We start from the raw sequence: 60,386 nt of genomic DNA on the forward strand, positions 1-60,386 counted from the left end.
GATAGATGGAATTTCTGGGCAGCACAGATATGGCCTCTAGCCCAATAATTTATCACAGCAATTACAAATCCAGCAGGTGGAGCCCTGTGGCTCATTCTTAATACTTCAAATCAGTTCTTTCTCATTACATCTGCAAATTGTTTTCTTTTCTTAAAGTATTCATTTAGAAAAAAGCACTTGATCAGATTTACCCTAAGTGTTGCAATCACCTTGTTTCTTACCTCTAACAAACAGAGCCTTAGTTACATTTCTGCCAGCTCTTAAATGCCTTCTAGCCAACTCTTTGCTTAGTAGAAGGTAAAACAAAGAAAAAACAGTGTAGATGTGTTCTTCACCACAGGGGTATTTTCTATGTCATAATGAAAAGCAAGCACTGGGCACATGTTAGCAATTTTTGCTTTTTCAAAATATATTCATGAAATGTTTGCAAACACCTGACAATCAATGGCTGACTGTCCTGAAAAAGAAATATAGATTTTACTTCTAAAATATGTGAGGAATAAAATGTATTACAGTTATTTTGTTCTTCACTTTGATTCTGTGGAGTTAAGGCATTTTTAACAACCAAATCATTCTATTATTATTATTATTATTATTACTTATTCACATCAACATTATATGACAAATTATGTTTTTAGTCTGAAAATAATTGTTTCTTTTTTCACATAACAAGCTAAATTATAATCAAAACTATGCAGAGTTTTAAAAAAGTATCTATTTTTTACAGTAGGTACACTCAAAATCCAAAATCCAACCAAAACCATAACATGGAGGAGGGAGTGTTCACATAGATCTGTCTGCAGGGTGTCTCACGGGGAGGTCACCAAGAGTTCATTTTTTTTTGCTCTTGTCTACTTTAGTTGAAAGGGGATGCTGCAGAATACAAGCCACGTTACTCCAGAACAAAAAGAGATGTCAAGGCAAATCTTGTCAAAAGGGGTATTTTGGCTCAGTGTAGGTCGGTGGGAGTCCTGTAAAGCAAGACTGACAGCGTTCTCTATGGTATTGCTGTTGTTTTCTTTTCACTGTGGTGATGTGAGAGCTTGTTAAAGCATTAATGAGGGATCGGGAAAAAAATGAGTGTTAACAACGGCTGTACAACATATTCAATTATCATCTTACTGAGACAGATTTTGAGCGTGCTATAACAAGGAATACAAATCACACACGGAATGAAATGAAGTCACTTTTATTACATCTTGTCACAGAAAAACTTAAATGTGGAAATGTTGATGCGTTATACCATAATGCTGAGCAGACAATAAATATTTGAAAATTGCTGAACTGACTGATTAATGTTATTTGTTGTTATCTGGTGTTTTTGTACTTCCATAAGGAACATTTGAATTATTGTAAGTGGATTAGAAATTCGTTTTATGGTGACAACTTCCCAAAGTGCTATGACTTAAAAAAAATCTTTTAAAAAAAACAACACATTTAAAATAGCAAACAAAAGAGTCCAAAAGTGCCTTTACACATGGATGGTAAAATGTGTAATTTGGATTTGGACAAAAAACCAAATCTGTAAGCAAACCCCTAAACCCATCCAGCAGTGTAATGTACATACATGTGCAAAGCAAAGAAATACATCTACAATGCTTGTAAATCATTTCTTAAATAATTCAGGTTAATTTCAACAAAGGCTTGATTAGGAATGGGCTACTAATTGCATCAAGTTTGGTTACTGTTTTTCTTTTATCAACAGTACGTGGGCATCACAGTCAACTAGGTGCAGGCAGTCTGGTCTCTTTTTGGGTACACAAAGAAATTCCAACGGGAAAAGTCTCTTTAGTTGTTATAGTCTGTCCCCTCTAAGTGATCTGGGATGGGCAGCCCGGTGAGGACCGTCAAACACCTGTTCCAGACGTTGAACACGGGGCACACTGGCTGAGCAAAGGAGATATCAAATGTATACAAGTGCTGGGAGCCGACAGCGTCGTAGAAGGACAGACATCCAGAGTCATAGTCCAACAGCACTCCGAGACGACGCATGTGGGGTGAAGGCTCGATGGGCATCTCCTTACAGTTGTGACGCACCACCCACGAGTTGTTGCATCGAGACAGCACCCAGGAGGAGGAGTTTTTGCCGACCCATTCGTGTTTTGGTGCTGACTTATATGCAATACCCACTGCAAACCTGCATGCCCAATGGAAAAACACTGAAACTTCATGCAAACATGAACATTGCTAGCGTTGCAAAGCTAAACATTATTGATAAATAAGTAAACAATAGGCTTTGTGAAGTGTCCTTATGTATAGCAGAGCTTTGATCTAAATGCTAACGTCAACATGTAAAATGCTCACAATGGCAATGTGTACATTCTGATATTTAGCAGGTGTATCATGTTTACCATCTTAGTTTAGCGTGATAGTATTATAGCATTTGCTTCCTTGCCCAAAATATGATGATGTCATAACCACATTTCTACATATCAAGACTTTGTATATTTAATTCACCAATAAATGATGTTTGTCAGTTCTTAGTTTCATAAATACATCACATATCCAAGACATTCCTGAGCAAAACTACAAAAGAGGTTTTGCTAGTGCAAAAATCCCATGTAATCAAGGTAATAAGGATTCTTCCTCTGGAGAGCTTAATAATGTACCAAATTAAATGGAGAAAATGTAAGCCACTAGCATTGTAGAAAATGGGAAAATGTTTTTACCATGTGCTTCCTCCTATCAGTGCTTCCCAGTAATGGCGGCCGCTGTCAATGTAGACATTTCCTGTGACACCATAGCTGCTGTGGGTGGAGAATCGGTCCTGGCCGTGGCTCTTCTTGGAAGACGTCTCGTCCCTCTCCACTGTCAGGTTGTCATGGGACACCCTCAACTTCTTGTGAGCTGACTTTGGGTCCAACTTGAATGGCTGACCTTTAAAAAAAAGGGTGGACAAATACTACTTTATAACATGGGTAACAAATCATAAGGAAACTGAATTATGGATTTAATTCTTGACATACTGTTGGTCTTGAGTTTCCCTGGTTCACTGCTGCGGGTTCCAGCCTGGTTTATGGCCTTCAGTACAAAAATGTACTTGGTGCCACACTGGAGCCCGTGCACGGTGTAGTGATTCTGCTTGATGTTTGGTACAATCATCCAGCTGTCAGCAGAGTTACACAAACCTGCAGCCCACACACAAAACAAATCACTGACAAGGAAGAAACTATTTCTAATGAAAACTCAGTGTCACTGTTGAGTCAGAGCAGACACAGTGTAGTAGTGAGCAGTCTTTAAACCTATGTGTCTTATTTGAGACTATCCTATAAAGTCAGATTACCACTCATTCAAGTGTGCTGGAGTGCTGAGGCAGATGAGAATAAATTGCTTTATCGAATATGTTGTGACCTTGATCAAGCAAGCAATTCAATCAGTGTGCTGCTCATTTCAAACCCCAGGTTATACTGAGCTTATGATGTTTAACAAGATGTAAACCCAGCAGTTGTTTTTGTCCAAATCTCTTCGTGGACACTGCAAAAATGTCTTTTAGTGTAGTGTATTTTGGTAACGTCATTACTCTTAATCACCTGGAAGGAGCTCTCCCCTCCCTCTGCTATAATTTCATATTATGGTAGGATATTGTAACATAGGCCCCACACAATTTAAAGGCCTTGAGTGAAATCCCTTTCAAATCCCTCCATCATTGTCATGTTTCCCACCACAAACAGTACAGTGCATTCTCCAGAGAGCTGCATATGGACTTACTGACAACATTTGATTGGCTGGTGAAGATGGCGTACTGGAGTTCATATGATACAACAGAGAATTCATCATCTATTGTCCAGTGAACTGTGATCGTGTCGTACGAGGCTGTACATAATTCCTCACGGATTACTGGTGGATTTGGTGCTGCAATCAGAAAACAAAAGACAAATGTGTTTTTCTTTTTTCTGAAGCAGTAATAAAAGCTGATTGGATTCTATGCTGCACACAACAAAACAATAAAAACTCACTCACAATATGTAGCAGAGACCAGTGGTGGTAAATAGAACCATCCATTTGTGTCTTTTTATTCTGAAAAGTGTAATTAAACTAGGTTCCCCCAGCTATTACAGCTATAGCCCTCATGCAGAGTTAAATTCTGGCTGCACAATGGGCTCTTAGCATACACAATCAAACGTGTTTTATTCAGCAGAAAATAGGCTTAGTGTAGCCTAAGTTGTGTTCGCTTTCAGGTGTTAGGGTTTACACACTCAATTGAAATATAAAGTCCCTCATTTTGTCCATGCCAAAGTTTACATTTATAAATAAACGAGGATACTTTTTTAATGCACTGTTCGGATAAGAGGAACATAACAAATCATAAAGTTGAAAGAAATATGGAGTGCGAAAAACTGCCAGAAACAGTAACTTCATCTGGGAGTAAAACATGAGCGAGCTATTCATTTACAGATAGGCTTTATGCCAAAAAAAAAGATATTGGGTGCTTAACCTGCACACTAACCTGTGAGGTAATCTAAGCTTTCAAGCATTTTCTTCTCCCTTGTGAAGTCCAGAGCAAAACTGTCAAAGGTGTCATTCAGGTTCATCTCCGGTAACAGGATTTGAGAGGAGGCTGTTGCCATGGAAACTCTTTAATAGAGAAGCATGTTATTAGAAGGTGACAGATTTATACACCATACATAATGTTTGTTGAAAGTGCTAGCAGTCTTCCCTTACCTCTCGCAGGTGCTTTTAGCCGTCAAGAGGAAGCGAGCATGGTCCGTCTCCTTGAGGGTTTGGTCGGCCTGAGTGATGAGGGAGGAGGACCTCTCGATGCACTGCTTGCAGCTGGCTATCTGCTGGGCTAGTTTCCTTAGCCGCACCGACTGTTAAAAGATGACAAGCTTTGTTAATAAGGAACAAATGTACCACTAATGTACAAGGCTCAAACCTTCCAGATGCTACATTTTATTTGACCTCTGTAATGAGGAAATCCTCCTGTGGAAAATGTGATTCACACCATGAACAATTACATTTTACAGATGTGTAATACCCACAAGACTGTGAGCCTCAACCTGTAATTAAAGCTGTACTGGCATACAAGGTGTGTTTATTAAACATCCCTCATAACACTGCTCAGAATCTGACACAAGGCATGGGGTGAGGAAGGAAAGGGTCCTCCTCCGGAGAGGGCCATCACAGGAAGCAGGGCTGACCTTATTCTGACACTGAGCATGGCGCAGCATGCCACTGCCTCTTTAATGGCATCTAACATGGGAAAGGAAGGGAAGCGATTCAAGAGGCACGTCGTAGGCACAGTAAATATATGGACACGGTGCCAGCAGTACTCCAAAGCAAAGGGCTGATACTTGAGATGAAAAACAGCATCATTTAGTGCCACAGCTTTAAAAAGCCTAGATACAAAACCACATAGAAGAGTTTATCCGAACAGATCAGAGGCTATTTTGCACCAGCCCGGGATAACCAAATTTTAAAAGATTTCATTTAAACATCAATGCATTGTTTTTGTTAATGCCACCTAGGTTACTTAGGGCATTACATTTAGGAAAAATAACAAAAAGCAGAAATACCTTCAGAACAGCAGCAAATTTCATTAACATGAACTGTGTTTTTCAAAGATGTATTCTATAGGATTTATTTGGGGCACATCTATAGCTTCTTAGTTCTGTAAATCGAATTTTACCTGCCAAAATATAGTTTAACAGTAGCACAAGTAGAGTTAGAACATTAATGAAATTATGGAAAGGAAATGTCAGTAGCCTAACACTGTCTACATAAAAGTGTGTTAATATTAGCCAACATAAAGTGTTGTTCGTATCAGACCAAGTTACGCTATAACAGCAAAACCTTTCATAAACATTACAGAATAAAGGAATTTTATTTAACTTGGACTCAACCTTTTATTCCTTGGGAGATACGTAGGGTATCTCACTGACACTGCAGTATTCGTATAGAGGACAACATGATCAGCTGTTGTTTAGCTGTATGCTAGCTTGTCAGATGTGTGGGGAGGCAAGGTTAGCAACATGCACAAGGTGAGAAACAAACAAAGGTTATCCAAAAACCCAAAAGGGGAATAACAGTACCTTCCCCTCCTTTATCTTGGTAGCTATGACTTGTCTTCGCTGCTGTACGATATTTATCAGAACATCACACTCCTCCAGCAGCTTGTTTTCCTGTCGCGACGCATTAACCTGGACAGAAGCACAGATAAGAGATTAGTTGATATTCTTGTGCGTTGACCAAATGTTTTTCAGCCCAACTATTTGATTAGATGCATGATAACAGCCACTGCAATGCACATGTTCACAATACTGGATTGCTTGATTTGATATGCTTTTGCAGGACACAATATCTATTTGATGTTTCTATTTTCAAGTCCTAGCATGCAAAGGTGGCCTACACTACAACTATTTGATTTCAAACTGCATGCAGATAACATAAACTATTGACCTAAAGACAAATTATTACTTAGTCTTGTTTACATGATAAAAAGCCTCTCTGAGAAACAGTAATTCATCACTGTGTTAACAATTAATTTTATTCATTTATTTTGTTGTTAATGATATGCCGCAGAAGCAAGGAGCCCTCATCTGAAAGAGAGCAGATAAACAAACCTCACCTCCACATGCTGGCAGGTTTGGATGAGTTTGCCCATTAGACTTTCCAAGTCAGTGGTCCTCTTGATGAGACTGCTAAGGTTGGAATCCAAAGCATGCTGCAAAACAAAATTAAAACATTAGTTTTTCATTACACCCTGCCCCCTCATCAAACAGGAAACTGCTGAATACATCTTGGAGGAGAGTTAGGTGAGTGGGAACATTAGGACCCTATCGGGCTGGAGTGTAATGGGCACAGGAGAGGATACACAAGGCGGCCACTGGATAGGAACAGCCACATTTGGGCTCGGTGTAGCACCCACCCCAGTCCTCCCTGTGCCAGAGACCCCATCGTACGCCTGCTGAGGCCACAGAGCTTAGCGGAGCATCTGCCAGTAATTTGGACAACTAAACCCCGGCTGCGTTAATCACTGACTCAGATCAAAGGCTTACGTTTCTAGTTTAATCTAACTGTAATTGGGGAGCACCATGACTGTGTGTTGCGGTTCTGCAAGTACTATTTTTTCTAAATTAAAACATCAATACATTTAAGGGGACTGTCCATGAGAAAACATGGTATAATTCCACCAAAAACAGAGGTTTGTTAAATGATATTCCCTAAAAATAAAATCTGATAAAAAGACAATGTGTTGTTTTATTCTATTAATAAAAGTTTAAGATATCAATCCATTTTTGCCTGACAGATTTACATTGTAAATGGAAAACAATTCCAAAATACTGTAGATTTGATATCCAATTCATATACATGGGTTGAAAGCTCCAACTTTATTAAACAAATTCCCCCCAAAATCTTTTTTCAAAAAGGTCAAAAGATCACTAACCACATTTTTTTTATTTTCTGACACTGTAGGTGCTATCTGTAAATCAGATACAACCTGAATATTTAATCTATTTTAATCTATTATCAAAAGTTTAGGATGAATGAATTTATGCCTGAGAGGTTCACATTACTGTAGATTTGCTATCCAATTCATCTCTGAAAGCTCCGACATTATTTAAGTTTCCCTTTCTAAAAACCTTTCACAATTTCCCAAACATAATCGTGAGTATTGCGCCTGATTTCCTTTGATCAAGATTAGTTTTCTTTCTTTAAAAAAGTCAAAAGAATACACCAAACTGAAAGAGGCTTGTGAAGTTTCGACTGCGACTTATCACATTGTAGTTTTATAAGGTGTGTGCGTCACTGTGTGCTAAAATAGCAGAGGCTCTATTTTACCGCTCTCACAAGTATAGTTTATTTATATGAAAGAGAAGGTGATGAAAGCCTTTTCAGATGCAGAGTTGACGGCACAGGTGAGGCGAGTTCGAAACTTTTAAAATGAACACGTGAAACATAACATATTAATCAAAGCGATGTTGAATATAGCCACGGGTATAGGGTTAGAACTCCCCCCGTTACAATTCCCTTGTTTGAATATGACAAGTATGTAGCCAAACAGAGCGAGGGAGAGCAAATGGGAAAGGGGGAGAGACATTTTGGTGCAGTGTATTTCTCAAAGCGCCTGAAATACAGCTTCTCCTGCAACATTAATACTCTTTGTGTGTTTCAGCAGCTCACTCTAATGGAGGTCTCCTTCCTAGAGTCATTTACTGATGAGAGGAAAGAACAGCAGCTTCCTTTTGTATGTGAAAGCTTCTGGTCCCACACCTTTGCTTTGGCCAGTCTCTCTTCCTTCCTCTCTCAGTCCTGACAGGTCACTGACAGGACTTGGAGTTTTATCCTGTGTCAACATCAAAATTTGTATCCATTGTCAGAGTTTGTCCCTTCATCCTGTGAACACCACAGGCCCCGTTACACATCTGTGGTTTTTACTTTGTTGGAGGTTCTGTTCAAGCTCTCATTGAATCATCAAAACAAATCAAAGTCTGGTATTCCAGTGTAAAAATATACACTTTTATCTAGTCTCCACTTACTCAGCACTCCTGCTGCATACACTCTACTGAAATGGTATTTTTACAACATTATTATTCTAAACAAATGAAATAACTTCAATTACTTTACTGTATATTCTCTGATGTTAGGCTATGTAAAGCAGAGGTGTAAATAATACAATGAACTTCATTTAGCTTGGCCTTTTTACAGGATACTCAAATAGAACGGAGCCATCATTAATGTTATGAGTAACAACTTTGCATTACCTATAACAGGTCAAAATGTTCGCAGTAAAAGAGGACTGTAAATAAAGGCTAATCAGAAAGCCGGGTCCAATCCTGGGTTGGAAATTTGGATGATGGTTCCCTGCTTTTTGGACATGACATCAAACTCTTAGACTGTGCATCACAGGTTGTGTTTTATATAGTATTATTTTCAAAACCTCTTTATCAATACACAATATACTATGTAATATAATGTGTTTATATAACAGACTGACAATCTGGCTCTTTTTTCCTAAATATGCAACAGTCAAAAGATTCTTCTCCTTTTCCTCATTGCGTTTTGGAAAATGCTCCATCCACTGATCTGACCCTTCACGGAAATAGACGGATATAAACTGAACGATGGGCTTATAATACCAGATATAACACCAGACCAGCGTCAAGTCACATTAGGCCAAACCAGACTGAAGAAATTACTGAATTATACATGCGTGCACACAAATACACGCACAATGTCACAACATCCCCTTTTGTGGGAATTGTTTAGAAAAGTGAGGCGCTGAGGCTGTAAACATGTGTTCGGAAAAAACTGAAACTATGAACAAGCTCAGCTGCAAGCCACCTGGGTCCTGCTCGGCGTGCCTGGAGAAAAAACAATGTCTTTCTAAGATGGGAATTGCTGTTTCCTGTGTCACTGGAGGCTTCTAACTATGCAGCTGAGCTCACATAATATGAGGTCAACAAGATACAAACATAAATAAAAACAACAACAAATGGTGGAACATATTCCATTGCAAAATAACATCAAGCGGTTGCTGGATGTTATTGGGGAGAGAGAGAAGAAGATGAAGGATAAAGCGCTCCACTCTCCCACACCCTGTTGTTCTTACCCACTCAACTTCTTTGCTTTGACACCAAATGATTAAAATACAACTCAGTAAACTAAAATGTTGACATTAATAACCACCCAGCTACACTACATTACACTATGTTGCTGAGATGTTGCTATTTTGTTGTTTTTTAAAGGTTTATAAACCTTTAAAAAAACAACATTCAGGTTCAAAAATGTTCTCAATGAATTGATTCCGTCCCTGAATGTGGAATTAGAGAAATTATGATGATCACCTGGTCTGCCTCCTGGTGTGAATGACCACTCCCCACCACATAGAGAAAGCGGCCAGGCGAGCTCTGCACAATGACAGCATGATCAGACAAAGGAGACAGGTTAAGACTGGTCCTCTGACCTATCGTGAATATCAGAATTCTTGCAAACGTTAGCTTGCATCCCGGTTCCACTGTGACCAAGCATTGTGAAAGGGACGGACGGGTACACAAAAGGGTTTCGAGTGTTGGGATACAGAAAACCCCTCTTTTGTGAGTCATGCATGGACACTGGGAGAGTTTCTGGAAACAAAGCAGAGCCTCATTTTTATTTCATGCAGCAGATGCCATGCAATTCTCAGCACAGACTTTAGGATGAAGTTTGACAGAGCTCAATATCTGAAACACAGCCTTTAAAAAGTTAATATTTTTATGATTTGAGAGTTTACCTCTTAGTTACATACAGTGGCTCAAAACTACCTTGCTATATCCCTGTGGAAGGCTTCACAATAAAGCTGTGCTGTTGTAAAACTATCCCCCGAGGTTGCTGGAGACATAATAGAGACCAACATTGTGTTGACAAAGCACTGACCCGCTAAGCTATATTCTCACTCTTAAGATAGAAGGTGATTCATGTCTCTAATGGAAGAGATAAAGAGCCACCTTTTTATATGCTCCAGCTTAAGGCATCTTCTCATCCCTTATTGATGTCGGCCCTTCTGCAAAAAGTGAGTACTTCCACTTAACCTAAAAAACTATGAAAGCATTATCTTGCATTGGGAGCCAGCCTCCAACTCATTTCATTTATACTGTTCGTGGCTTATGACACATCTGGTCTTAAATAACGGGGCTGGCCATATGGTATTATTTGAAATAAAACCAATATAAAGAGTATTGTAATCTAAAAAAGGTAAAGAAAGGTTATTTAACTGTGTTTGGAAGTGTTTGCAGAGCAGAAAGGTGTTTTTTTTTGTGGGATTGACTCAAAAAACACTACAGCGCCCATGTTCATCATCCAAAGGGACGATGTCAACGAGTTGAGGTTTATGGCATAGATGAATAAACTTTATAGATAGAAGGATCAATTTCCTGCTCTTTTCATGGGAATTGTTGCAAAGAGAAAGATATCGAATAGAGCCAGACACACATATTGTTGGTACATCTAATTGAGCGAGGTTGTTTTGTAGCTTTCCTCGTTTCATATTGTTTATCATAGGAAGTTAACTGTAAACTAATTGCTTCACAATTACATTAGTAAACACAGTTGCAGCTCCCTTGCCAAAAAACGTCACATTATCTTGTACTTGTAAGAAACATAACATTTCAAACTGTAGATGATATCCATTATTTGCTCATGCTCTTCAGACAGGGGACTTAATACATCCTTAACAGAATAATAATGTGGTTTATCAAATATAACTCCAGTATCAAATTCAGTGGAATCAGAGCCTGGATCCAAACTGGAACCCATCCTATACAAATATTAATTGCAGTGAAAAGTAACTAATGACCAATGTTAGAGAACATTGATGTTACATCGCATTAAGCTGACCCTTTTATCCAAAGCGACTTACAATGAGTGCAATAAAACTATAAAGATTCAAACTAAGGACAACAAGAACAGTGCTGACATATTTACTTCAAACAAGCACTATTATTGTAAGTGCTGGTGCATAAGTAAAACTCTTGTGTGCTTTATTTTTGTTTCCAATGAGTTACGACCAAAATCCTGTTCATTGCAACCTTTCTAAAATGTGCTGAGATATCTCAATGCCTACGCACATTCCCGTCAAACCACTGAAAAGCTAATTTTGAACTTAAAATTGACATATGTATTATTAAAAAGCTTGTTTGATTGGTATACTGTGACACTGCATAAGATGTAAAACGGTTTTGAAAAGTAATACTAAAATCAGCTTTCAAATGTGTTGGTCTACAATCAGGAAGCATTATTTTCAGTGCATAATAACTCTCTAAGCATTCCTCTAAACACAGAGCATTTCTTACCTTGAGTTTGTCAAATCGGTCACCGAGGGCTGCAACCTGGTGATCCCGGTGTCGGCCAACCAGCTTACACAGTGAACAGATCAACTGCTCATCTGTCACACAGTACATGTTGACCTTCTCATCCTCATGCTCCAGACACATAACCCCTCGCACATGGGAGTCCAGTAAGGGCTCGATTAGACGGTGGCCCGTGAAAGGCTTCTTGTTGGGGTGGGTGGCCTTCAGGCACTCATCGCAGTATGACACCTCACAGGTGATGCAGGTCTTCACAGCCTCCTGCGGAGGGTCCTGCTCACAGAACTGACACTGCACTCGGTCACCAGGAGAAGTCATGGCTTTCCTCTCTGGCGCTGCTCGCTCACGCCGAGTCTCGTTAGGAGAATTAGGTCCGCTCAGAGAAGCTTTCTGGTATCGGTCAATGATGTTCTGTAATGTGACGTTGCGTTTTAGTCCCTCTAGGCCCCTCTGGTTGAGAGTGATGACATAGCGACAGGTTGGACACTGAAAGGCGCTGATGGACTGAATTGGCTCGCTGGGGGTGCAGTGTGACACCAGGATACGATGGGCACAGTTGAAACAAAGGCTGTGAGCGCAGGGCAAGAGCAGCGGGTCCTCGAAGAGCTCCAGACAAATTGGGCAGGTCAGTTCAGACTCCAGTGTTTCCATCTTCAGGCAAAACAAAGTGAGGTCGCCAGCGAAATCCAGGGAAGCTGATCAGCTATCTGTAAACATGACACAGAAAACGATTCAAAAATGGATTTCCTCTGCAAGTACTATATTGTAAGGTTATCTTTTTGTCCAAAAAACAACACAATCTTTTGTTTCAGATCTACTTTGTTTTAGTTGATAGTCAATTCATTATCTTTGGATTTTGGAAAACTTCACCTCTGGCTTTAGTAAATTGTAACAGCACATATTCTCTCTCTATTTGCACACATTACTGTTTATAGTTACTTATAATAATAATAGTAATAATAATAAAAACCAAAGCTATTCCCCCATTTCCTGAGTTTCATTTGATTTAGTTTGCAAACTGAATACCATGAATAATGTAAATATTTGTTTGAGATAATTGATTATGAAAATGAGGGAAATCTGAAAATAAACCAAGGAAGCAGGAGAATATTCAAACAATGACACGTGCCTGCATATTATACATATCTCAGACTTCTGTATGATATATTTGTCTGAACTTACAACTTTGAGAATGCAGCAGCGGCTCATTTTAATTTGGCACACTAATAGTGAAGCCTATCCCCATGTGCTCCTTTCAATAGTGTAGTCCAAAGGCCAGCAGGCCAGGGAGACTGACAGCTCAGCCAAGCAGAAGTATATTGGCCTGCTTGCTGATGGCTGAGGCTCCACACTATCACAGACACTAAGCCTTTGTTCCCAGCCAGTCAGACACCCCAGCTGCGAGTGGACACACTGTGCTCACAGCGTCTCTCTGTGAACTCTCTACCTCCACTCATTATGTGTGAAGAAGGCAAAAGCTCATTATCAGGACAGTGAGACACAAGTAGCCTTTTGAAGTTTTGAGGATACAGCAATTACCTCTGAGTTACAGACCCGGGTTTGTTCTTCCCATTCTATTCAAATCTTCACAGACACCCAGCTAAAGCACCGCACTGTACAAGACAAGAAGCGATCCTCGCACTTGTCTCCAGTGAATGAGACACTTATGGTGGCCTTTGTTTTTTTTTTTTGCTATTCTGTTCTTCAAAGACAAAGCGTTCGATGCAGAAGTTATAAGAGAGGCTCAAATACAACCATGTGACTATGAAAACTCTTCAGTTCTTAACAAAATATGCTAAACATCCAGCCTTTGAGCACAGATTCAGTTTGAAAGTTGGTGTTTTTTCATTAATTACCTTTAATCATCATTGATTTTGTTGTTATATTACTTTAAAAAGTGTAAATGCTTTGCAATGAACGAGTCTTAATTAATTCATGCATGTATAAGTAAGTTAAAAACAAACTAATCTCTACAAAGTAACCAAAGTGGGACCTCATTATACTATATTTTTGACTTGTTTGAAATGTTTTTACTTTACTTTAAGATACAAGATAACATCATGGCAGTTTTAACAAAGCTATCAGCTACAATATAACGGTTACTGTATTTGCACAGGTCTGGTTAAACAGGTTAAGTGCTAGAGCTAAGCTGTCCTCAATACAAAATGAATAAAGAGCTTTGTTAACAAACACAATGCAAAGACGCTTATCCTCTGATGTCATCGCCTGTGCTATAAAATCTCCTGAAGTTATGAAAAGCTTGCGAAACAACACCCTGGCAAAGAGCCACCGTGAACTGTGTTACAGTCCCAAGTACACTACGCACTCCTGAAAGCTCTCCCATTCATACACAGTTTACTTTACCCACCGATGGATTTCGCCACACTTTGCAATGCCGAGACATTTCTGCTGAAGGAAAACTTCTGACCTAAATCATGAAAACATATTTATGACAACAAAGGCACCAGCCATAAACCCCAGCAGGATGTAGAGATGGGCATCCAGATGGCACAAGTCCTCACAGCCCCTGTAATCCTGCAGCAGAGCTGTCATTAAGCAAGAGATTGAGCAAGAGGTAGAAAGCACAACAGGAAAAGTTGCCCGACAATTCCAGGAAAGCCAGCTCCACCTACAGCTGGAGCGCTGGCCAGTACTGGAAGAAGAGAGAGAGAGAGAGAGAGAGAGAGAGAGAGAGAGAGAGAGAGAGAGAGAGAGAGAGAGAGAGACAGAGAGACAGAGAGAGCAGACAAAAGCCAAAGTGAGAGAGAGAGGAAAAATCAGCAAAGCGGAGGCGCAGGATCCTGCAGAGCCCCAGCCCTCGCCCTCACAGGCAGGTTACTGTCCTCTCCGCCCTGCCCATTCAGAAATTCAAAGCGTCAGGATCAGTTTCAGGTTTCGTTGTGTGACCATCCCTCTAGCTTCTAGTAGCACAATGCTGTGGATTGGAACTTTTCTTGGCTATCCCACCAGGGACTTAAAAGAGAAAAGCCAAAGACACACACACACATCTGAGAGGCAGCAGGACTCATCTGTAACATGGGACAGAGGTCTGTGACACCACCCACAAAACAAGGTGACGTGGAATAGGCTAAGTCTCCAGAGGCTTGTTTTATGTAATACCTCTCATGAGCTCTGGACTGAAAAAACAAATAGCTCTATGGACGTCGACTGTAATACTCTATTTACTCTGTAAATCTCAATTCAACTTGACAGCAACAATTTAAAGGCAATTAGCATATAAACAAGCACCCCGACAAATAAGACTTCAAATACAGACAGAAACATCACCTGCTACGTACAACTCGGTCCCACTTGGCCCTAGTGTGGGAATCACCAATGTACCATCTGCTTACCATGTGGCTCTATTTCCAGACACACCCCCCACTGTTCTCTATTCGAATTCTCCTGTCATTCAAAAGGAGTCCCCAGAATGGCTATCCTCTCTGAGAGACACATACACACTGTAAATATTAAAGAGATGCTAAAGTTCAGACAAAGTGGTGGGTGTGGGAGCTACATTGCTTGGGTGATGCAAGGGAATGTGACAGGGTTTCTTCTAAAAGGTCCCCAACTGGGAATCATGAGGATCTTAAACTTAGCACACACATTGAGAAGTTTGTCTTTTCAAATATGAACTTCTTCTTGTCCTTCCTCTCACTTGATTGCTACCCTCTTTCAAATTCAAACACAATTTAGATTTTCATCATGTAAGGTCGCTTTGAGCGTCCTTAAAAAGTAAAACATTTTCAGAGGCAACAATCACATGAGTTCAAAAACTGTAAAGCAGCATTCAGGACAAGAGAATGCCAACAGCTATAGTATATATCATTATCCTTAATAAAATCTATCTTAAAAGAAAAACCAACAAACCAGTATGACATGTAGTTCTTTCACAGCCATGTTTGCTATGGATACATAGTCAGAGATAATCTGCATACTTGTTATTGCATATCAGAATTATGTATGAAGTTATGCTTCCAGTCTTAAATCCCACAATGACAGATGTGAGACATACGCTTTTAACTGAGTGGTGCTTTGTCAAATGATGAACTTGGGCAAAGACTTAACATTTGGATTCTATTTGATTAGGAAGTAATGGCTCATTTAGAGATGAAACAATTACATCCTCTCAGATATGAAGACAATTTCCTGCTCAAGCACTTTCTAATCCCTTTGGTTATGGTCTTTTATCACCTTTAATGATGGCTCTGAACCACGTTTTGGGCGACTGAGAGACTGTGATTGCTCTTTGTCTTCTTTCCTGGGGCAGACACCTAACATATTTATCTGTAATCCTGTCTTCTCAGCGTGGCTGTGACCAATGTGTGGCCTGTTGCTGCTCCCTAAAGCAGCCAGCTCAGAAGCATCCCACTCAGGCCTAATGTGATTTACAGCTGTGGCAGCACAGGCAGCTGATTAGACTGACAAATCTACCTGATCTGCAGATGCACACATTACTGAGATTAGCTGCATGAAGCCTGGTCCTGGCCAACATATAGGCTATTACTACTGATTGTTAAAGTATTGTGGTGGCCAAGATAACTATAAAAACATTTTAACTACTGCATACATTTGTCAAACATGATGAGAAGTGTGATTGTCATATGTGTACTCATCTGGCAAACTGATGTCAACAGAAACTGGAAATAAAAGATTAGCCTATTCAAATCAACTTTCCATTAAGAGTCTCCAGCTAACTCCAATAATGGGCAGGATGTTTTAATTACAAAGCTCCAGATGAGGAAATGGTAAAAGTCTGTAATGCTCATGAAATGCGTAGTTAATGAGTTTCATACAGGCTGAGAACTTGCAGTAAGGTCAGCTGATTAACTTATTTTCCATTTTCTTTCATTTCTCGGTTCGCTTACTGTCTGTGCTGTAGCCTAGAGGTCATCCTGGTCAGAAACAAGGGTTGCACCAAACTCTCATTTCCTCTCCGCGGCTTGGCAGGTGGCATCGGCGGGAAAACACCGCATCCTTTCCACAACCACCACAGGAACTCTACAGAATGTGACTTTCCAAGCATGAGTCTGCTGCTCATTAGTCCGTATACAAGACATGTCTCACTGAGCCCAAAGCTATCGTGGGGTAGAGGTTCGTTAACATCAAAACACACACAAGTTCTGAGCATATTTTTCTGTCTTTACGGGTGTGTTGATAAGGCTTTGTAACGTCATAGCCTAACGCGTTATCAACAGAGAAGATGTTCAAAGAGCGACATCTTGTGGCTGATTTGTGAAATACATCAAACACGTTTATCTATAATTTTTGGAGATTTCTCACCAGAACAAATGCCAGAATTACATCTTGCAGTTATAGTACTCATAAGAAATTAATAAGTCTAACTATACACATGTTATATTCATCCCACATTTAAAAGAAATTAATTGCAATAACAACAACAACAATCATAATAATATTCATAATAACAATATCATCATATAGGCCTAAATTAACACAAATCTCAACCTATACTTTAAAGCAATGCAGTGTCCTTTGTAAAGACCTCCACATGTGTTGCCAAGGTGACAGCTTGATATCTATTTGTCACACTGGTGATCAAAGGCTGTGCACACTGGTGGGAAGATGTCTAACATTCCTTCTCGCGGGAACAAGATAAGTCACTAATTAATAAGAGAAACCACGGACCCAACAGCAATGGCCCAGTTTTACACTTCATCTAATGTAGAATGAGTCCTATATATGTAGGCCCGTCACAAACTGTGACCAGATGTATTGCCAGAGTATACGTATGGATGTAGCAGGGGAGAAAAGCCAGTATCTTTTATCTTATCAATCGAGGAAATGGTGTTCTGTGGGTCATGAGGCCACCAGATTAAGGAATGAAAGGCTTGATTTGTCTCCCTCTGTGCTGCACAGGATCTCCCTGTTTGAGTAAAATGGTCATAAAAAAACGTGTATGATGACTGAGAAAATGTAAAGGAAAGCCAGAAATAATTTCACAAGGTACACTGGGGTGATTATTTTTAGATCGAGCCTGGGAAGACGATTGCAGAAATGCTAAGAGTTGCGTTGACAGAAGAAACCTGAACTACTCCCACTCTCTGTGAAGCTTTTGATCACAAAAAATCCCCTTGGCCTTCTCTCTTAGTCATCTAAGTCCTGAAGTATTATTCAGTGTTCAAACGAAGGATTCTTTGAACACAACAAGGCCAAACAACCTTAGCACTTGCACAGAGATATGCCCAGAGGCTTGGAAACATATGATGACTCAATGTTTTGTTGCAAAACATAGAGACGCAGTAACACTATAATACAGACTGAGTTAAGAACAAGTCTTTGACTCACCCGCCACATGATTACATCCAAGAGAGAATACAGCCTCATTTAAAGTCAGTCAGAGTTGATATTTGGGCTCTGTCAAAGTTGATCCACAGCAGCAGTGTGAACTATAGAGTGACTCGTCTCTCCTACTCTCAGTTAGCTTCTGACCCTCTAACCCTTTTCTCTTAGCACACTGAAAATCAGTAGGAGGATCGAAACTTTCCACCCTCTCCTCTTCTTTCCCTGAGAACTGTACCTATCCCATCTACACACAGTGGGCTGCAAAATTGTTGCACTGGCCAATCACATGGAAGGGGCAGGACTCCTGCTGTTTGGTCGATCACTGGAGGCCATCAGAGAAAGAGTGTTGCCATGACTCTCAACAAAGTTTCTTTTCATCCATAACTTAACATCATCCTGAGCCAGAAAATTATTCAGAGCATTGATAACACTTTCTCTCTTGATTTTTGCATAATTTGTACAATGACATTTACAAGTTATATCAACCGTGTTTGGGCAAATCTGAACTGCTAAAGCTGGAAAATGTGCTTCATGCTCAAGGCGAAATTCGATATGGCCCAATGAAATAGTGCATATGTAAATCAGAAATCAATGATGGGAAAGAACAGTGGCACTTTGTGTCCGGGTCAAAGTCCCATTTTAGCATGGAAGAACAAAGATATTAACACACAATGCAATAATTTTGCAAACAACGTGCATACTCTGATGGAAGTCGCCATGCTCATTAGCACAGATGGCGATAAAGCAAACCACACTTAGTTAGGAACCCACGTTCAGCAACCTTACTTCCTCAAAGGGAGCACACCCTTTTGTTTTTTCTTGTGAATACATTCACTGAAATGGAAACACACAGGAATGTATTGTGGTCACAACTTAGAGAGTGTTGAAAGTTTTTTCATATTTTTGGCATCTGTTCACCATTCTCCGGCTACGTGAAATGTTCCCAACACAAACATGTGCAGACTGATTCGACAGGCATCAAAACAGCGTTTCTGATCACAGAAGGTATGATCCATTTCAAAGCTCTGGATTTGAGATGGTTCACTGTTTGAATATGAGATTTGAGCTATTTACTTCGAGACCACTACCTAAAATGACCCTATTAACAACGTTTTGATATGGCACTGCTGTGTAAAGCAAATGTGTATGTTGTGTGGTCAAACTTCAGCACATAAGACATATTGATTTGAGGTAACCTAATGCCCCTGCCCGGACTCCTTGTGTGTGAGCTTAGCCTGCATGTTTCAATAAAGTAAGGAAATAAATGTGAGAAAAATGAAAACAACTTAGAAGTGACAGTATGTAAAGGCAGTAAATGCCTTCAAGATAATATAATCTCTGAATTGCTTAAGAGTGATTATGCCAGTATGTAAATAAAGTGCAATGAACATCAATGTTATTTTGTATTCATTGTGATTTGACTTTTTTTTCATAAATCCAATAATTATTTGTTACATTTCAATCACATAGACAAAAAGCATGCCAAATACTGTATTTACTTTAGCAAACCCAAACTTTGTCAAAGCCTAACTTAAGTCTAAAAGCCCTTAAGCGGACTTTTAAAGTGCCACCCATGGAAAATACAGATGACCCCTTACCTCGCCTGTTACTCAGTCAACCAGACAGTCCATAGTACGGATGACAGATGAATACAGAAATAAAGCCAAGGAAGAGATTTTTCTGAAAACACCGGCTTTCCTCAGAAGCCTCTCTTTAGCTCCTACTTTCTGCCTGGGCTCTGCTGCATCGACTGTCTCACCGCTATCTCTGAAATTCTCCTCACACAACCTCTTCTTCTCTAATCCCTTCTAAAGGAAGCCGAAACAGCTCCAAATGGTTCAACTAGGCGCCGACTTCTCAGGCTTTTTCCCTCTTTGTATTATTTTGTTGGCTGGGATCATTAACTTAGTCCCATGAGTACATAAGGAGGTAAATAACCCCCCTCTTTCCTGTGGGAGGCTGTCAATCACAACTGATGATGAGGTGGTAAGGGGGGGGGCGCTTTTAGCAGCCAAGGAGGCACTCCTGATTGGTCACCGGGGAACAGAGGTGCCCTGCATGACAAATTGGAGCACTGAGATGGATGGGCCCAGCAGAGCTGCCCAGCTGAGGTTATGTGCACATTTATATTAGACTTTTATGCAGCTCACTAATTTCCATTTTATTCAAAGCAAGATAAAGCTATATGGAAATGAGAGAGTTATCAAATAAATTGTATATTTAAAACAGCCGCAATGCCATATTATGTTGTAAGAGCTTAAGATTAGGGTCGACATGGAGATCTTTATATGACTATTTGACACAGTCTGGACACTCAGTGGGAGGACTGGGAGGATAGCATAAAGCTTCCGTTGCCATGGCTGCGTGGCCAGAGCAACGATGCATCTTGGCGCTTTAGCCAAATGCCACTCTAATCTTTTCATTGGCAAACCTTCGGCCCTCTCTTCACAGCTTGTTTGTTTCTCAGTCAAGCCTAGAGCTGTCTGTCACTCTGCTGTTCCTTCCAACATCCCATGCCAGTCTAAAGTCTGCTGTGTTTTGTAAGGGATAGAAATGTGTTAAGTGTTAGCGGGGAGACAATGTAACGGGTCACTCAGCTCCCAGGGACAACAACTAAACTCTTAGGCTGACAAGTAAGGAACGACAATAGACAAATTAAGCATGACTTCCAATGTGATTCCTCTGCCTGGCCCTTTCTACACCCACTAATGGATTTGTAAACTGCACAGAACAAATCCATTTCCTATGTAAAACACACACTCACAGCAATGCTACATTATTCTCACTTCACTCCCTAGATGTATGCCAGTGCCAGTCATTTACAACAGAACGAAAATCTACAAGACAGTGTTATTGCTTCTGCCCAAGGACTCACATTGCCATAAATCCATAAATTGCCCGTGAAATAATGACTTTGCCTATTCACTCTTGCACACTAAAATTCATTTCAATGCAATAAAATGCCATAAAACTCATGACATGAACATGGATTGTAGAATAACACTGACATTTGAGGCCAGTGTTATTAAAGGTGAAAATGGTTTTGCCACTCCTGGGTCAATTCAAAGCCCCACCCCTTTTCTGAACTGCAATAAATACTAAGTGGAAAAATGTCTGTTTCTGTTTTAACCATTCCAGAATAGAAAAACTTGTCTCGGCTGTGGTTTTAGCAACTGTTCCCACTTCACCCACTGGAAATATAAGCTGATCCTTGGTCTGGGCTAAAAAGAAACATAGTTTAGTCTATCGGCACGGAAAATGGATTGAAAACATTTGTTTCTGTCTATTCCTGTGCCTCATCAGAAATTCAACCATCCAATATGATAAATTGTTTTGATTTGAACATCTGACAGCTACTTTCTCATAATGTATTAACTTTGACAACATTACCGATTGATGAAATAGGACTCAAAGCCACAATTGAATCTAGTCCAGAGGTGAGGAAACAGACAATAACAATTATATTTGTAGTGTATTATTGTATAAGTGTCAAACAAGATGTCCATGTTCTTAAAGTTATCTTAAGAAAATGAATTCTAGAAATATATGTTGATTTTTACTGTACATTTTTCCTCTTATCAATCAGTCGCAGCACTGTCGAAACGATTAGTCAAAACAAATGAATATTCATCCCCATTAAATAAGGCCATTTGCTGCCTGAGGCTACCATGCTAGCGGTTGGCACATCAAGCTGTATTAATTGGACAAAGACCTGAAGAAGCAGATAAGAAGTTGGAAAAAATATAGTCTGTGAAATTGAATGTTACATAAACTTCGATGGGTAAGAGAGAAACAGAATTACTCGCAGGGATGAGGAAGAGGAAGAGGAAGAGGAGGAGGAGGAGGAGGAGGAGGAGGAGGAGGAGGAGGAGGAGGAGGAGGAGGGCAGATTTTTGAAAGATAGATCACAATGTTAAAAGGTAATGCTTCACCAGTGAAAACTAATTTTGCACTGAACAAAAAAAATGCAGAAATCTATAGATAATCTAAAAATGTTCAAATACACCTTCTACATAACCCAACATAAGAAAAAACGGACAAAAGTCACATTAAATGAGAGGATAGGGTTGATATGATCCACACAGGGCTCACTAAAGCAAATCATCACAACTTTTACTCTCAATTCAAAAGCAAAACAATGCACTTAGCTCGACTTACTTGCTATGGTCCAGTGTGATCCTCTCAAACACAGCAAGAAGATGCAACTCTCATCAAATGCTCAGCATTCTCATCAGTAGCACATGGATGAGAGACTAAACAAAACATAGAGTAGCATCCTGGCTAGCCTCTTTCAATACTCCCTCCCTCATTTCTAGAGATCCCCACCCTGTCCCAGCCCCAGCCGTGTGTTCATGCGAGCGTAAAACATGCCCAGGAAGCGTCACTTCCACTGGGTCTTTTCATGGATATTGTAGTCATTAATGCAGTCCATCAGCCACCCTCCCCTTCCTCCCCAGGGTTGCGCTCTTGCCCCTGGCTCCCCACCCTCTCAGGAAAAAGACAAAGATGTAGCAAATGGGGAGACAAAGGGGGGTGCATGAACCTTAGGGAGCATATTTTGATGAGTTACTGACTACACAACCGGCCCCGAACAGATGGGATCAGTCTCCAGGGCTCTGCTGCATGGTTGCATCTAATACACAGCTCCATACATCCTCACAACAAATGTGATATTCTGCTGCTCACTAAACGGCACTCATCAGATCATAGGCTACATACAAGGCAGCCCAAAACGGAATATCTTTATCCTGTTGTGTTTGCTATTAAACCCTTAGAAACTCCTTTAATTACAGCACATGCCTAATTGAGTTAGCACATGTGTTGGCATCATGATTGCCTTTATAAATGCTGATCCAAGCAGCAGTGATTGTTTTCCTAACTGGGACAGTACAAAACAGCCACTCCTCCTTTTTTTCAGTAAACATTAAGATTAAAGCGTAGTCGGTGCTCACCATGGCAAAGGTTCAAGATTTATAATTGCTTTCATCCCCAAGGCGTACTGCCCATAACTAAGCATCACACAATCAATCCAAACATCAAGCAAATGAATGAACACGTTACTACCAAGCCAATTAACAAATACTGCAATATATCCTTATATAGCGCTCTAAAGGAGGTGTTATGGTTTACAATTTAACTAAAAATATCCCCCTTAAATGTTAAAACTATTTATCACACAGGCATGATGCCGTGTGTGTTCATTATCTGCACAAACCTTCAGTCAATGTCTACATGCATCTGGTTTATGATTAGCCAGTAGAACATATAGGACTGTTGTGAGCATTGACCTGGAATTGATTCTCTTCCTCTGTATGCTGCAGTTTAATGGATGCTGTGTTCTTGGATTTGACAACAACAGAATCAATTGTTAACGTCGTTCTCCTCTCTATTAGGGAAAACAAACACATAAAAGCTGTGAGCTTAACTGCTGATTGATTGAATTTGTTCTTAAGCTAAAGTAACACACTATTTTACATTTTTTACACGCAGATGTATATATTGAGTTTAGAGGTGCCATTAAAGAAAGAAAGCTGCTTGGCATGTCTTCTCTTAAACAAATGCCTTAAAGCGACTTGGTTAACAATTCAATTTATGAACCATGATACTCGTATTGTATTGGTTCATTGTCTGTTTTCATGGAATGATTAAAATAAGGGTACACTATAAAGATTTTGAAAAAAATATGATCAAAGATAAAGCCAAGGTAAATCTCATTCCCCTAGAATACCAGTTGTACTTTATGGCTTACAGCTACACAATAAAACATTGCTCTGTCTGGCATTACTCATTGAAATAAAACACTGAAGGAGTTTTTGGGAAAGTAAGGTCATATGTTGTGTTTAGTCCACACCACATCCCCATTGCCTGAAAGTCTTGGCTTTTATTTTTTCCTGAAAAAATGAATCCTTCTGAAAGGGTGCGGTGAACGCCTGCTGCATTCTTTGCTGCTCGGAGGAGTCTGTAATTGCTTCCAGCTTTTGAGGGATCTACTGAGGAAAAGTAGTGTCACGTCTTTATCGAGAATCTCTCATCTACAGCACTCAACTCATCTTATCAGAGTGAAGCATTCAATCAATCTCACATCTGCTACAGTAACTCCACCCTAAAACCCAACCCCCAAGTCCCAAATAAAGTCTGTTTTTACAAGTAGCACTGTCAATAAAATGCACAACTAATCTTATGTGTGGGACGTATAAAGCCTTACATTAACACCTGTGCTGTTTCTCCATCCTGTAGTCAGAGAGTGACTGCACTCCTACAGCAAGAACTGCTGGAGGAGGTCTGAACATCTGCTGTGGGGAGCTGTGTTCATGTGTCCAAGGAGACAGTTGGAGCCAAAGGCAGAAGCCCAGCTGTCGATCTGGGTTAGCTACATCAGGGTGGAATAAGACACTTTAGAATATGTGGTCACTGTTGCAGTTGGTGCTCTCACTGATATCAGTCAATGTGTAAAGCACAAAGATGCAATTGGCCTGTCTCTGCTGTGTACAGAGGCTCTGTAGGTTAAGACGAAGTCAAACTGATCAGTTTTCTGATTTGCTGTAAGCCTTGGCTCAGTGTGGCCTTACTAAGTATGCTCACTCCATCTACTTGTCAACAAAACATTCCTTCAAACTGTCTAGGACACATTCCACAACCTTGGCCTGTGACGCACATTCTATGGAGTTTGAAATGGATTAAACATTTACTTTCCCCGCTGAGGTATTGCTGATAATACAGTGTCCCTTAGCTGCACGGTGTAGTGAGTCCACACACACACACACACACACACACACACACACACACACACACACACACACACACACACACACACACACACACACACACACACACACACACACACACACACACACACACACACACACACACACACACACACACACACACACACACACACTCTCATATACAAGTACCCCATTTCCATCCACACTCATTGGCTCTGACAATGAGACTGAACCAGCTCTGGCTCTCTCCCTGTCACAACAAGCGGGCTCAGAGAACTCACAGCTGCTGGTGGAGCTGGCACTTCTGACCTGATGGAAACAGTTTTCTTTTATCATTTCTCATGAGGATTTGGAGAAACTAAGCTTTGTAATGAGAGGAAGAGTAATATTTGAATAATATTATTATAAAACATTCAAAACTCCCTGTCAGTTTATATGAAAAAAGATAATTAAATGAAAATAATTAAATTCAACAGCACACAGGATTGATACCCAAGAAAGAATGCTTTACTTATAAAACAGAGGGAAGAAGGCGTTTCAGAGCAATAGCAGAACCAGATGTTTACGAATAAGGGAAAGTACTAAAAGCCGAAATTAATTCACCAGAATTCCCTATCCACAGTTATTTGGCAACATTTCACATTCTGTTCTCTCCTTTATCAACATGGCATCGTCTAGCTCTCACCAAAACAAAAGTTGGAGAAAAATAAAGGAAATGCTTGTGAAAATCTTAGGCAGCAAAGTCATGAAAATAAATGGTTCCCTGCGCATAGGGAAATGTTGAATATATTTGCCAGTTTAGTAATCTACAGTTGTTTAATGAGGAAGCTGATTTGAGTCAGCAGATGTGATTCATGAGCAAACAAGGCTGAACTTGTTGTTCAGACAGATATCCAGCTCACCTCTAAATTAAATATCACAAAGAGACACATGAAGTGTGGCGCTTGTGATAAAAACAAAGATGGTTTGTGCCTCCTATGCACGTGGGTCTCTGATATATTCCTGACTGTGCAGACTGCAGTATGCTGAATCACATGTACGAGAAATCAATATTCAAGCATAATCGATAACGTGCCGTCATTAATGAGTAATTCCATAACATAAGTTGAATCTACATATGTCAAATAGACTCCAACTCTCACAGAAAAAGTTCCCGCGTATTGATTCAGGCCAACAGTATCACCTTTATATGACTCAACACAATTGCTAGCATTTCCCCCAAGTGTCCGATTGCTCAGTCTCAGACGCTTAGCAATGCTAAGCAATTGAAACACAATTTACTTACTTAACTCGATACCACTAAGTGCTTTATCAGATCTTACCTGCTTCCCCATGGCTGTGGTGGTATGTGTCTCTCCCTGGTGAAAAAATACTAGTCTGATACAGAGTATGACTTTTAAGGCAGCTTGTGCTTTCCCTGAGGTGAAACAGAGAGGAGACAGGAGGTTGTAGGTGTTCTGTCTGCCTGTACACTCCCCTTCATCAGGGTGTGTAGACACACATACCTCACTGACATACACTCTGCTTCTCATCTGCTCTACAGGTTCACACAGGAGCAATAAAAGCTCCAGAGATTACTTAACCGTTGAACAGGCTGGCATTGAGTGGAATAATAAACTAAGGAAGACATTCATTATCTTCGTGCATTACCATTAAAATACTCCCAAAAGTTGCAGTTTTTCTTTTTGAATCAGTATTACTGGCACTGGCAATGGTACTGAGAATATAGCTCTTGTAGAAGAGGAGAATGCAATGGTGAAAATTTGTGTCTGGACCTGGTACTGATACAATGTAAGTCACCGTCAGATAATAAGGATAAAAGGCTTTTCTCCGTCACCACAGGCGCTCCATTGAGTTTCCAGGTGGTGAGAAATAAGGATCAAGCTCAAGGATCCCCAGCAGCCAGCGGGCAGAGAGCAACAATGAAAAGAATATATAGCAAAAGAGAATTGGTTTTCTCCACTCTAATGAGAATTCATCCTGTGAGATGGATGACACAGAGTGAAAACAATTCCACACTAGCAATAATGAGATCAAATTTGGGGAACAGGTGTACATCCCTCAAGTGAAAAAACAAACAAAGTCAAGACTACCAAGAATTTCCCCTTACAGTGAGAAATGTTCTTGTTTAAACTCCTAATAAAATAAAATTAGCCGACAGAATGATCACATTTGTTTTGCCCAAAAATGCGATTTGATATTTAACCGCTTCAAATGATGTGTTTATGCGGGCAGAAAGCTTAAAAGGTCAGCGAATGGCCAAGGAATAGTCAGGACAAACTCACTGAAAAATGGATTAAAAAAGGTTTTGAAATAAACACAGCAACTTTATTAAAAAGAAAAGAGAGAGAATAGTGAAGGAGATAAACAATGGACTTGGGAGAACGATTTGGGAGAACTCCTTTGAAAGGATGATTCGCCAGAAAACTAAAATAAAACTGCCTGAAATTCTCTATTGATTTTGTTTCATGAAAGCAGGCAAGCAAACTAGCAAACACCAAAGACAAACTACTGAACTGTCACACAATGTGGTCCCATATGTTTATTTTTGTGATGTCCCTGACCACCACTAGAGTGAAAAATGCTGGTGAGTGTGTAGAGGTAAGCCCGACATTGTGAGGTAAAGGAATGAGTAATTCCCAAATTCTTCATGAGGTAAAATCACAGAGAGGTTCAGGGCACCTATCACCTTGTTTGCCCCAGCTGCAGCACAGGAATCCTTTTAATGTGGCCGATGTTTTGTTGTGTTTCTGTTGTGGCTAAAGGCTTGAAACGTATTTCATCACCGCATGACAGAAAGTGGAGTGAACCATCCTGGTAGCAATTATGGCCAATGTCCCCACACTGGCCATCTGAATTCCTGCCTGAAGACAAACCAAACCTCTGAACAGGGCAACAGTTTTGTTCAACATTAACCCAGTATCAGGGCATCCTGTGAGCTGAATGGTTAAAGTGTATATATAACACAAACCCACATGTCCCCCCTTTCTCCCGTTTTTTAATTCACCTATTTGAGGAGGAGTTTTAATTATATCTTGAACTTTCATACAGATTAAATTATTCAAGGGAAAATAGCGTCCAAATGCAGTCTGCCTGTTGTTTTGTTCCTCAGCTTTCAAGATGCCTGGCTCTGCCTACCAGGAAGGAAAAACAAGTGGGGGGGTTAGAGGGACTTTTCACACACCTGTTATGGTTGGATGATTACACCTTTGCAGTATGATTCATATGGAGTTTGATGACTTTAGCACATTTCCAGCAAACCTTACACTCAACATCAAGCTGAGCAGACGTCTGATCGTTAGTCAGACGACTAAAAAGTTCAGGAGAAAATTATAAAGGCTCATCCAGACAGTGTTGTGTATAGTTTCCACATGACATACAGAATTAAGGTTGTTGCTCTGGGATGAAAAAATGGAATATTTTCTTATCATTTGTTTTGAATATCACACAAATGTGCCACTGTGGCTACAGAGACTCAATATTGTCAGCAGTGTGGCCTTCTGGGAACAAACTGAGACAAAAACAAAGCTTCAAAAAGATCCCAGAAGGCCACAGTCAATTCTGTTAAAACTAATTTCATGCTTTTTTGAGCCAGAAATCCATTCAAATCCGCATAATGATGAAATCAATAAACCGAAACACTCTCTGATTCTTGTGGTAATCCCTCAAAGCAGTGTGCAGTCATATTATTCAACACTCTGCTCTCAGGTTTGACCATCTCTGTGAATAGAGCGATATTAACAAGTTGCCTTCATACTTGAACTCTCCGTCATACTGAAAAGTCAGTCTTCATTTACAGCCACTCAATAACAGCTCATACTTCATAAAGGAAAGACAGCCTTTAAATCAGCCGATCCTATAACCTTTAAATGAACTTCTAAAGATTTTTTAAATGGATGGCTTCAATTACAGCATGTGTGTTTGTACTGTGGAAACAGTGGGGTAAGTAGCAGGACCAAAAAAACTACAGTAGGAGAAAAAAAACTCACAAGTATGAGACAGAACGTTATGGGAATCAGCATGTTTCTGAAAGAATACTTGAATATAAAACCAAGGGAAAAAGGCAAAACCGAGATAGCTAGAAGGAAAAAGCTGCCCACAGGAAACTGGGGACACAGTGGGGAAAAGGTTCAAAGAGAACTTCTACTGTGCTCGGGACAATAGTGTGAAATCATACAGGTACTGATTAAAGCCTTTCTGCTCTCACGGGAAGACAGCCATATTGCCAAAGTGTTTATGTGTTTGCATTTTAAGGCTTAGAACGGATTCATTTTTGAAGTCACTCTTTGATAATTACCTAGGTCGATCCACTACTTAATTATTAACTACTGGCAATTTCTTTGAAGCACAGAACACATGATTACATGTTTGAGGCTTGACTTAATGCTACGTGTCTTCCACAGTGTCAAAGCTGCAGCTTCTACTGGTATCAGCGTACATAGGGGAATTACATGGAATTTGAACAAATGCAGCCTGCAGTACGCTGAGTTTCTCTCTAAGAGCTTTAATATATTCTCTCTATGTAAGCTTATATTTTGCAAGCTCAGGTTCTTTTTGTTTGCGTATTTGTTTAAAGATATTAACACAACAGAGAGTTGCACAGGAGTTTATATTTGCATTATAAGACCTCACATTTACTCACACAATGGGACAAACATATTCCATGATATCCCAGAATATATGCCAGGTGACTTACTAAAATAATGATATAAGATAGAATCGGTATGTGTTCATTTCGGTCCCATAAAACAAGCTGGCTAACAACCAGCGTTGGAAGAAAACATCTGGATGCTGTAATTCCTGACGTTGCAAGGGAGTGGCTTCAGCCAAATAATTCTCAGTTTGTTGCACAAGTTTGAATCCTGAACCAAACTGACTGCCTTTTGGTGGCTTTTCTGAAGTCTGCTAACAACATTTAAACAGGATATCATTAACCGACCTGCCTGCCAAAAAACTGACATATTGAAGTTGACCCAACTTGATCCCATGTCCCCCCCAGATACACAGCCTCCACCCTATCAGAGTTACTGTACTGTATCATATGGACTCAAAGAGAGAAGGGGAACACATTCTAAAGCTGGTGTTACAGACAGCTCAACCATACTGTGATTTATAGCTTATGTGTGCACTGATCATTCGAACACATACAGCACAATGAACAATTCCAACATTTCTTGTAACCTTTTTTGGGGTACAATGAGAGCTTTGTTTCAAAATAGGAAACATTTATCAAATGCATCCCAGTTGGAGCATGAGGCAGAGCAGATGGGGTGAATGAAATGAGATTTTGCTGCATATTATAAACAGCTCTTGTGTTGCTTCACTGAGATGGAAAACAAGAGAGCAAGGGAGGCAAATGTTTCACAGCAGACTGGCCTACACAGATAAATAAATTATAATAAATACGTTGTGAAAGTTTTGAAATTAAATTAAAATCCAAACTAAAAAAGCACCTCTTCAAACAATCTCTGTTTAAAGAAGAGAGTGAAGTGTTGCTCAGAATCCAAATCCAGTTGGAAATTGCACACACTTGCTTAAACTTGTCTTATCAGTGCAACACTTGGCATCTAGAACTTCACATTGTGTTCATGAAGTGTTTAACTGGACTAAGCCGAGAGACTTACTGCTAATCCTTTAACCGTGAACAGTTCTTGTTCTTGAAATAAACTTCATTACTCAGTCATGACCATGAGTCCTATAGGCCATGGTTATTGACATTCGGGTTGTGTGTAACTCTTGAATTCATTAACAGTCTGCTGACTATTGTATTGCATATTTTTCCATTATAGTGATGTTAGCATTGTGTTCACCAATTACTGACATATACTGTAATTGTCTTGAGCTGTTCCTCATTACTGTAGGCGTTGGGAGGGCATTTTCAGATACAGTACTGAACTCAAACATAACAAATCAGCAACTGGTTTTAACTTCAAACAATGTAAATGCAGCACACAGACATAACTCTTGTGCAACAGTGACAGCAATAATTGTATTTGATTGAAAGGTACACTTCCTGATTTTGTCATAAGGTAAATAAAAGGCAAGTTATTGAAAAACAGCAAATAGAAGCACATTCAGTATTTGAGATCTAAAAGAACTGTGGCTATGGTTTCAGAGTGTTTTGTCCTCTGAATACAGCTGTCCATATTGTGAAGGTGCTTCATTCTATTATTAGATATTTTCATTCAGCTGTCAATCTTTTTCTAATGACTTCATATCACTGTTTTTGGTTATTGTTCTTGGTGCTTTTTAAAATTCCCAGAAAAGTATACCAACAAATTGGGCTCCTTGTGCAGTTTTTAACAGAAAAAAGTATTTATCAAGTTAATGATGCCATGGGTCCCAATTAAAAATATCCCACACTATCAGAGGAATAGGGGCGTTGTGGAAAATCATTTAGGAGACAGAAAATATGCAGCAGATATTTCCTTGTTTCCTTGCTCGAATAATAATAATAATAAAGCTGACTTTCATATATTAATTCCATACGTAATGATGTTTTGACATTTTGCTGTGATGGTTATTTCTTGAAGCACTGTCCTTGTATTATAAAACTGCTGGAGTGATGAGGGTTAATGAGCCCCACTGAGCTCTATGTTTCCTTTGTAGAGCTTTGTGTATCAATCGACCTTGATCACCATGGGCAGGACTCTCTTGTTTCGGGACATTCAGCCTCATTTTGTTTGTGACCTTCCTCCGTCCTCCCTGCAGCTGCTCCTGATGCCAGTGAGCAAACTCAGACAGGATGGACCCCCTGCAGGGAACAGTTGCAGCTCTCTGCCAAAGGATCAACTTACATCCATCAGTGCTGCAAAGATAAGATGTGAAATGAAAGATTTCATCTTGATTGTTAGCTCTGGGGAAGAAAGTCTTAAATACATTTAAACAAAGCATCTCCGGGCTGTGTTTTTTTTTTCTTCTAATGCTTGGCCTGATGGTTAAGACATTTGCGGTGCAGATGCAAAAGTGTAGGCAATTCTGTGTAAAACACATCCAGACATCCTGTTCTGTTTCTCTGGTCTCCTCAGAATAGGATTGTGTGGAGGCCAAATACAGCTTGGATCACACATCTGTGGAGACAGATATGGCAGAGAAAGTTTAACCACATCTTAGTGTTGAGGAAACCCTCAGGCTTCACTTAACAAGGGAAGAGTTTATAATCAGTGCGATGATGTTTATTGTCCAAACATAATAGTATCACTTTCTTTAAAACACAAATGCACGATGCAATTTATTAAATTACATAATTTCAGTCACCTCATTTTCATTACTTAAAGCAATGCTTAAACTCTAAATACTCTCTGGATTCTTTACAAGACAATGGTTGCAGTTTCCAGCATAATTGCACACTTATTGTGGTTACTTAGTTGTAAATGTTACTGTTATCTTCTCTGCTCAGATCAATTATTCACCAAAAGCAAAAATATTGTTAAGAGAAAATGTTCCCTTCAATAGTGGCAATACTTGGATACGTCTAAACATAGATGTTCAACCATCATCCATAACAAATTAAATCACCACCATGCCTATAATGGTGGGAAAAGATGCCTTACTAAACTAATATCTGTTCAATGTGTAATGAGTCGTTAAAAACCCACTGGTATATCCGCACTGCACATGGATAACAGTTTGAGGATGCAAGGAAACAGATACAAAATGTCCTGGTCTTCTACTGCCCTCCTGTGGCCAGATAAGGTAATGCTTATGGAGACAAAATGAAGTTGCCATTTGATTTATCATGCTAATTCCAAAATGAATTCCAAGGGGAAAGGGATAAATGATGTTACATAGCACCAGAAAACACGGCTCCTTATAAGTGCTCATCATGAACCCTGTTGACTTTTACATTCATTGATCTTTCTGTGTAAACCGTGGCCATTTTTAGATAAGAGTATCAATACAAATCCATATTATAGACAACAACATAACCCTTAAAATTGGCTAAGTTCATAAGTAATGCCACAAACACATCCTTTAGAATTAAATCACTATGTACTGTTATTTACAGAATGGCCACCCTAGGGATAAATATGTAGACAAAGGGTGAGATTACATATTTAGGAGGTAATATGGACGTAGCCTGCAGCATTTCTACATGTCAGTAGATTATATTTGGAGCCTGTAACAAAACTGTTCAAGCAGTGGCTTTACTACATATCAAAGCACTACAAATGTAAAGCATTATATTTAAGAAGATCTCTATTTTTACATTCCACTTGAAAAACATTCATGACCTCACATTAGCATTAATATAATTCAAGTCTAATGATGACATTCAAGTCTAAATGCAAGCTTTTGATGGCTGTGTTGCAAATAATCTGTGTTAATGACTACAGCACATTAACGCCAACTGCAAAAAAATAGATGTTATATAATCTATACACATTGAAATGAATATGTATACAGCGAAACACTCCTGCGGAAAGGCATCACATCTAAGATAGTGTCTGGTGTAAAATTCCATCAGTCTATAAATGAGAAACATAACCTAATACTGCTTGTACGGAGTAGGATTTCAGCGACTGGAGATAAGCGCCTTTATTGTAACGTTTTCTTCACTGTAGTTCAACATAGTCAAGGGGAGCATTACACCAAGGTTTCAGGCAGTGCATCTTCATTTTCTTTTGACAGAATATGCCATATATGCCACCTCTCCGTCTGCCAGTTTGGTGTGCCAAGGCCCTTTTCTAGTCCAGGCCCAGAGGCAGCTGCATTGTCTACAGTCTGGGGGGCAGGGCTCTGCAGTAGTGGGGTCTGGGGGGCAGGGCTCTGCAGCAGGGTGGTCTGAGGGTCAGGCTTATATGTGAAGAGGGAGGGTGTGGAGTAAGAAATATGCGTCTCCCTGAGCTTTCCAGAGCAGTGAGGCGGAGATAAACTGTCCATCCTGACCTTTAAAAATGAACATGCAGGGCGTCCTGTCCTCTTTGCTAAGTTGTCTGAGCTGAGGGCTCCTGATTGGCTGCTCAGTCTCTGATGTAATGGTGATTGAGGTTGTCTGTGTCCTCTCTGGTCATCAGGACCGCTGCTGCTGCGAGTCACCGGGAGGTGTGGCCTGATTTCCAGCATGCCCAATGAGGTTTGTGCTGGTCTGACAGGCAGCTTGTTGTTACCTTGGTGACTGCTCAGCCCCTCTGAAGATCCATACGACTCGCTATCCGAAACGTCTCCAAGGGAGCCTGTGAGAACGCCTGTGAGAAAGCCTTCATTAACATCAAGCATTCATTACATATCTCAAGACCATCTGCAGCATGTACACAGGGCTTTATTACCGGTTTGATGGCCAGTAAACTTCTTGCTGAACAGTTCATGCCAGGTGTCCCAGAAATCATCCGTTGAGGCCTCTAACAGGGACACAAGAGGATTATGTACTTTTGTTTTGAATAGAACAAAATAAATAATAAATCATGTTCAAACTCCTGTTCCCCTACCATAAACAATGTATTCAGGTCTTATTATCCATTATGAATAGCATAAAAATGGTCTACGGTTTTTTCTCACCATAATACAAACGATAAATGACTGTACTATTGAAGTTAAAGCACAATTTAAAAATATTGCAACTTTAAAATAAGAAAAGGTAACATTTTTACGGCATATCTCGTCCGTCCCTCTCACAAAGGCAAGTTCAAAGTCTGGGAGCTAAATGTTTCTGAAGGCTTCAGAAAAAGCATCTTTTTTTAAATAAAATCATTCCACACGAGAAGTATTGCACTTTTAAGAAGTATTTGTATCTTTAAGACCATTTTCAACTTATTATTAAAAGGAAAAGATGGATATGGTTCTTGAGATGAATCTGATATTGATCTCAATCTCAGCTAAATATGTAAAGCTATTCCTATTCACCTTTATCAGTAGAAAGCGTAGGAGAGGAGCTGCCAGACCCCTCTGTAGCACAGAGTTTGCACTGAGCAGAGAGTCTGGGGATCCTGTCTGAGGGTGGACTGCTTTCCTCTGGGTATTTACACAGCAGTCGGTCTGACAGGACAGGGGAGTTGTTGTCATAAGGAGACACCTCTCCACTTGACGCTTTGATGGAGTCATTGGATAAGCACCTGTCTATTAGAGAGAACGACTCTTTAAGAAGAACAGGCTGGCTGAAACAAAGAACATAATTAAGACAATAAATACAATACATATCACCAAAGGGAGTATACATTCGAATCTTTTGGAATCTTTGTAAAAAAGGGATGGCACACACACAATCAGGTGGAAACTCACAGGTACTGAGAGGCCTTCCTCCGCAGTAAGTAGTCCACTACATCAGGATCAGTTTCTTGCACACTCATCAGCACCTCGTTCTGCAGGTCAGCAGGAACCTGGGAGAATTAAAACCAAGTTACACTGAAGCTTCTATTACACATTACTCTCACTGTGCCTTAATAATTATTCACACTTCCAGTAAATCGAAACAACGACAGCATATGCACTTCTCCAGAGGCACTGTGCACAAATAACAGCATTACACCAGCAGTTACGTTGCCTATATTGACATACTGTCTATGGTGCAATAGGCTACAGAGACAACATGTTGTTTGTATGGCACAAGGCAAAAATAATTAACAGCAGTTTAGAAAAACAAAATTAATGACACAGAGCTAATGTCTGATGAGCTTTGTTTTGCCCCCTGCCTCCCTTAACAGATCATTTTACTTGAATTAAGTGCATTTGCATGAAAAGTAGAAAACATTATGCGGAGGAAGCTCTTGCCCTTGCTCTCAGTCGTTGTCTCGAAACAAAACAGAGGCTGAGATGACAGCGAGGCTTTCCTTTTTCTAAACTAGTATTCACTGAACTTAATTTCACACAGCTCAGGAGAGAAAAACAGCCCATTCTGTATTGCTGTGACACCGCTTTGTTTAATAGGTGACTGTAAAAAGGTCCTTCAGATCCTATAAAGTTAATGTTTACATTTCATTACGTTGGTACACTCTATTAAACCTAACAATCACCCCTAAGAGACTAAGACACAGTCTGATTAAGCCCTGTTCTGTATTCAACAATTCCCATGGAAGTGAGGTTAGCTTACCATAAACAGTGTCTCATATGTATTGATCATCTTTTGGACCACACTGATGATGGCTGTGCTCTCTTCTGCTCGGGCAAAACTCTGGACTGCAAACTCTTTGTCCGAGTTTTTTTGCTTGTGGAGAAGGTTGGGTCCGAAGATGGTTGCTAAATTGAGTGATGTCATCTTGTTTCCAGGGATCTAAAGAAAAGACAGATTTGATTTGTACGAGTGGATGACAGGACTACAGTCACACAAATGGAGGAATTGCTGCGCTTTTGTCACATGGTATAATTTAGATGTATTACTAAAAAAAAATATCAACAGGTTCAAGCAAAACAAATCTTATAAAGCAGCGTTTTTAGTAAACCAAGTAACAGCAGAAGTATTATCTGTATTTAGCTTTATTCGAACCCTGCAGTTACAATAAGTGTTTTTAAAGTATTTATATAAAAGTCAACAATGGAGCTAAATAACCTTTGATTTTCTTTTTCAAATCGACCCCTTTGTTTACACACAAGAATGAAAGCTTTTACACATACAGTAATTATGGCATTAAGAGTATCCTTTCTTTAGATGGTCGGACTCTCCCTGGCACCCCTGGACATGTTGGGAATGTGCCCCTAACACAGGCCTGCCACCATCAATAAGGCTGGCCTTCTTTTGTTCAAATAAACCGAGCAGACCTCTGCTTCACTGTAACTGTATGTATGCTCTAGGACCGAGGCCAAGAACATGCTGGTGTATATCCCTGGGAAACAATTAATCTCCATTGTGACGATTAGAAAAAGCAAGAATAATATGGAAAGATGAAGGGACTGGAGTAGGAAAAAAATACTGTTCTGTTGTGTAGTTGTAAATATATATGCTGAGATAAACTGTTTCCCAATATGTTGAGCTTTTCCTACACTTCTGGTTGTGGCAAAATATGAACCGGGGAATAATTGGAGTGAACAGTATGATGCATGTAGAAACAGTGTGTTAGTGAAGTGTGGTTAAAGTTGGTTGTGCATCATTTAATCCAGATACCCACAATGGATCATCATGCATAATGCGCAGCACTTTGGCACATCGCTTGATTCAAATTAGAGGCTGCAGGTGTAACAAGCATCTGCCTTACTGCGTTCAGATGGCTGCTGGGATTCACAATGACATTAAACTTGTAAAACGTTTATTTATGTTTTCAGTGATAGCTGCTCATTTTCTCATAAGAGGCTTTTTGAACATGCTGGTGGAATAAACAGTCAAAATATGTGAGATACTGCCAATCGAGCCGCTCCAAGCTGTTCATCTCAATACAGTGGCAACATATCGACACCTTGTCTTGTTCTCTGTCGCCTGCATGTAAATCTCATCTTGTGTGCCCAAAACTTGTTTTCATGCCGCCATAAACCAGGGCGTGTACAGTTCCTTTACCTCCTTTCCGTCATTGTCACGCTGTCGCTCAGCATGTGCAGCCACAGTAGACAACAAGCAGAGGAGGCGCTGCAGCGTGTCGCTGTTGCAGGGGGGCAGCAGAAACATCAGCAGCTGGATGGCGCTCTTTTGTTCTGAACAATCCAGCACTGCAGTAAAAGAAATTGTCATGAATAGTCCATTTTTTTAATAATATTTGACCAACTTGCTGTTATTTTTTGCTTATGTATTTGTGCTACTCACACATTGTGTTGATGAATGCCGTGTAGAGTTCCCGTGTCAGCAGTGGGTCAGGCATGTCTCTGAGGAACTCTTTCAGCAGTGCAGCTACAACATGGACACTGTGCTCCTCGCCCAAGTGTACCTCCCAACCCTGGTCAAACTCCTTGCGAAGCTGCATTAAATATTGTGACAATTATTACAACAAAGAATTTAGCTCATAGTCAAATCCATTTATCCATTTATGTAGATGTGCTGAAGCTAACCAGCTGGCATTGTACCTGTCGCACTCTCTTCTTTGAACTCCCGACACGGAAAATTCCAACCGTCTGGAGGCCTGTAAGAAAAGAGAAGGATGCTTTTAAAAGTGCTGATTACCTGGTAAATATTTTGCATTCAAATGGTATGATTCACAGAGTTATGGACACATGTGTGACTTACTCATAAGTTTCAACAGGGATGCGCCTGACATTTCAAAAGGATATGTGACACACTATTTGCGTCATTCTTATATATAATGTGCCTTTTCAGGTTTGAAAATGTGTACCGTAGTTCTCCAGATGCTGGCAGCAGAGATCCAACACCCTGGGCACCTGTCTGTATATGGGGTTAAGGCTGAGCTTCTTGTCATGGCGTTTTTTCCTGTTGCCGCCTGCCTCCGCTGGCAGAGAGAGCTGAAGGGCCTCCAAGAGCCGAGACTGGTTATCGTCCAGATCAGTGATGCAATCCACAGATACTCCGCCCTGTCAAGCAGATGGGAAAGTATCATACAGTGACTGTTATGATAAATTGTCATTTAAAGGTTAACCATTGAGTGAATATCCAAAAAAGGTCACATATTCCCAGAGAAATCCCCTGTGCAAGTGTAATCAGACAGATTTCCTGAAGCGTGTTGGGCTTATCAGAACAGAGCAGCCTACCCTCCTGCGTGTCCGTGGGGCTGTGTCGGGCATGCTGAGCAGAGGTGTTTCATTAGGGGTCTCAGAAGTGGAGCTGAGGGACGAGTTGCTGCTGGAGAACTCCTTGTTTCCCCTTTTTATGGAGTTGAGGTGGAGGAAAGACAGCATCAATTCAGTAGGGTCACTGTGCTCCTCCCGTGGGGGATCGTGCCGTCGCTTGTGTGATCGGTCGTTGGATATGACCTGAGACAACGGTATGCCAAACGCCTGGGGCATAGTCTCTGTGTGAGGGGGAAGGGCAAGACAGTTAGACTTAAAAGTTCACCTTGTTAGCTCCAAGTCAACTGTGAGGCGTTGATTTAAATCATGCTGTGAGAATATCATGTTAAACCTTGAAGCTTATATTTTCAGTTCTAAGCACCTTGTGTTTGCATTCATTCTTTATATTCAACATTGATCTTTGCTAAATGTTGTTTAAAATCAATATGACATAAGAAATGTCTGCAGTATTCTGAGCTGCATAGTCAATATTCAGAGTGAGAGAGCACATACTTTCTGAAGGGCCTTTGTAAACAAAAGGGGAGAAGAGGAAAGAGGGGGCTGGCCGTGCCGGAGGATGGGCTGTAATGAATGAGCCACCACTTAAGATTGTTTTTGTTATTTCCCTGGATTGCCTGGCTGACACAGAACATCAGTTTGCTGCAAGATTTTTGCAGCGGGTGGGGCAGTGAGGGGGTGGAAGATCACAGTTCCCTCGGAGACTTTTTTTTTTACCGTACTGTAGATTCTAATCAGTCAGTGCTTCATGGGTATAAACAGCTGAAAATGTCTGCTTCAGCGGGTCCTTACAGCTTCAGCCAAAAGGATCAAAGAGTATGTTTTAAGTGTCAGAGGCCGGCTATATCAGAAACTAGAGGAGAATAAACTGAAAGGACTCACTGGCTCTCGCACAGACCTTAAAAAAAGAATTGTTTATCTTTGCTGGTTTGGAAAGTCTAACAAATATACAACTGAGTGTGTTGGAAACTCAGAGACAATTTGGAAAGGAGAGCTCCAACACTCTACATTATGGAGTGTCCACAGTCCATTACCTTTGTCTCTACTCTTTTCCTTAGATAGTGCATCCAACTTCAGCCTTAGTGACCTCTTGTGCTTGTGGCCATCTGAAAAGAGAGAAATGTTTCATAGGTAAATAAAAACACACCAAATGATTACTCAGCACAAAAGAGCTTAATGCAAACTGACTGCTCATTAATTCTCCAGAGAAAGACATGGAGTTTGAAACATAACATTAATACAGGTGTACAACAGCACTTTCATTTTAATGGACACCACATTTTTGAAACATTTATTGCCTTTGACGGCGCCATATTGTCACAAAAGCAAAAGTAAGCACTATCTACAACCAAGAACATAAAAACGAGTGAAGAATGTTAAAAAGACAGAAAGCTAGGATAAGATAAAGTCAAGTCAAGTCAAGTCAAGTGTAATGTTCCAGCCCATTACAGTAAGTTTAGGGTACACAATGTCCCACCTTAAAATAAAGTAGGCTACAGAAGTTGTTGCAATCATTTATGTGCACGACTACCTTAGACTCAAAGAAAAAATGCATTATTTGAATGCAGAATGACCTTTTCTTCCATTTGGCTGTGTTTCTGAAGACATGCTGTGACACACTCTGCTTGGGATAGAACAGCAGTACGGTGACTACGAGATCAGTTAAGTTTGCGTGCGTTTTTTTAATTACATTTAGGGATGGTGATGTGGCAGCCAAGGTCGCGATCCCGAAGCAGTCGCCTGAAGGCCACATCCTTTAGATGAACCCTCTCCAACTCTGAGAGGCTTTGCAGAGGGACAGGCTTCAGGCCAACACTACATCCTGAGACCCTGTTCCAGGTGAAGTCCCCCTGAGGACACAGACACATGCACACACATTACATCATCAGATACAGTACATTTATCATTGCTGTCACCTTTTAAGTGCATGAGCAATCACACCCTCTCCGTTTGCATGAACCGACACCTTGGCTTCACTTGCCAGCTGAAAGTCATGACATCATAAATCATCCTCTGTTTCATATGAGAAAAAGTGACACTGTTATGACTGTTTGTTTTCACACGAACACATTTATCGATTAGCACAGAGCATTTGTGCTTCAACACTTTGAGTTGTTTACAGTAGTTTCACTATCCGGCAGGATTTCTGTTACCATAAATTGAGCAAGTTGACTAGGGGAGCAGCAGGGAAACTGATTATGTAGATTATCCTATTTTACAAGTCGAAGAAAATATGCTTATAAATAATGCAAACACACTTTACTCTTCAATGTAAAAATACCTCATCTTAATTCGGTCCCTGCTCGAGTCAATAAAGTGCATGGCATGCATATAATCAGGGTGCACACTCCACTGATTTCTGAATAATTTATCATCAATCTAGATCAAAAACATTTTATAACAAAACTTGGTTAGTAAATATTGCTACAGATGAGCCACTGTGAAGATTTATTTCTGGGGTAATGACAGGGCAAATACTCTGATCTGAAATCCTCCACCTTTGAGCATCTCCATGCTGGAGATTAGAGAGCTTTGATCCAGGACGGTCAAGCCAATCATATGAGCCATGTTCCAAAGAGGCTTAGTTACTCATTATCAGGATAAGGCTTACACTAAAGTGGCTAACTCTTATTAAATCAGTATTACGGGACTGTACTAAAGCAGCATGCTATTACACACAGTTTGACAAAGTACAGTATAAATAAGTAAAAAACATGTGCAATTACAATCTTCTTTGGCCATTCGTTTACTGTACAAATTAAGTTGTCACAAAAAAGCAAAAGTAAGCATTATCTGTCTATGAAATCCAGTAACAAGTGCAACCACAAAATACAGTCATATTTACACATATTTTTCAGACATTCCTCTTGTGTGACTATATGGGGGTGGATTTTTTTTTTTTACCTGAAGATGGGTGAGCCGTGTTACCACACTTTCTCTCTGCCAGTGAAGTAATCTCAAATTTAAGTATGTCTTTTTAGTATAGCCAACTATTGTGGACATTGTTTTTAAGCAACAGCCCTTTATCTATTTCATAATCATAGGTTTGAGAATGTGGCATGTCAAGACATGAATTTTGAGTGCACAATCACTTTGGTACAATATTGCAACTCATTTATCCACTAGTTCTTCATCCTTTAATCATCAGAAAATGGATCAACACAGCGTTATCCTTATATGCTTTACCGTCAATAAGTATTCAGATTTGTCACAGTGGTATAAACACACAAAAACAGCTGCTATCAGTTGTTACAAAAGCAGTCTAAAGCTAGATGAAGTTACCATTTATTTTTGGGATGAGATCATGATAACCATGGTCATTGATGAGGCAAGTACTTTAGAAAAGTAAAAAGTAAATATCAGATTTGTCCCAGCGGCCTTTCCACAACATAACAAGCCATCTGAACAGAAAGAATGCCAAAAATGGCATGTTTCTTATGTTTCTTTGCTGTTTGTATTCATTATTTCCATACTGTTTCAAAAAATCCAGCCATGAAGTAACCATACCTACTGAAATGTTTTGTTGATGTTTAACCTTTGCGTCCCCTAATTTTAATTTAAGGCATTGTTGAAACCCACCTCTTTTGTTAGAGCTCCCTCGAATACAATGAGAGGAAATGTGCGAAGTAGTTCAAACAATAAAGCGAGATTGACAGGTCAGATTGCACTAATCAGCCACACTTGAACTAAATCCAGTGATGTGACAATATTCCTCTGTGCTCAGGAAGCCATTCAATGGAGACATAGTTGGAGAAGATTTCCACAAAATCCCCTACATAACAGTAAGTTATGAACAAAAAGTTTCCAAATGTTAAATGTTGTATTTCAATTCCAGACATATGACCATTTGTGTCTTTAAAATGTTGTGAAAACCATTTAACATAAGGGTGAAAGCTTGTAATGACCAACTAAACACCAAAACTCAAAGAAAAACTCACATCCTGTAATCCTAAATAAATACTGCAATTGTGATTTAATACACAATCAAGACTGTATAAAAAAGGTCTTCTATTTTTTCTTTGCTATCCGGGTAATGTGATGCAAAAATTGGAAAAGTATTAAAACATCCTTGTAGGACTGGACTAATACAAATACAAAAATACCAATGTATACTTATTAAGAATGGCACATATAGAGTACATGAGGAGTGGGCAAAGTGGAGATGGGTACTGTGCAGACACACAGAACATCTCAGTCAATGCTATGAAAGTAGCCTAGTAGCCTCATGAGCTGACTAGAAGGGAGTTTAATGAAAAATACACGGATTATTGAAAGATATTAATCAATGGCTCCACACCCATTTTCAAACACTATGTTTGCAACACATCATGTTTACGTCTACCCGTAACTATTTTCTCCACTTTTTTTAACGACTTGTGATACCCGGAAAGCTTAAGAGAGACAACGAATGAAAAACTGTTAAGTTACTGAAACATCCCAAAACCAGCAGCTACTCACGAGATTGGTGTTGCTTCGCTGGAGAAGGGGATCCCCCATTACAGAGACTCAGGTCGCAACGGAAGAGAAGTCATCCTTAAGACTTGCAGACCACCACTTAAACCAGACGCCATGCAGTTAACGCCCCACATCAGGACTCATAGCCTGGAGCTCAGAAAGCGTTAAAGGAGGACTGAGTTCAGCCACTGATTTGCTTCACCGTGTAAGATGAAGTCCGAAATTAATAACATTACCGCTGATTGAAGGATTGGGGGTGGGTCAACGGGACGGGTCAGTACTCTTAGTCAGTAAAGAATGAACTAAAACGCCCCTCTGAGGACGTTAGCAGGATGTTTTTACCTGGAACTTAGGTAGGCAGGACATCACGTGTACGTAGGGTTTAGTAATTCTAAAACGAATTGCTGTATCGAAAGGAAGCAGCACATGATGGTGATTTCGGTTCCAACATTATAGCCTGTGGCAGTTTAAACGTTCGCTCAAAAAAGTGTAATGAAAACAAAACAAATTCTGCCGGTTTTAATAAACACTACAATACCCATGAGCCTCAGCCACCGTTGCCCTGGGGAACAAGCCAAACGCGCGAATTTCAGAGTTGCTGTAGGATAAACAAACAAACAAGCCAACTGATTTTACCTAAAGTTACTATTACTGTATTGCAACATATGTATGTTCGTTATTTGCGAGAGACACATACTGAAGATGTTGGATATGATCGAGCTGTTCTCTTTTTACAACCATATTCAGTTTAAGTTTAGCTAGCAAACACCATTCTTACATGGTTCTCCTGATACATCTTGGGTAAAATGTTGAGGTACTTGTTCTTTACTTGAGTATTTACATTTTATGCTACTTTGTACTTCTACTGAAATAATAAGCCTGAGGTAAATATTGTACTTTTACTTCCCTACATTTACATTTACCTTTAGTTACTTTGCAAATATAGATTTTTGATAGGCCTATGCTCAACCCTTAAATAAGACTTTATTCTTGTGAGTTTTATTCACACGCTACCCAGCAGTAAATTAATTGATTACTCTACCAGCTTGATAAACCCATCAATAATTATAATCTAAACATATAATATATGCTTGTGAAATGGGCCAATCTGCATATTCTGCAGTTATTTTACTTTTACCTTTAGTACATTTAAGTATATTTAGATTCTTTGTTACTTTTACTTAAGTAACCTTTTGAATACAGGACTTCTACTTGTAACAGAGTATTCCTACACACTGGTAGTTCTACCTTTACTTGTGTACAAAATCTGAACCCTTTTTTAACATCTGCATCTCAGAGACATAATTCAAAACCCGATAAATCACGACTTTCATCATAACTAGACACCATTGGAGGTAAGTGAGAAAATACATTTTGTGTTTGTTTGTGTGATTTAGGTGGGGACTGACACACATCGGTATAGGAATCCACACTTTATAAAGCTCTGAAGAAGTTAACACATGCACCCAGAGTTGTTTTGAGTTAATCAGGTTGATTAATATCTGCTCAGTTGAAGAAGGAGAAGGCTGTTTCACACCAGACATTACTACTTGTCATAATAGGAAAACAAGTAAGAACAGGTTTCACTAATGGCATTAACGATGGCTCTCTTTTATTTTTAAACGTCTCAGTACGTCATGCACAATTTCCGAAAAAAACAACAAATTATTGATGTTTTAAAACACCTGTACTTGGAACAATGTCAGATGACATATTCTAATGTTTTTTTTAATATGTGTAAGGTTAGACAGAAGACAATTTTACAACTTTGTTTGGACATTTCTCTGCTTTTCCACTCTGGATTAGCTTTAATTGGCGTATGCCTGATGGAATGAGGTTGTTAATGCAACGCAGGGTGATGATAAACAGGAAAAAACATTTCCAACAAGAACAAACTATTTTAAAAGGGATGCTAGGAGGAGAAATGGTCAATCACTTCAGGCTTAACGGTGTGTTTGCTAATACGTGGCAAACTGTAAAGCTCCATAACGAAGTCTCTAATGGTTATATAACTTATACCCTAAGTTTGGTAGGCATTAATGTTAGAAATTTGAACACAGATGGAGCCCGTGAGTGTTCATGTCTTAACACAAGGCAAATCAAAAAAGACAAATACATCTAAATGTTATTATTAATATAATTGTAATACTGTTAGTTTTTAAAAAAAATATCAGTTGAACATGAGACACTTTGCACAGTAGCTGGGGCAGGTGCAGCTTCGACTCTAATATCATATTATCATACATCCTAACATTTTGCAAGCAGACCAGCAGCTGCATCAGCCTGTAGATGGGATTAGGCCTACATTTCCATCATGTGCACTACAATTAGATGTCTTTACAAGAAGTAGTCAAAACGACAATCAATCAAATTGTACTTGTCCAATGTTTTTGGAGAACACTTAGTCCTTTGAAATGTTTTCATAGCAACATTGATAAGGTAGGCATGGGTTTGGTTTAAAAATGTTAGAGAGCACACTGACAGACAATAGGTTGTATTACTATCTGCGTTCTGTAAACTTAAATTTGAGCACTGAGTCTCCGAATCTTATATTTTTGGAAAATATGATGGATTTAAATTGTATCTTTCCTTTATCATTCACCCCAGTAACATATTTTTTTTGTTGTTGTGAGATTTAAGTGGCTTTGTACAAGAAAGAGGTTTTTAATGTCTTTTCAGCTCTTCTTCTGCAGGCCTTCTCTCCTGCATGGTGTGCAGGGGAATGCATAATATATTCCTTTTAAACACTTCAACAGCACTTTACTCTGTAACCTTTCTTTCTCTGCATCATCAAATCATTTCAGGGAACCATGGGACAGATCCATGTTTTGTTTTTTTTGTAATATAATCTAGCTAAAATGTCTATATCAGTATTACACTTGTATTTTGGATGCTGGTAGCTTACCAGCATTCATGCCTTGCCGTCTTCAAAATTCGAATGTACATTTAAAGCTGCATTGATATGGAATAACCGTTCTGAACAAAAAATCCCCTGTTTAGTTGAGGGAACATTGGATCCCAGAGATTATACTGTCATAGTACATTTAAAAAAAGAAAAAATTGCACTTGAAATATTTGGCCAATAGTAAATGTTGCTTAAACACACAAAATGTTGAAGTAATATTATCTATAAAACTGCAGCAATGGGACAGGATAGCCATTTTATAAAACTCGCAAGTAAGATTTTTTTTCCATACAAAATGTTCTTGGGTACTACCTGTTAAGCCTTAATCTTTCTCCCAGTGATTAATGTCCTCATTTGGTCTCATTACTGCAACAGTATAATGAATGGCTCTGTCTAAAAGCTCTATAAGTTGCTGCAATGTACTGGGTCCCTAAGAGAAACCTGAGCAAGTTGAGATATATTGTATTGCATATTTGATCTGGCTGTTAAGGCTTAATTGTTTTTTTCTAAAGAGTTGTGTATTAATATAACATTAATTAATATGACATCACACATCCAACAAACAACATTTCAAGTGTAAAAGTAAAAGAGTATGAATCACAGTTAAAATGTTAGGTTTTGAATAAGGGTGATAACAAAAGTGGAATATTTTCCAATGTCTCAAAAGGTCTTCATATTCAGAAGCTTGTCTAATAACAGCCCAAAAGGAAAAGAAAACCCAAATGAAGCTTACACATGACTGTAACCCATGCAGGGCACTTATGTGGATCAGAGAAAGGATCCACCAGTCATATTAAACAGTTAATGACTCTCATATGGTCAGGTAAATGTAAACATAAGACCAGTACAGATCACTGGATTGCAGGTAATGCTCCTGGTTGCCAGGAAAATGCCTAAAATAACCTTAATGTACTTATTGTTAATTCTGCCCTTAAAAGCTTGTATGGCTGCTTCTGTAATTATTTTCTGCAAACAAAAAAATAGTATGATTTCCTCTCATAAAACTGCTTTGTGATCTAAACATATTACCAAGACTGTTCATACCATCCACTGTTTATATGATTCAAACACTAACAACAGGTGAAGGAAATGAACCGGGTCCGTCCTCCCTGTTAAACATGAACTAATCGCGTATACTGCACGTATTATCATGTGAGCTGAATGGATTTTTCAGTGGCAGCCATTGAGGCACTTATTACCTTTTGACTTACAAGAAGCTGACTTTTTGATTGAATTGATATGAAACCACCACCTATTCCTACATCCAACCTACTGTTTATTTTCCTCTCATCAGACACTGGATGCTCTGGCACTGCAGTTTAAAGCCAGCAGGTCTAATTCTATGCCATGCAAGTGGACAGTCTCCTGTTGGAAGAAATATGTGCCTGAGGGACCGTAGCCAAGGATCAGGTCATGCTGCTCTACTGTGAGAAATAATGGTTGAGGCCTTCTTCATGTAAACCAGATGTCTCTGCTTTCAATCTCAGCTCAGACTACTGAGACCCTGGGTGAGTACACTTCTAATAGAGCACAGCAAAATTCAACCTATGGAAAATACAAAGGCACTTGTAACATAGATCAAAAATACCACTCTGACACTCCTTTCTAAACAAGGGTGAGTTTTAATGCCAGGATCCTGCTACAATAAGTTATGGGTTGGTGATCATTTGAATTATATACACTCTTATAACAGCACATTTCCTAGGACAGAAAACAAATCTTTATTAGAATATTCTTTGACCAAACACATTGCAACAAGTGTTGTGCACTGTGTACCCATCTTTAGCACACCCTGGCACCAGTTATGTCTTCTAAATAACCTGAAGTTGCCTTTGTGATATACTTTTATCTCAGCACAAATACCATACTGTACACTGGATGGCATTCAAGAAAATACAGTAACTTGTTATTTTTACACGAGAGGCCTGGACAGCCTGATTTACAAGACATCTAGTAGGCTGTAACTCATAAAAGGAGAGTCTTGCAGAGCTGGGGCTGTTATTGGGCGGAGGTACAGCAGTGTTTTGTGCAAAGAGGGAATTATTGTCAGACTGACTTCACTAATGTGGTTGCACTGTATCTTGGATACCATTGTCCCTCAGTTAACTGCTCACTACATATTTGCACACCCAGAAAATGTGACTTTCATTACAGACTTGGAGTTTCACTACAGAAAGTCTCACTGTCAGTCTAAGCCGACAGCGTGGTCATGTGATTTTTAAGGAAAGATCTCACACCCCAGACCTCAGCTCAACTGGCTAGAGTTGTTCTCAATGGCATGTGGGTGCTTTAGAAATATTGTAGTAGAGCTGTACTATCTACAAATCCCCAAACGATATGTGTGTCAATGTTTCTGAGGTTGTTATCCAGAGTAGAGTTAACATTTTCCATTTTAAAGCTTGGCAAAAACTAGGCTGTAGTGTAACACTCTCAGCATAAGGTGTAGGTACAAGCACTCCCCAAAGTAATAAATCATATTAAATATTCTCTGTGACGCTGCTGTCCACAATATTAATCAGCTTCATTCGGATTTACTGTGATTACATTTTTAAGGGCTCTGGCTGAAGGATCTTGTTGATGACTGTAAGAAAGACCAGATACCTGGTATTCATTACAAGCCTATTATAATGTCAAGTGTAATACATTTCCATTATACTAAACAAACAGTGTTACCATGAGGACAAACTACAGCACAGCTGTCTTACATTATGGACATGAGAGTACCATACATGTAAAAAAGATGTATCTTTAACAAAAGAAGTGACACAAATGGTAATAGATTTTAAATGTTTCTCTTCGATTAAATGGAATACTGAACTTTGGACAATACTATTCTTTAATGTGTCCAAATCCTGCAGGAACAACTCAGGTAATTTGTTTCCTTTGATAATATGTAAAGGCTGCTATACCAACAACTGTGTTAACAGCATTGCCTCTGATTTATGGATGTCATACTGTACATTCATCTCTGAGGCAAATAAATAAATACATGAATACATTTAGAAAGCTATTGCTTTTCTTTTTACATGTTTTAATCAAAAAAGCAAGTAAAATAATTCCCTTTGTGTGTTTTCAGATGTTTCATTAGGAGTTGTGCTTGATCGTGGCCTAAGGGTAATGCACATATTTAAAATGCCTATGTGATAATTGTGGCTATTTTATCATATTGCTGTTTGCCATATTTGTACTTTAGTCCAGCGAGAAGCTTTATTGCACAGGACAAAATACATTGACACAGCTTCTTCTACACTTTCTTTTTGAAAACTCTACCTTAAGAAGTTCAAGTTAAGCCTCACTGGACGCTTGCCAAATGTGACAGACTTTTCCAAAAGCACCTCTTGTAACATTAACAAGTTGGCACAAGCAAAGGCTTCTACTGTCATTAGTTATACATGAGTTTAGTCACTTTAGTTGTTTAGTGACGCAGCTACAAAACTGTAGTGCACTGTTCACGTATAAAGTGCATTTGTTTGTCATGGACCTGGTGATGTCGCAATTGTGGGAAAGAAATTCCCCACAATGAAGCTTTTCATGTATTTTCACTTTTGATAAAATAACAAATAATTGCATGAAAACAAATGAACAGCAAAAAAAAGTTTGAAAATGTGTTTAAGATTAAAGAGAAGTGCAGACAATCCTGCCTGGCTACATCATCCTTTAGGGAATTCTAGTCACTTCCGGAATCTGGATGCAGCCTTTCTACAAAGCTCAAGTTCTGCTCTACAACTCCACGAATGCAATCCGAAAGGAAGCTAAAAAGTGATATACAGGGGAACAGAGCAAAGTTTCGAGATACTTGCTCTACTGTATGTAAAACCATATTGCATTCATAACATTCATAAGCATCATCACGATATTTTAACGCAAAAAAACGTTAAATCATCCCTGCCTGCGACCCGATGTAAAAGCCTATTAGAGTCCAGTTCAACAAGTCCAAACTTTTTTTGGTAACACTGGCTGAGTCTATGCAGCGTGACATTTAAGCCGATAAACAACAGTCCCCTCTGTTCACTGACCTTATGCGATGTTTCCTCAGCTTCGGTACCATAATGTCTCATCAATGCCGGGTCCAAGCTCTTGGTCTGCCTCAGTCTCCGCTTCGAAATAGTTTTGGGGCTTAGCGAGCATGAGAAAACACTGCTTAACAATCCTTGGGCGGACATTGCTCTTTAAGATGCTGAGTTTGTGATTAAAGAAGATAATTATAAATCTGCTACAAGTACAAAGGGAACGCAGGAGCAGCAGCGTCTGTCAGCAGCGGCAGGTCCCCAGCGCGTCACCATGCTGTATTACGAAATCCGCGCCTGGAGTCCCTGGTCGCCCTGTCCACCTCCCACATACTCTGACTCAGTGCTTCCTACTCTTGATTTTTAATAACCACTAATTGAAAGTTAATTTCCCAAAAAATCCACAAGAAAGAATGAAGCATACACCAGAGATCAAAATTCCTTTATTTGTGCGTGGGTGTGGCAAAGCATGCGCGTATTTAAGCAAGACCAGCTGTTCAATTAAAAATATGCATCACACATGTCAGTGTAAATACTAATGTAAACAAGCTATCAAAAAATAAATGCTAATGACCCACCAGAAATAAATAATAAATAACACTTTTAGCAATTTAGCCAGTGAAAAAAATCAATAACCCTTTTAAACAATATTGCAAACTACAATTATGAATCTCAATATGAAATTATTTTCCATATTTACCATATGTGTACTATATCACAATCATTGTTACTAAGCAACCTTTAAACATTCAACGTAAGAACTTGTATTGGGACGAGGAGGCGTATTCTCTCAAAAGCATGTGTTTATATAATACTGGTTTCTTTTTGTACTCTGTAAGAGATTATCAGTTTAAAGGTAACTGGGTCAGTGTAGTTCAAACTGATGTAAACACTTTTTCATAGTAGTAAATGGCAAACTTAAACTAAAACCACTAGCTTTTCATCGTGAGACCCTCATAATGACAGACACTTTTAACAGACCTTGCCTATACTCACAGTATATTTTGACCACACTGCATTTTTTCCTCACCGTAGGCGGTTGAGATACTTGGCATGTAGTGCCTTGGGAACATACCCTTCCTGTGGGAGCCCAGGGGAAGGGACCTGTGTGATAACACGACATGTGAACCAGCACTGTATGGCCACGATAAGGAATCATCAGATACCAGAGTCTACCAAACAGACAGGGGAAGTGGTGATAAGAGGGCGGCTCTGCGTTTGATCCACTTATTTGGTGATGGTGAGGTTCTGAGTAGACTCCAGCAGATTCCCATCAGACTTCCCGTTGTGTCATTTGTCAGTGGCATAAGTTCAGCCTTGAGAGCTTACATCGACTTACCATGGAAAGGATGTCAGAATGGAGTAGCTCCCAAAATAGTGTTAGGTTTGCTTTTAGATACTTGCTTTTATACTTTTAATAGAACGTTAAAAAGTTGCGGGCAATTCATCATTTCTGATTTTGTTGAATGTAATTCCTATCAATCATAAACGATGATCTTGATCAGCTCACAACCTTTCCAAGAATCACTGTACTGTGCAGTGAGGAGTTTTTATAGGAATATAATGAGCAGTATGTGCAGGGATGCTTGTGAGATTGCTGTCTCACTGGAACCATATGGGTTTCTGGGGATGTATGTGGGAGGTAATCGCTGCTAGTGATTTATTTGGTCAATACTCTGCTTCCATTACATTTCGAGGGAATTATTAGATGAAACGAGACAGGTTGTTTTAGAGCGTTTTACATACAGTGGGGCAAAAAAGTATTTAGTCAGCCACCAATTGTGCAAGTTCTCCCATTTAAAAAGATGAGAGAGGCCTGTAATTTTTATCATAGGTACACTTCAACTATGAGAGACAGAATGGGGGAAACAATCCAGAAAATCACATTGTAGGATTTTTAATGAATTCATTGGTAAATTCCTCGGTAAAATAAGTATTTGGTCACCTACAAACAAGCAAGATTTCTGGCTCTCACAGACCTGTAACTTCTTCTTTAAGAGGCTCCTCTGTCCTCCACTTGTTACCTGTATTAATGGCACCTTTTTGAACTCGTTATCAGTATAAAAGACACCTGTCCACAACCTCAAACAGTCATACTCCAAACTCCACTATGGCCAAGACCAAAGAGCTGTCAAAGGAGACCAGAGACAAAATTGTAGACCTGCACCAGGCTGGGAAAACTGAATCTGCAATAGGTAAGCAGCTTGGTGTGAAGAAATCAACTGTGGGAGCAATTATTAGAAAATGGAAGACATACAAGACCACTGCTAATCTCCCTCGATCTGGGGCTCCACGCAAGATCTCACCCCGTGGGGTCAAAATGATCATAAGAACGGTGAGCAAAAATCCCAGAACCACACGGGGGGACCTAGTGAATGACCTGCAGAGAGCTGGGACCAAAGTAACAGAGGCTACCATCAGTAACACACTACGCCGCCAGGGACTTAAATCCTGCAGTTCCAGACGTGTCCCCCTGCTTAAGCCAGTACATGTCCAGGCCCGTCTGAAGTTTGCTAGAGGGCATTTGGATGATCCAGAAGAGGATTGGGAGAATGTCATATGGTCAGATGAAACCAAAATAGAACTTTTTGGTGAAAACTCAACTCGTCGTGTTTGGAGGAGAAAGAATGCAGAGTTGCATCCAAAGAACACCATACCTACTGTGAAGCATTGGGGTGGAAACATCATGCTTTGGGGCTGCTTTTCTGCAAAGGGACCAGGACGACTGATCCGTGTAAAGGAAAGAATGAATGGGGCCATGTATCGTGAGATTTTGAGTGAAAACCTCCTTCCATCAGCAAGGGCACTGAAGATGAAGCGTGGCTGGGTCTTTCAGCATGACAATGATCCCAAACACACCGCCAGGGCAACGAAGGAGTGGCTTCGTAAGAAGCATTTCAAGGTCCTGGAGTGGCCTAGCAAGTCTCCAGATCTCAACCCCATAGAAAATCTTTGGAGGGAGTTGAAAGTCCGTGTTGCCCAGCGACAGCCCCAAAACATCACTGCTTTAGAGGAGATCTGCATGGAGGAATGGGCCAAAATACCAGCAACAGTGTGTGGAAACCTTGTGAAGACTTACAGAAAACGTTTGACCTCTGTCATTGCCAACAAAGGGTATATAACAAAGTATTGAGATGAACTTTTGTTATTGACCAAATACTTATTTTCCACAATCATTTGGAAATAAATTCATTAAAAATCCTACAATGTGATTTCCTGGATTTTTTTTCCTCATTCTGTCTCTCATAGTTGAGGTATACCTATGATAAAAATACAGGCCTCTCTCATCTTTTTAAATGGGAGAACTTGCACAATTGGTGGCTGACTAAATACTTTTTTGCCCCACTGTATCTGTTGTTCAGAAAATAATAAACTTGATAAATATATAACATATTTAAAACAATTTCCAACTGCTTGTTGCACTGGGCACTTGCCACATCTGATCAAATGTTTTACCTTGGGACGTATTGGTTATATTTTAAGGCAATTAAGTGCGGGGGACTGATTGATCTTTTATGGAGTTGACAGGCTGTAAATGAGATTGAATAGATAAGCTCAGAGAATGTATCCTCCTTTTTTGGAACAATCCACTAGATGGCAGTATTAGACCTGCATTGCTTTTTTACCTGATTCACGTTTCCTACTAAAGACTGATCTGGTGAATATACCTGTGTTGTTGATTAAGCAGCTTGTGGGTCCTGGAGTGAAATGTTTTGGTTGGGCTTTTTATAACTTCCCTTTCAGACCTTTCCCTGTGTTTACTACAGCATATCTGTTAAACTATATTGCATCCCTTGGTTTGCTTTTGGTTATTTTATTTAATTACTTTTGTGCATCTTGTAAGTACATGTTTATGTAAGATTTCAACAGGGCCTCAAAAGCAGGTCGTATAGCGGTGGGATTCTTGTGCCAGTGATATGAGCTCCATATTCCCATTCCCAATTGCCACACTCAAGACATGAATTTACTGAAGGTTACCTTGCTGAATGTGCTTGTATGAAACACATCTTTACAACATTGCAACACAGGAAGAAACATTGCATAATTAATTAGCCTAACTTTCCCTGTTCAAATGCAGTTCCTCTTCTCTAACACTTGTCTGTGCTGGAGCACTGTCACACACATGCTAAGTGCAAGCAGCCCATGGCATCATAGTGTTACGAACCTTTAATGATACACATTAAAGAGTGAATCTGTCCTAGAAGACCAGCAAAAGAGAGCGCCTTTGGACATTTTTGTCCCTCTGTTTATGATACCTATTTCTCATCCATTATCAGGCATGTATATAGGGAGAAAACTACCCTAAAAGCTCCAATAAATGCCTCAGTTCTGACAAAAAATGTTTTAAAACAACCATTATCTACGTGGGGCGTATCTGATTGAATCACTGGCGTTTGTTCTTTGTTAAGGTTTCAGCCGAGTAAAAATTCTAACATGGCAGAGATGAAAAAGGTTGCCTCAGTGAGTCATTCCAGATTTCCTATTATTTTCAGGTAAATGTAAATTCCAAGAATCAAACATCTGTATGTCTCCCTGGTCGAGATGCTTTCTGTGCACAAGTGAAAAACAATCCATTTGTCTTTTGAAATCTGAGATGTTAAAGACAAAACAACAATTTCCAATCCCTTTGGCGGAGTGCAGCTATATCAGATTAGTGACTGTGATTATTACTCCGATTACATCTTACATTTGATTGCACTTCTTCTCTACACTGTAAGGTAGAAATGGGAGTAATGGTGAGAAGGAAATGCTATCTAGATGTCAGACAAGCACTTGATTTACCACTCACAGAAACAGTCTCTGCGCCAGAGTAAGGCCATGCCGTCTCGTATTTCCACTCAGCATGATCCTTCAAACATTACTGGCCACACAGTATTGATTCTTCATTCTTCTCAATATCCCATTGCCGTTAATAGCATTTACACCAGACTATCAAGGAGGCCTCCCCTCCCTTTACAGTACTGCCAGTATCTTCTAACACACAAAGTGAGCCACTCGACGCTTGCCCTCCATTAGCTGCAGTTCTGAGTATCTACCTGAGAGAAAAGACATGGAAATTGACGATACAAGCAAAAGTGACATTTGTTTTAGCAGCAGTTTGGACAGAAAACCAAAGCAGCAGAGGTGAGTCTGAGGCATTTTTAGTCCTTTATATCCCAAAATTTTCGACAATTTTGACATCGGAGACTTTCAATCATAAGGGGTTTACAATATGTTGGTCCCACTACCCATCTTTTATTACATTTCACAGGAATGTGTATTTCAAATTGAATCCAAACTGCACCAATGTAGAGTGTCAGGTCTGCTTTAATGGCAAGTTGTAAAAGGTTGTGTGACATTTGAAAAGAGATTAATTTGTTTTGGGTCGAGGTATGAAAAACTTAACTCTTACTATGTGTACAATTTCTTGTTTTTAATAAATAGTCTAAGTTTCTTTTAGATTATTTCTCATGCACAGTCCTAAAATACACAATCATTCAGTGATTACTATGATAGTTTTCCTCAGTGTTAATAGATGACGGAAATCTGCAATAATATTTCATTCAACCGTGATAACATGCAAATAACAATTATCTTCCATATCGTTAGGCTAATAATTATCCTAATCCATGGCATTACAAATGATGCTTGTTCTCACTGATGCTGGCTGATAGGCTTGGAGCCCAGCCTGCAGCAATACAGCGCTTCTGATTCAAGTGACAACGTCTGCTTGGTGACCTTAGCAGCTTTCCATGGGCACATTGATTTTTGTCCCACATTACAGATAATTGCTGGATGCTGTGAAATCTATCCTCCCAGGCCAGCAGGGAGGAGCTTCTGCAGAGTTGACACGAGAGTAGCTATCTGATTTGAGGAATGTGATATCCTGCAATCTCATTGACTGCCATTGACTTCTGTGTACTTCCTGTCTATGGTATGAGTATATTTAACAGCTTATCAGGAGATTTGTTTTCATGTCTTTTGGGGCTGTTAGTGTTCTATTTTCCTACAGGTCATTGTGTCCAAGAAAATATAATGATAAATGATATGGTAAAAAGTTTAATTAAATAGTGCACTTTTGTGTTAATGTTTGATTTAAACAGCAAGAACCGCTTTGGACTTTAATGAGAGCAGTGGCTGTGTCCAACTCCGTTTAATGGCTTTCCAACTTGTTTCATTCATTTAGATTAATGACGCATTGGCAAATGTTCTGTGATGGCAAAAAAAGATAATTACTATGATTGTCTCCAAATATCGTAAATCGTATTATTGGAATGGATACAGTCAGCAGCTTTTACAAATAAAGCTGTACACTTAAGGGGAGGCTAAGCAGTAGCTCTTATTAATTGATATGACTTTTCCTGTTCTGCATGGAGCAACTCTCATCATGTTATGCAAATGGCTTCATCTTTTGTTTGTTTTGCTCCTTAAAGTGATGCAAAAGTGTCCTCCTTCCTGTTGTCATGTGAGGCACATATTTGCTTTGATGGACTGAAAATGATCTTGTGTCTTTTGCATGCCGAGGTAACTGTATCTTTTCCTGTTGGTTGTTTGCTTCAGCTTTTTATTTAGTATTTGTATTCATTATTTATTTGGGAGCATTGTTATGTTTTTTTAAAATTTGCCCTTAAGTGTGTTTTACTAATTGATCACAAAGTTCAGCATGCATGTTGTAATCCTATAAGCTGTCAGGGCAAATTGTTAAGACGCAGCATAACATTGTTCTAAGGGAAACAAATGAGCCATTCATCCATGCACAGTAAACACATTAAATCAGATGAATCTCAAAACACACACTGCCTATCATCACTGTCTTAAATCATCGCTGCTTTGACCCCAAGACAAAATGCTTAATGTGTTTCTTATCCATACACTGTGTAGGGCTATTGCACTGTGAACATCCCCTTTGCCCACTCTAAGTGGTGCAACCTGTGTGTCACGGAAAAGCAGGCCACTGATGCAGCGCGCTGTGGCCCAGGGGTGAGTGTTAGGTCACATGATTGGATGGCTCCATGTGCAGTATTTATCTCGCAGAAAGGTCTGCTTTTTTCTGCTTTAACCTCCCACAGCACTCCATTGTGTCCATATGGCCAAGCTCATCTACGGTATTTGCATAAAGAGGAACCGTATGCAATTTACAAAGTGCAACATTACTGTATTAAAAGCATGTTAATGTTCTTATAGAATAAGTGCTGTGATGAAAACACTGTTTGTTGTTTTATAGGAAACTGAACTTTCAGATGTCAGAGGCTGCTGTGTGTACATGACATTGGATGCGTTATGCAAGCAGTTCTATTTGCTTGCAGAAGCAAAGACACGTGCCTCTGTTCATAACTAATGGAAGACTGTGTATGCCATTCACGCATCATAGATTCTGCATGGTATATTCCAGCATAAACATCATAATGTTAAAATGCCGTGGCTTTATGGAAATTCCCTGAAAAAAACAAAAAAATGGCTTAATAAAAATATTCAATTTATGGTATATATTATATTAAAAACACATTTCTTTACAGTATATGAGAGATGTTAGTGAAATGATACCTGATGGTGCTGTAAAATATTTAGGTTAAGGTCTAATTCTGTGGTTTATATAGGATTAAGGTTTGGCTCTGTTGGGGGACAGTTGGCAGACAGATAGTGATAGAGTTTGGATTATGGTTGAAGCTTAATATTTAAGCTCTCAAGGATGATAAAACACATGGCATTGCCAAATGCATCAACTAGGGATCCGATTATTATTTCAGATACTATTTGGTTGTTTGGAAATGTTGTAAATAATACCATCAAAATAAAACTGATGTTGGAAACACTAAAATATGTTTTGTCTCTCCTGCCCAAAAAATATAACAACGTCACAGGTGGATTTCACCCAAACACAACATACTTTCCATTAGAGGCTTGCGCATTGAGGCAGCTTTAACCAGCCAGCACCCCATTGCAGTCCAGCTGTTCAGCATTGATCCCTCTGTGTTTTCTGATGCACTGGCCTGGAATGTGATGTTATTTCATTACTGAGGCAGAGGCGAAAAGCTCGGTCTCCTCCCCCAGGGCACCAGCCACTCACTTGGACTGTGCACTGTATGTAATCATAACTGAATGGCTTAGTCAGACGAGCTCAGTTGCCTATGGGTAGTTCAAATTAAGCGGGGAGAAAGTTTAGAGTCAGGAGAAAAGTCGGGAACACACATCAGTGAAAGAGAATTGAAAGGCCTGGACAGGAAAAACAGAACCAAGCACTGCATTAAAGACCTGTCAGCAGCAATGGAGCCAGACGACAATGAACTCGGTGTCTTCACTGTCATTCAGTGAGTAGTAGCTATGGATTGTTCTGTACTAACTTTATAATTCAGTCAGAGCTGATTAGTCACAACTGTTATATCTCTAAGGATGAGTGCGCTGATGATCAGAATAGAGGGTAACAAGGGCAAGCTTTTCACTTCAGCCAAACCTTGGTCATTTTAATGAGCATTGAGTTAATCAAGTAATGATTTTGGATTTTGTGTCTTTACCACTGCATCTCACTAATCGTGTATTGTATTTTTTGTGGGGGCTTTGCACCCTTCTTTAAAATAATTAGGGTTTAAGAACTTTCACAAGAACATCAATACAAAAGTATATCTCTATTCTTGAGTGACGGTAGGATACTCTTTTTCAGAGCCACGTTCATACCATGTTATAGTTGGAAAAACACAATACATTACTTTTGATGGCTACCTACCTGTTTAGATGTAACTCTAAGAATCCTCCATTAGGATGTCACACACTGGCTCAACTTGTAAAAGGGCATTTAATACCGTTTTTAACACCCATGCTTGTTTTGCTATAACGTGGGTGTTTCTGATAAAGTGACATTTCTCAAGTTTAAATTTGGTCAGAAATGGATTAGTAAGACATGTAGCAAGTTATTAGTCAGGGTCCATATTGCAGAAACGTCTGATATTAATTGTCTTAATTTAAGATAAGAAGCGTCTAAGATTGGATTTTCCCCATTTTGGTATTACAGAAGCAATCCTAAGTAACTTTTACAAATCTCATGTTAATCCAATCTATCTTATCTCAGGTTAGCAAACCATAAATACATCTATAATCAACTTTGAGTATTTTCTTTAGCTACCAATGCTAATTAAAAAAAAAAATCTCTTTCAAATATTGTTAGATGTCCCTGCCGTGGGACTAATAAAGGATTTCTGATTATTCTCGTTAAAACATACTGAATTTTAGAGGTGTTGATCAAATCTGTAGAGGGATCAAAAGATGTTATTTTTGGGAAGACGGAGCCTATATCAACTAATGAGCGCTTTGTCATCCAAACCCAGCACAACTTTGAAGTCGGCCATAACCCTCTCACTCAAAAAGCTCTTCCTCTTGACATTTAGTTGGTTGTGTAAAAGCAATAAAAAAGCAGATATACAGATTAAAAAAGTAAAAGTTAGGACAGCACAGCAATCATCCTAAACCTTTTCCTATCTTAAGTTACAATAGAAGTCTAAACTAAGGAAGTGTTAATCCGTAATGGCTTTTCTCATGAATCTGTTCTCAACCGTTATTTCCATGGCTACTAAAAAGTTGACATCTGCAAGTTAAGAAGTGACTGTATAATGGTCACAGGAATAATGGTCATAAACAAAATGAGAACAGCTATGATAGACTGGCTACAGTCCATGGTGGCCCGGCTTCCTGCCCAATGCATGCTGGGAGAAGCTTCAGCCTGCATCTACCCTGAGAAGGATAAGCGGATGTAGGAGACAAGTAGATGGATGTACCAAATGTGACCTGCCATTGACCGGCATGTTTGATAACGTGCATGTTCACCAGGAAAACAGCACATGTTAGTGTCCAGCATCTTATCACTACAACTTTTCTTCCCCCTCCACACAGAAAACTAGTATTACTTTGAACTTTATCAGCAGGTTTAGTGCAACTGGCAAACAAAATCCATGGTCTTTTTAAAGCGTAGCGTAACAGCAGGTAATAGTTCACTTCTTATCCCAATTAATCACGCCACTGAATATTCATGGCAAATCAGAAAGGTGTTTTTTCAGAAAGGTGTTTAATTCACCGAATAAATTAGCTGCACTCACAGCTAACTAACAGATCGAGAAAGATAGTGAGGTGGCTCATATATGAGGCGGATGCATGTTAACAAATTCCACAAATTAAACAAAATGACACAATTAAGTGTGGTTACATTCTGAGGGCAGTTTGCTTCTGTGGAGGCTGACACCCATCTGGTTGAGGTCCAATGCCCACTAATGCTAAGTTGGGATCAGAGGGCGGTAATAGCTCGAAAGTCACATTACCATACTGGAGTATATAATGCTGCTCAATCTGCAGTGTAACACTAAACAGGAACAATCCCTGACAAATCTGTTTTTATATTTGAAAGTAAAGATACATGTATGTACCTCCTTGCTATCCAGCACACTAAGCAATTCAGTTGCTATGCTCTACTTGTTTTAAAAGGCAACAAGCAAATAGATCCAAAGACAGGACTTGCAAATTCTGAGCACTGCTGGGTTTTAAGTGTGCCAGAATGACTGAAATCAGCTGTTTTAAAAGACTCAGAGGGATGGGAGAGTTAGGGATGAGCAGGGCAGCTGGGTTTTATCGGTCAAAGCTTCAG

General features: G+C 39.5%; 2 protein-coding genes across 8 annotated transcripts; both read right to left on the bottom strand.

The window, feature by feature from the left end:
- Positions 1-1,173: 1,173 nt before the first annotated feature.
- Positions 1,174-26,331, bottom strand: mid1 (midline 1). Of its 6 annotated transcripts, none has more exons than XM_063888227.1 (11): positions 26,140-26,331; positions 11,772-12,493; positions 9,789-9,851; positions 6,569-6,664; positions 6,033-6,140; positions 4,663-4,811; positions 4,448-4,575; positions 3,709-3,852; positions 2,967-3,128; positions 2,670-2,877; positions 1,174-2,137 (listed from the first exon to the last, which is right to left on the bottom strand). In XM_063888227.1, exons 2-11 carry the CDS (start codon positions 12,435-12,437, stop codon positions 1,789-1,791), a joined length of 2,073 nt encoding a protein of 690 aa, XP_063744297.1. In that variant the 5' UTR covers positions 12,438-12,493; positions 26,140-26,331; the 3' UTR covers positions 1,174-1,788. The 6 variants fall into 6 exon arrangements, with proteins under 6 accessions (XP_063744297.1, XP_063744299.1, XP_063744295.1 ...); XM_063888229.1 differs by lacking the exon at positions 26,140-26,331 and adding an exon at positions 19,691-19,871; XM_063888225.1 differs by lacking the exon at positions 26,140-26,331 and adding an exon at positions 18,096-18,334.
- Positions 26,332-31,976: 5,645 nt separating this feature from the next.
- Positions 31,977-50,042, bottom strand: LOC134867069 (rho GTPase-activating protein 6-like). 2 transcript variants are annotated; one of them, XM_063887366.1, is made up of 13 exons: positions 49,790-50,042; positions 40,104-40,263; positions 39,448-39,519; positions 38,378-38,637; positions 38,005-38,200; positions 37,739-37,794; positions 37,482-37,632; positions 37,239-37,387; positions 35,844-36,023; positions 35,036-35,133; positions 34,661-34,911; positions 34,087-34,158; positions 31,977-34,005 (listed from the first exon to the last, which is right to left on the bottom strand). In XM_063887366.1, exons 1-13 carry the CDS (start codon positions 49,934-49,936, stop codon positions 33,404-33,406), a joined length of 2,394 nt encoding a protein of 797 aa, XP_063743436.1. In that variant the 5' UTR covers positions 49,937-50,042; the 3' UTR covers positions 31,977-33,403. The 2 variants fall into 2 exon arrangements, with proteins under 2 accessions (XP_063743436.1, XP_063743437.1); XM_063887367.1 differs by lacking the exon at positions 49,790-50,042 and adding an exon at positions 42,872-43,158.
- Between the last annotated feature and the right edge of the window lie 10,344 nt (positions 50,043-60,386).

This window comes from Eleginops maclovinus, chromosome 7 (genome assembly GCF_036324505.1).
Source record: "Eleginops maclovinus isolate JMC-PN-2008 ecotype Puerto Natales chromosome 7, JC_Emac_rtc_rv5, whole genome shotgun sequence".
NCBI lineage: Eukaryota > Metazoa > Chordata > Actinopteri > Perciformes > Eleginopidae > Eleginops > Eleginops maclovinus.

Coding starts and splice junctions, on each gene's coding strand:
- mid1 (XM_063888227.1), bottom strand. CDS start 12,437: ATGGAAACACTGGAGTCTGAACTGACCTGCCCAATTTGTCTGGAGCTC. Junction 9,852..11,771: donor ACCGATTTGACAAACTCAAG/GTAAGAAATGCT, acceptor GTCATTGTGCAG/AGCTCGCCTGGCCGCTTTCT. Junction 6,141..6,568: donor AAACCTGCCAGCATGTGGAG/GTGAGGTTTGTT, acceptor GCTTCTGTCCAG/GTTAATGCGTCGCGACAGGA.
- LOC134867069 (XM_063887366.1), bottom strand. CDS start 49,936: ATGTCCGCCCAAGGATTGTTAAGCAGTGTTTTCTCATGCTCGCTAAGC. Junction 38,201..38,377: donor CCCCACGGACACGCAGGAGG/GTAGGCTGCTCT, acceptor TCTGCTTGACAG/GGCGGAGTATCTGTGGATTG. Junction 36,024..37,238: donor GTGACAATGACGGAAAGGAG/GTAAAGGAACTG, acceptor TCTTTTCTTTAG/ATCCCTGGAAACAAGATGAC.